Below are 72,089 nucleotides of genomic sequence, written 5' to 3' on the forward strand. Positions count from 1 at the left end.
TCTGCCATTACAGTTGTATCACCTGCATATCTGAGGTTGTTGATATTTCCCCCAGCAATCTTGATTCCAGCTTGTGATTCACCCAGCCCGGCTTTTTGCATGATGCAATCTACATATAAGCTAAATAAGCAGAGTGACAATATACAATCTTTTCACACTCCTCTCCTAATTTTGAACCAGTGAGTTGCTCCATGTTCAGTTCTAACTGTTGCTCCTTGACCCCACATACAGGTTTCTCAGGAGACAGGTAAGACGATCTGGTACTCCATCCCTTTAAAAATGTTCCACAGTTTGTTGTGATCCATACACTTTAGGGTATGCAATGAAGCAGAAGTAGATTTTTTTTTCTGGAATTCCCTTGCTTTCTGCATGATCCAACAAATGTTGGCCATCTGATCTCTGGATCCTCTGCCTCTTTGAAACCCAGTTTGTACATCTGGAAGTTCTTGGTGGAAGCCTAAGTTTGAAGGATTTTGAGCATAACCTTGCTAGAAAGTGAAATGAGCTCAATTGTATGGCAGTTTAAACATGCTTTGGCATTCCCCTTCCTTGGGATTGGAATGGAAAGTGACCTTTTCCAGTCTTGTAGAGACTACGGAGTTTTCCCAAGTTGCTGACCTATTGAGTGCAGTGCTTTAACAGCACCATCTTTTAGGATTTTAATTAGCTCCAAGCTGGAATTCTGTCACCTCCACTAGCTTTGTTCGTAGTAATGCCCACTTGGCTAAAATCCACTTGACTGCACATTCCAGGATGTCGGGCTCTAGGTGAGTGCCCACACCATCGTGGTTTTCCAGGTCATTAAGACCTTTTCTGCATAGTTCTTCTGTGTATTCTTGCCTCCTCTTCTTAATCGCCTCTGCTTCTGTTAGGTCCTTACCGTTTCTGTCTTTTATCATGCCCACCCTTGTTGAAATGGCCCCTGGATATCTCCATTTTTCCTGAAGCGATCTCTAGTCTTTCCTATTCTATCGTTTTCCTCTATTTCATTGCATTGTTCATTTAAGAAGGCCTTCATCTCTCTCTTTGCTCTTCTCTGGAAATCTGCATTCAGTTAGGTATAACTTTCCCTTTCTCCCTTCCTGTTCACTTCTCTTCATTCCTCAGCTATTTGTAAAGCCTCCTCAGACAACCACTTTGCCATTTTTCTTTTTCTTTGGGATGGTTTTGGTCACTGCCTCCTATAATATGAATGCTACAAACTTCTGTCCCTAGTTCTTCAGGCACTCTACCTACCAAACCCAATCCCTTGAATCTATCACACATATGCACCCATGCATGCACAAATGGACATACACACATCTCTTCTTGTGAGAGCACCTCACAACTGCAACTAGCTGTAGAACAACCATCAACAGGAGGATGCTGAACCCACCAGAAGAGATACTCCACATCCAAAGACAAAGAAGAAGCCACACCAAGATGGTGGAGGGGTGCAACCTTGAGTTAAAGCAAATCTGATACCCACCCGGTCGGTGACTCACAAACTGGAAAACAGTAATACCAAAGAAATTCTCACACTGTTGTCAAGGTTGTGAGCCCCACATCCAGCTTCCTAGCCTGGGGGTCCTGCAAAGGGCCTAGGAATCCCCAGGGAATCTGAGTCTGAAGGCCAGCAGGATTTGATTGCCATACTTCAACAGGACTGGGGAAAACAGACTCTACTCTTGGAGCACACATACAAAATCCTGTGTGCACTAGGACCAGGAAAAGAGCAGTGACCCCAGAGGAGACTGAACCAGACCTACCTGCTAATGTTGGAGGGTCTCCTGCAGAGGTATGGGTCAGCATTGGCTCACCACCAGGACTGAAGCCCTGGCAGCAGCAGTCCTGGCAGTGCCCCTTGACAGAAGCCCCCTTGGAGGTCACCATCAGCCCTACCATAGAGCCTGTAGACTCCAGGGCTGGGTCACCTCAGGACAAACAACCAAAAGGGAGGGAGCACAGCTCCACCCATCAGCACAACAGAGAACTGAATTAAAGTTTTACTGAGTATGGCCCTGTCCACTAGAGCAGCATCCTGTTTCTTCCCATTGCAAGTCGCTCCCATCAGCAAGCTGAGAGTACTTTGGAGAGCAAGGAGATCAAACCAGTCAATCCTAAAGGAAATCAACCCTGAGTATTCATTGGAAGGACTGATGCTGAAGCTGAAGTTCCAATACTTTGGCCACCTGATCTGAAGAGCCGACTCATTGGAAAAGACCCTGATGCTGGGAGAGATTGAGGGCAGGAGGAGAAGGGGACGACAGAGGATGAGATGATTGGATAGTATCACCGACTCAATGGACATGAGTTTGAGCAAACTGCAGGAGACGGTGAAAGACGGAAGCCTGGCATGCTGCAGTTCATGGGGTCGCAAAGAGTTGGACATGACTGAGGGACTGAACAACAGCAATTTAGCCTCATGCACCAGAGGGAAGACAGAGGAAACAAGAAGAACTACAGTCCCACAGGCTCATGAAGGAAAACCGCAATCACAGAAAGTTAATCAAAATGAAAAGGCAAAGAATTATATCCCAGGTGAAGGTACAAGACAAAACCACAAGAAAATCAACTAACTGGAGTGGAGATAGCCAACCTTCCAGAAAAAGAATTCAGGATAATGTTAGCGAGGATGACCCAGGATCTCAGAAAAAGAATTGAGAAGATGCAAGAAATGTTTGTGGGCTTCCCTGGTGGCTCAGACACTAAAGCATCTGCCTGCAATGCGAGAGACCCGGGTTTGATTCCTGGCTTGGGAAGATCCCCTGGAGAAGGAACTGGCAATCCACTTCAGCACTCTTGCCTGGAAAATCCCATAGACGGAGGAGCCTGATAGGCTGCAGTCCATGGGGTCGCAAAGAGTCGGACACGACTGAGCGACTTCACGCTGAGCTTCCCTGGTGGCTCAGATGGTAAAGCGTCTGCCCGCAATGCGGGAGACCCAGGTTCGATCCCTGGGTGGGGAAGATCTCCTGGAGAAGGAAATGGCAACCCACTCCAGTACTCTTGCCTGGAGAATCCCATGGACGGAGGAGCCTGGTAGGCTACAGTCCATGGGGTCGCAAAGAGTCGGGCACGACTGAGCAACTTCACTTTCACTTTTCACTTTCAAGAACTGTTTACCAAAGACCTAAAAGAACTAAAGAACAAAACAGCAGAAGAACCATACACTGGAAGGAATCAACAGCAGAATAGCTGAGGCAGAACGGAGAAGTGACCTGGAAGACAAAATGGTGGAAATGACTGCTGCAAAACGGAGTAAAGAAAAACGAATGAGAAGAAATGAAGACAGCCTAAGGGACCTCTGGGAAAACATTAAATGTACCAATATTCATAATACAAGGGTTTCAGATGGAGAAGAGATGGAAAGGACCTGAGAAAATATTTGAAGAGATAATAGCTGAAAACTTTCCTAGCATGGGAAAGGAAATAGTCAACCAAGTCCACGAAGCACAGAGAGTTCCAGGAAGGATAAACCCAAGGAGAAACACAACAAGACACATAGTAATCAAACTGACAGAATTTAAAGACAAAGATAAAATACTAAAAGCAACAAGGGAAAAATGACAAACAACATACAAGCAAACTCCCATCAGGCTATCAGCTGATGTCTCAACAGAAATTGTACAAGCCAGAAGGGATTGGCATGATATATTTAAAGTGATGAAAGGGAAGAACCTACAACCAAGAATACTCTACCCAGCAAGACTCTCCTTCAGATTTGATGGAGAAATCTAAAGCTTTACAGACAAGCAAAAGTTAGGAGAATTCACCACCACCAAACTAGATTTACAACAAACACTAAAGGAACTTCTTTCTCTATGCAAGAACAACACGAGAAGGAAAAGACCTGCATAAAATAAACTGCCATTAGGGTGGTGTCATCTGCATATCTGAGGTTATTGCTATTTCTCCCGGAAATCTTAATTCTGGCTTGAGCTTCATCCAACCCAGCATTTTGCATAATGTACTCTGCATAGAGTTTAAATAAGCTGGGTGACAGTATATAACCTTGATGTACTCCTTTCCCAATTTTGAACCAGTCTGTTGTTCTGTGTCAGGTCCCAGCTGTAGCCAGTTTCTCAAGAGGCAGGTTGTTGGGAAGCGTAGTGCAAAATAGCCGTAAAAGGAGAAAGTCCTTGGGAAAATGGTGAAGGGCCAGAAATACCTGGCTTTGTACTGCGGACAGAAAAACATCTCCTGCCTTGGGTTATGCTCGGTGCCAAGAGTTAATAGGGATGTTACTTGTGAAAGCAGGTCGTGGGATAAGCCCATGAGTCATTTAGAGCGCGCTGTCCTTGAAATGTTTATACTGATTATGTGTTAACTCTGTATGCGCTCTGCTGACCATATACTTTAAGCTCTTTGTTCCTGCTTCTATAAAAAAGCTTGACTGCAGAAATAAACTTGTCAGTCCTTGCAAGAGACTGTCCAAGTGTCCTTCTTTCAGGTTCTTCGCTTCCAAGTCCCAGGGAGAAAATCCCCAACAAGTGGCGCCACGAACAGGAACTTGAGAGGAAGGCTGAACAAAGTGACGAGCCCCTGCAGAAAGAGGTAAGCAGGATGGGACAACATAGCAGTAAAATTCCTTTCATTTCTATAATGCATCATTTTTTGAAACAAAACGGTGTTGATGTTTCAAGAGATCAGTTGAACGACTGCTATCATATTTTACTGGAACAATTCATGGTTCCCAGAAGAGGGGACACTCAATCTAGACATATAGAAAAGGGTTAAAAATAATATTTTGCGAGCATATCGGCAAGGGTTACATGGTCACTCATACGGGCTATCATAGAACAAATTGAAGGGCATAACGTTGATTTGGAAGTAAAAACTATTTGATCTTTACATGAATATGAGCTTAAGGAATAAGATATGCAAGGTGCTTTGAAATATAAGAATGTTATGCTTAATCAGACACAATCCTTAGAAAAACAACTTAGAGACATATATATATATATATATATATATATATATATATATATATATATATACAGGATATGTCAAAACTGAAGCCACTTAGAACGGAAGTCATTCCATTCAACGGACAACCCAAATCTGAGGTTTTTCCTTCTGCTCCGCCTGTAACAGCAATTGCTAACTTTGCTCATACTAATCATTTCACTCCTCCTCAGGAGACACCTGCTTGCACTTTTGCTTTCCCAATGCAATTTAATCAACCTGCCCAAGACCAAAATACTTGGGCTAATCTAGATTTTGGCATGTTGTCTAGCTTTAAGAAAGCATGCACTCTGTATGGACCTACTTCTCCTTACTGTATAGAATTTCTCGGAGGATGGGCTGGCCACTGGATGCCATATGATTTTTTTTCAAATAGAAAAGATGATTTTAAATCCTCAACAATTACTGCAATGGCAAATATGGATTAATGATGAGGCCCAACAGCTGATGATTGACCAGCAATCTCATGGTAACCCTGCCAATTTAACCTATGATATACTCACTGGAACAAGAGCCATGGCCGATACAATTGCGCAATTAGCTAATATTACCCCTCAGATGTTACATTTCATTAAAGAAACTGCCTGCAGGGCATAAGCAAAGGCTGATAGCACTAACTCTGATGGTTCATTTGTTAAGATTATTTGAGGACATGAAGAGGAATATTCTCAATTTATAGGAAAATTAAAGGATGCAATCAAGAAACCTATTAAGGATGTGACTTTACAAAATATTATTTTAAAACAACTTGCTTTTGAACATGCTAATGAGGACTGTCGATCTGTGCTCAGACCAATTCGAGAGACTGGCTCTCTTATGGAATATTTGAAAGCATGTAGGGACATCGGATCTATGTCCCATAGAGCAAAATTGGCAACATTGGAAACCTTTAATGTACAGAAAGCTGCTAATGCCAAATGTTTTAACCGTGGGAAGTCTGGCCATATGAAAAAACAATGTCACATGCCAACACAGGCTGGAAAAAAATAATATTACTTCTAATAAGAAGAGACCCCCAGGAGCATGTCCAAGATGTAAAAGGGGGTTCCATTGGCTGAATGAATGTCATTCTAAATTTGATAAGGATGGAAACACCTTGAACCCCGGTGCACAACAAAAACAACAAGGAAGCTATTAAAGGGGCCATCCTCTAGCCCCACTACAAAAGGAGGACCTAATATTATGACGCTACAAGCAGCTACATCTAAGAGTGCTCGCACCTAGTCCTTATGATATGGAACTAATAGAATTATACAACCCCCACACAATTCCCACTGAATATTATGGCCCAATTCCACCCGGGACAATGGGACTGATTTTGGGACGTAGTAGCTGCACAATGAGAGGTTTAGTGGTATTGACTGGTGTTATGGATGAAGATTATGAAGGGGAAATACATGTTATGGTAAATGTTGTGAAAACGGGAAATGCATACTTACAAAAAAGGGGAACATTTTGCACAATTATTACTCTTGCCATATGTCAAACCAATGAAGGCATCTGATAAAGTTTGGCAGGGAAGCTTTGGCAATACCAACCTTACTGCTACACTATCCACCTTATTAAAGGAACATCAGAAACCCATGCTTACTTTACGCATACGGGGAAAGAATTTCACAGGCATGTTAGATACCGGAGCTAACATTTCAATCATTAGAGCTGCAGAATGGCCCCTCGATTGGGGTAATGTTGTGGCTCCTTCTAGACTATTAGGAATGGATAAAACTGATGCCACACAAACTTTTATCAGTGCATCCTATTTACAAGTGTATGACCCTGATCAAATTGTAGCTTATCTTAAACCATATATTACCAATATCCCTATCAATTTATGGGTACAAAATTTTCTTCAACAAACGAAAACCACAGTTTCTTTAAATGAACCTTTTCAGTTCCTTCTATAAATCACATGGCTCCTGTTAAAAGATTCCAATGGAAGGTGCTACCTCAGGGAATGATGAACTCCCCTACCATTTACCAATATCTCATATCTGTCTTATTACAACCCATTAGAGACAAGTATCCTACTGCATTTATAATTCATTATATGGATGATATATTTCTCTCTATGGAATCTGAACTCTGTTTACAACAGTTATATAATGAAGTTACTATGACTTTTCAAAATCATGGCTTGCTTGTAGCACCAGATAAAATTCAATGGAAAGCACCTTTTAATTATGTAAGACATGTTATGGAAGAATCTAAAATCAAACCTCAAAAAACTCAAATTTCTGTGCAATCTCTATGCATGCTGAATGATTTTCAAAAATTGCTAGGAGATATTAATTGGCTACGGCCATCTGTTGGCATCCCCACCTATGCCTTACAAAATCTATTTAAATTTTTAGAGGGATCCCCTGACCCTAATAGCCCTAGGCAACTAACAAAAGAGGCCAAAGAAGAACTGGCCTTAATGGAGAAACACATTCAACAATCTTTTTCAACTCAGCTAGATTATGATCAACCAGTTTCTTTATATATATTCCCTACTGAACATTCGCCCACTACAATTATAGCTCAGCATAGCCCAATAGAATGGGTATATTTACACACTAAACAATCTAAAAAAACTGTATCATATATTGAGAAAATAGAGCACTTAATTGTGTCAGGAAGAAGCCATGTACAAACTTTGACTGGATTTGATCCATATGCAATACACGTTCCCTTGACAAAAAAGGAATTGCAAATTGCCTTACAGTATAACCTGACCATGCAAATGGCATTAAATGATTTTCAAAATGTTATCTCATTTCATTTGCCAAAAAGAAAATTATGGGACTTTCTACAATGTACTAAGTTCATTATAACTAATATCATTGCATCCCAGCCTATTTCCAATGCACCCACCTATTTCATTGATGGCAACAAGAAAGGCATAGCAGGGATTGTCGGCCCTGATATCAAAGAGAAATTACCCACTACCTATTCTTCAATACAAAGAGTTGAATTGTATGCTTTATATGCTCTTTTGTCACTTCAACCATTATCCTTCAACGTATATACTGATTCCAAATACCTTGCTTCCCTTTTTCCTGATTTTGTTACCGCCTTTTTATACAACCTAGATGAAGAATTATATACTCTCTTTTCACAGGCTCAAACTTTAATTCGTTCATGTACGGAACTTTATTTATTGCACATATACATGCTCATTCAGGTTTACCTGGCCCTCTGGTCACAAAAAATGATGCTGTTGACAGGCTCATAGCTCCCATTTTTACATCTGCCAATGATGAACATGCTAATCTTCATACCAATGCTAACAGATTGCACTCTAAATACCATATTCCTCTCACTGAAACACGACATATTATTAAAACCTGTGATGTCTGTGACCCTCTGCACTTACGAACTACGATTTCAGGAGTTAATCCCCGGGGGCAACAACCTAATTCCCTTTAGCAATCTGATTTCACTCACTGCTCCTTAAGAAAGTTTTCTTTGCTCTTTGTCTCACTTGATACATTTTCAGGCTTTATCTGGGCAGTACCTGTCTCTTCAGAATTCAACAAACACACCATTTCCGCACTCTTACTCACCTTCCCCGTTATGCGGATTCCTTCTGTCTTGAAAACAGACAATGGACCTACACTCACCTCACATTCATTTCGTTCATTTTTATCAGAATGGAACATAACACACATTACAGGAATACCCTACAATCCTCAAGGTCAAGCCATTATTGAAAGAGCCCACCGCACCCTAAAACTCATTTATTAAAACAGAAAGGGGGAATATGGAAGAGGAGATACATTTCTTATCCCATGAACCCTCAATTACTATTATCTTTAACTAGAGGAGCCTGGTAGGCTGCAGTCCATGGGGTCGCTAAGAGTCGGACACGACTGAGCGACTTCCCTTTCACTTAAACTTAACACATGTAAACCTGTGGCGGATTCATTTTGATATTTGGCAAATCTAATACAGTTATGTAAAGTTTAAAAATAAAATAAAATTAAAAAAAAAAAAATAATTCTGACACTCGTGCAGATAGACATTTTACAGAAGACAAAAACAGCAAATTAGACAATATGGTATAAGCAATTTAATCAGTGGCTGCCAGGAATCTTACGACTCCTAGGCAAGTGTTATGGTCTTGTCATTGCAGATGGAGAGGAAATCTGGGTTCCCCTTCGCCATGTCCGCTGCCGAGAAGGACCCCAAGACCAGACTCCCTTGGGAAGTGACGAAGTTGACGTGAAGGGTCTCATCAGTGACCCTGGAGGAGCCAATGAGGAAATGCCATCGTCTGAATCCTTACCCAACATGGGCTCAAGTGAAAAAACATGACTCGTCAGGCTGAGCAGACACTGAAGAGCAAGAGGAACATCATAACTGCTCCTGGTTTAATAGATCAAGCATTGGAGGCTTTCATAAATCTAAGACAAATTTCTGGACTGATAAGGACATATTGCTGAATTGGTATAACGGGGGCTTAACACCCCCACAACCCAGGATTGTCGTCCCCATTGTGGGGCCAGAGCACTGGCACATTTGGAAAATTCCAGCAGCCTTAGAGCACTTTGCTAGTGTTTATGAGACTATGGGTGTGTTTCGTCCTTCTAATTTTACCTTCCTATACAATAGTACTGGCTATATTCAATTGTGTGTTCACCTTCCATACTTGTTTATTGTAGGGCATTTTGATATTGACTTATCAGCCAAGATTGTCAATTGTACTGCATGTGCATTGTATACCTGCCTTAATCACACCATTTCATATCACAATGCTAGAATTGCCCTAGTTAAACAAAGATCTGAGTTATGGCTTCCCGTAAACTTAATTGAGCCTTGGACTGATTCTATATTTCTTTCTGTATTGTTGAAAACTAGGCTTAGGTTATCTAAGCGCATCATTGGGTGGATTATTGCAGGCATCTTAAGCCTTATCTCCACTGTGACTGTAGGAACTTTGTCCGGTATGGCTTTACATAATTCTATACAAAATCATGATTTTATCACTGCTTGGCACAAAGACTCTCATGATCTTTGGACTTGACAAGCTCAAATAGATCAGCAATTACAAACAAGAATTAATGAGTTACAAACTGTGGTTATCCACTTAGGAGATCAAGTGCAGCAACTGGCTTTCCAAACACATATACATTGTCACTGGAATTTTACTTCTTTTTGTCTGACTAACATGCCCTATAATAGCACTGAATATCCTTGGAATAAGGTTAAGGCGCATTTGCAGGATCTCACAAATAACTGAAGTTTAGACATCAATTTGTTGAAACAACAAGTTGCTAATTTTCAAGTTAGGGTACCTAGAGAATTGTATAGCACTCAATTCTATGATACTTTAACCAAAACCCTATCGTCTCTAGACCCTAGAGCTTGGCTTTCAGGAAGCAATATTTTTATATATGTATTAATCACCCTGCTCTTTTTGTCCTTGATTATGGGATACAGAAGTCTCTACTCAAGACTCCATGCTTCCCACAATGGAGTCCAACTAGCAGCCGCCGTGCTTAATTTAAAAACAAAAGGAGGATATGTTGGGAAGCGTAGTGCAAAATAGCCGTAAATGGAGAAAGTCCTTAGGAAAATGGCGAAGGGCCAGAAATACCCGGCTTTGCACTGCGGACAGAAAAACATCTCCTGCCTTGGGTTATGCTCGGCGCCAAGAGTTAATAGGGATGTTACTTGTGAAAGCGGGTTGTGGGATAAGCCCATGAGTCATTTAGAGCGCGCTGTCCTTAAAATGTTTTTACTGATTATGTGTTAACTCCGTATGCACTCTGCTGACCATATACTTTAAGCTCTTTGTTCCTGCTTCTATAAAAAAATCTTGACTGCAGAAATAAACTTGTCAGTCCTTGCAAGAGACTGTCCAAGTGTCCTTCTTTCAGGTTCGTTGCTTCCAAGTCCTGGGGAGAAAATCCCCAACACAGGTAAGGTGGTCTGGTATTCCCATCTCTTTCAGAATTTTCCCCAGTTTGTTGTGATCCACACAGCCAAAGGCTTTAGTGTAGTCAATGAAGCAGAAGTATATGCATTTCTGGAATTCACTGGCTTTTTCTGTGATCCATCGGACGTTGGCAATTTGATCTCTGGTTCCTCTGCATTTTCAAAATCTAGCTTCTACATCTGGAAGTTGGGTATGGGATTAACAGAAGCAGAAAAATATTAAGAAGAGGTGGAAAGAATACACAGAAAAACTATACAAAAAAAAAATCAGTGACCCAGATATCAGTCAATGACCCATGGTGTTGTGGTCACTCACCTAGAGCCAGATACCCTGGACTGTGAAGTCAGGTGGGCCTTAGGAAGCATTATGACCAACAAAGCTAGTGGAGGTGATGAAATTCCAGCTGAGCTATTTCAAATCCTAAAAGATGATACTGTGAAACTCCTACAGTCAATAGGCAACGTGGATGAACCTAGAGCATATGATATCACTTGACTTCACAATCCTGGATGTCTGGCTCTAGGTGAGTGACCACACCATCATGACTATCTGGATCATCAAGAGCTTTTTATATAGTTCTTCTGTTTATACTTGGGAACTGAGAGAGTCATTTCCTAGGCAGGTTGATAGGAAATCTAGGGGTCCCCAAGAAGAGAGGGGTCTGGAATTCTCAAGGAGCAAGAAAGGACAAACTTTTCACAGTCTTTGTAGACCAGGACCTGGAGACTGGAGTCGATGAAAATGAGGGGGTAACAGACAGGATGGCCAGGGGTCTCCAAATGGAGGAAATAGCCTGCAAGTGTCAGACATTTTTATTTCTCTTAAGCGGCAGGAGGAAACAAACTAGCAATAATTTTTTTCTTCTCTATACAAATTTAAAGGGAGGTTTCTCTTAAAATACTGTGTTGCCATAATGACACCTGGTTTCGCCTGAAGTTAGCTATTCTTGAGCCTAGAGATAACCAATGCCTTTTTCTTATGGAAATGTTTGTCTTAAGCTATGTTAATGTACTATGCCTTTATCCCAAACTCTGTCTCCAAGTCGGTTCCGCCTCTTGGCCCAGAACCTACTTGACAAACCAGTATGTTATACTCAGATATTGTTCCCCTAATCTATGAAAATGAAACTATTTGTATAGTGGTCTGCCCTTCTTCAAGATTCAAGTTAATCATTTTATGGCCCAGGATAAACGATTTGGTGCCAAGATTATCCCAAAATGCATCTTATGGGTGAGGGGCCTGGTGCCATTCTGAATTTTAAGACATTCCTTTCTTTCATTAACAGACTGCTAGTGACTATATAACATCCAGCTGAAGATTAGCAGGGGGGTACTCTTTCTGCCCCCTTCTGATGCCTATGTCAGAAGCTTTCTCTTTCTCCTTTACACTTTAATAAAACTTTATTACACAAAAGCTCTGAGGGATCAAGCCTCGTCTCTGGCCCCGGATTGAATTCTTCTCCTCCAGGGGCCAAGAATCCCGGTGTATTCACGTGATTCAACAACAACCTTTCAGAACTCTCTCCTTAATCTCTCCTGCTTCTGTTAGGTCCTTACCATTTCTGTCTTTTACCATGCTCGTCATTGCATGAAACTTTCCCTTCATATCTTTAATTTTCTTGGAGATATCTCTAGTCTTTCCCATGCTATTGTTTTCCTCTATTTCTTTGCATCGTTTACTTAAGAAGGCTTTCTTATCTCTCCTTGCTATTCTCTGGAACTTTGCACTCAGTTGGATGTATCTTTCACTCCCCCCCCCCCCCCCCCCCCCCGCCTTTTGCTTCTCTTCTTTTCTCAACTATTTGTAAAGCCTCCTCAGACAATTTCTCTGCCTTCTTACATTTCTTTTTCCCTGGGATGAGTTTGGTCACTTCCTCTTTTACAGTGTTACAAACCTCCATCCACAGTTCTTCAGATACTCTGTCTACCAGATCTAATCTTTTAAATCTATTTGTAAACTCCACTGTATAACCATAAAGGATTTGGTTTAGGCCATACCTGAATGGCTTTGCAGTTTTCCCTACTTTCTTCCATTTAAGCCTGAATTTTACAAAAAGGAGCTCATGATCTGAGCCACAGTCAGCTCCAGGCCTTGTTTTTGCCAACTGTGTACAGCTGCTCTAATTTTGACTGCAAAGCATATAGTCGATCTGATTTCGGTTTTGATCATCTAGTGACGTCCATGCATAGAGTCATCTCTTATGTTGTTGGAAGAGGGTGTTTGCTATTACCAGTGTGTTCTGACAAAATTCTGTTAGTCTTTGCCCTGCTTCATTTTGTATTCCAAGGCCAAACTTGTCTGTTACTCATGGTATCTCATGCCTTCCTACTTTTGCATTCTAGTCCCCTAGAATAGGACCAATAGGACATCTTTTTTGGGTGTTAGTTCTAGAAGGTCTCACAGGTCTCCATAGAACTGAGCAATTTCAGCTTCTTCAGCATTAGTCGACGGGGCATAGAATTGAATTACTGTGATGTTGAATGGTTTACCATGGAAATGAACCAAGATTATTCTGTTGTTTTGAGATTGCACTCAACTACGGCATTTCAGGCTCTTTTGTTGATTAGGAAGGCTACTCCGTTTCTTCTAAGGGATTCTTGCCCACAGTAGTAGATGTAATGGTTATCTGAATTAAATTCGCCCACTTCCAACCATTTTAGTGCTCACTCTTGCCATCTCCTGCTTGACCACTTCCAATTTACCTTGATTCATGGGCCTAATATTCTAAATTCCTAGGCAATACTTTTCTTTACACCATCAGATTTTTTTTTACTTTAACCACCAGACACATCTACAACTAAGTGTCATTTCCACTTTGGCTCAGTCTCTTCATTCTTTCTGGAGCTATTGTTCCCCTCATCCCCAGGAACATATTGGATGCCTTCCAACCTGGGGGGCTCTTCTTCCAGTGTCATATTGTTTTGCCTTTTCATATTCTTCATGGGGGCTCTCAAAGCAAGAATACTGGAGTGATTTGCTGTTGCCTCCTGCAGTGGACCACATTTTATCAGAACTCTCCACTAAGTCTCCACTATGACCCATCCATCTTGGATGCCCCTGTATGGCATGACTCATAGTTTCATTAAGTTATACACATCTCCATCACAAGGCTGTGATCCATCTCTTTAAGTATTTTCCACAGTTTGTTGTGATCCACACAGTCAAATCTTTAGTGCAGCCAATGAAGTAGAAGTAGATATTTCTTTCTCAAAGTCCCTTGCTTTTTCCATGATCCAACAAATGTTGGCAATGTGATCTCTGGTTCTTCTGCCTCTTCAAAATCCAGCTTGGACGTCTGGACGTTCTGGGGTTCATATCCTGCTGAAACCTAGCTTGAAGGATTTTGAGGGTTACCTTGCCAGCAAGTGAAATGAGCACAATTGTACAGTAGTTTGAACATTCTTTGGCATTGCCCTTCTTTGGGATTGGAATGAACCTCATCTTTTCCAATTCTGTGGCCACTGCTGAGTTTTCCAAATTTACTGACATATTTAGTCCAGCACTTTAACAGCATCATCTTTTAGAATTTTAAATAGCTCAGCTGGAAGTCCATCACTTGTTCATAGTAATGCTTCCTAAGGCCCACACACCACACTAAGTGACCTCACACTCCATGATGTCTGGCTCTAGGTTAGTGACCGCACCATCTTGGTTATCTGGGTCATTAAGACCTTCTTTTGTTTAGTTTGTCTGTGTTTTCTTGCCACCTCTTCCTAATCTCTTCTGCTTCTTTTAGGTCCTTACCGTTTCTGTCCTTTATCATGCCCATCCTTGCATGAAATGTTCCTTTGATATCTCCAATTTTCTTGAAGGGATCTCTAATCTTTGTCATTCTCTTGCTTTTCTCTATTTCTTTGCACATATACCATCTCCTTGGATTGAATGAATCAATATTGGGGAAATGACCATACTACCCAAAGCAATCTATAGATTCAAGGCATTCCTTATCAAATTAGCAATGGCAGTTTTCTAAGAATTATAATACTTTTTAGAAATGTGTATGGAAGCACAAAAGACCCTGAATAGACACAGGAATCTTAGGAAAGAAAATCGGAGCTGGAGAAATCAGGCCCCATAACTTCAGAGTCCAGGACAAAGCTACATTAATCAAAACAGCATGATGTTGGCCTCAAAACAGAAGTATAGACCAGTGGAACAGGATAAAAAATCCAGAGATAAACCCATTCACCTCTGGTCACATAATCTATGACAAATGGAGCAGGAATTAACAATGAAGGAAATAATATCTCTTCAATAAATGGTGGTGGGGAATCTGGACACCTACATGTAAAAGAATGAAATAAGAACACTCCCTAACATGCTACACAAGGATAAAGTCAAAGTGGATTAAAGACTTACATGTTACATGTATGGCCAGATACTATAAAATTCTTAGAGAAAAACGTAGGCATGACACTCTCTGACATAAATTACAGCAAGATCTTTTTTGACCCACATCCTAGAGTAAAGAAAATAAAAACAAATTTTGATTGGTGATATCTGATTAAGCCTGAAAAAAACCTTTGCATAGCAAAGGAAACCATAAGCAAAATGAAAAGACGGCCCTCAGAATGGGAGAAAAATCCTTGCCACAAAGCTACCGAAAATGGATTAACCTCCAAAGTATACAAACATCTCCTACAACTGAATACCAAGCCCCCCCCAAAAATGGACGAAAGATCTAAATAGACCTTTCTTGAAGGAAAATATACAAATGGCAAAATACCACATGAAAAAGTGCTCAACATCACTAATTACTAGAGAAATGCAAATCAAAACTACAAAGTATCACCTCACACTGGTCAGAATGGCTATCATCCAAAAATCTACAAACAGTAAGTCCTACAGAGGGTGTGGAGGAAAGGGAATCCTTCAGCATAGTTGATGGGAATGCAAACTGGTGCAGTCACTGTTGGAACACAGTGTGGCGATTCCTCTAAAAACTGAAAATTGAACTACTGTATGATCTAGCAAATCCACTTGTGTGTATATATGGAAGAAAAAAAGTGAAATACTATTTTGAAAATGTTCATGTACCCAAATGTTCATAGCAGCACTATTTACAGTAGCCAAGGAATCAATGCAATCCAGGGGCCCATTAACAGATGATTGGAGAGGGTAGCCATATTGTCAGTGTAGAAAGTCTCTGAGCTCACTGTCTCTTATGAGCACACCAAAATCACAACTATCTGCAGAACAACAATTAATGAAATGGACTGGAACCTTCCAGAAAATATCTTCTACAACAGGAGACAAAGAAGTAACCACAAGGGTATGCATAGGAGGGGTGAACTGGCAATATAATCAAATCCCATATGTCCCAGGTGGGCAACCCTCAAACTGGACAATAACAACAATATATTGCAGAGTTTTCCCCACAGGACAGAGAGTTCTGAGCCCCCCCATCAGGCTCCCCAGCCCAGGGGTTCATCACTGGAAAGATGAGATTAAAAAAAAAAAAAATCTGGCTTTATCCCAGGGATGCGCAGATTCTTCAATATATGGAAATCAATCAATGTGATACACCACATTAACAAATGGAAGAACAAATACCATATGATCACCTCAACAGATACAGAAAAATGTTCAACAAAATTCAACACCATTTATGATTAAAAACTCTCCAGAAAGTGAGCACAGAGGGAACCTACCTCAACAAAATAAAGGACATAAAAGACAAACCCACAGCAAACATCAGTCTCAACGGCAAAAAACTGAAAGCATTTTGTCTAAGACCAGGAACAAGACAGAGATGGCCACACTCGCCACTACCACTCAAAACAGTTTTGAAGTCTAGCCATGGCAATCAGAGAAGAAAAAGAAATAAAAGGAATCAAAAACGGGGGGAAAAAAGTGAAATTGTCATTGTTTGTAAATGAGATGATATTAACTATGGAAAATCATAAAGATGCTACCAGAACACTACCAGAATTTATCACTGAATTTGGTAAATCTGCCAGATATAAAATGAATACACCAAAATTTCTTGCATTCTTATACACTAATGACGAATGATCAGAAAGAGAAATTATGGAAACAATCCCACTTTACATCACATTAAAAATATAATAAAAATACCTAAGAAGAAAACATACCTAAGGAGGCAAAAGACCTGTACTCAGAAAACTATAAGGATTGATAAACGAAATCAAAGATGACACAAAAAGGTGGAGAGATATACCATGTTCTTGGAGTGGATTAATCAATATTGGGAAAATGACTACACTACCCAAACTGACTAACAGATTCGATGCCATCTCTACCAAATTACAATGATATTTTTCATGGAAATAGAACAAAACTGTTTACAAATTGTTTGGAAGAAAAAAAAAAAAAGACCTGGAACAGTCAAAGCAATCTTGAGAAAGAAAAATGGAGCTAGAGGAATCAGGCTTCCTGACTTCACAATACACTACAAAGCTACAGTAACCAAAACAGTATGGTACTGGCACCAAAACAGAAATACAGACCATGGGATAACAATAGAAATCCCAGAGATAAAACCAGTCACCTATATCAACAACCTCAGGTATGCAGATAATACTACTCTTAATAGCAGAAAGTGAAGAGGAACTAAAGAGCCTCCTGATGAAAGTGAAAGAGGAGAGTGTAAAGCTGACTTAAACCTCAAAAAAAAAAAAAAAAACAACAAAAAACACTCATTCAAAAAAACTAAGATCATGGCATGCAGTTCTATCACATCATGGCAAATAGAAGGGGGAAAGGTGAAAGCAGTGACAGATTTTCTTTTCTTGGGCTCCAAAATGACTACAGACAGTGACTGCAGCCATGAAATTAAAAGATGCTTGGTCCTTGGAAGGAAAGCTGTGACAAACCTAGTTCAGTTCAGTTCAGTCACTGCTTCATGTCCAACTCTTTGCGACCCCATGAACTGCAGCACACCAGGCCTCCCTGTTTGTCACCAACTCCCGGAGTTTACCCAAACTCATGTCCATTGAGTCAGTGATGCCATCCAGCCATCTCATCCTCTGTCGTCCCCTTCTCCTCCTGCCTTCAATCTTTCCCAACATGAGGGTCTTTTCCAATGAGTCAGCTCTTTGCATCAGGTGGCCAAAATATTGGAGTTTAAGCTTCAACATCAGTCCTTCAAGTGAACACCCAGGACTGATCTCCTTTAGGATGGACGGGTCGGATCTCCTTGCCATCCAAGGGACTCTCAAGAGTCTTCTCCAACACCACAGTTCAAAAACTTCTGCGCTCAGCTTTCTTTATAGTCCAACTCTCACATCCATACATGACTACTGGAAAAACCATTGCCTTGACTAGATGGACCTTTGTTGACAAAGTAATGTCTCTGCTTTTTAATATGCTATCTATCTTGGTCATAACTTTCCTTCCAAGGAGTAAGCTTCTTTTCATTTCATGTTTCTGCAATCACCATCTGCAGTGATTTTGGAGCCCCCCCCCCCAAAAAAAAAAGTCAGCCACTGTTTCCCCATCTATTTGCCATGAATTGATGGGACTGGATGCCATGATCTTAGTTTTCTGAATGTTGAGCTTTAAGCCAACCTTCTCACTCTCCTCTTTCACTTTAATCAAGAGGCTCTTTAGTTCTTCTTCATTTTCTGCCATAAGGGTGGTGTCATCTGCATGTCTGAGGTTATTGATATTTCTCTCGGCAATTTTAATTCCAGTTTGTGCTTGATCCAGCCCAGTGTTTCTCATGATGTACTCTGCATATAAGTTAAATAAGCAGGGTGACAATATACAGCCTTGACGTACTCCTTTTCCTATTTGGAACCAGTCTGTTGCTCCATGTCCAGTGCTAACTGTTGCTTCCTGACCTGCATATGGGTTTCTCAAGAGGCAGGTCAGGTGGTCTGCTATTCCCATCTCTTGAAGAATTTTCCACAGTTTATTGTGATCCACAGAGTCAAAGGTTTTGGCATAGTCAATAAAGCAGAAATAGATGTTTTTCTGGAACTCTTTTGCTTTTTTGATGATCCAGTGGATGTTGGCAATTTGATCTCTGGTTCCTCTGCCTTTTCTAAAACCAGCTTGAACATCTGGAAGTCCATGGTTCACGAATTGCTGAAGCCTGGCTTGGAGATTTTTGAGCATTACTTTACTAGCGTGTGAGATGAGTGCAATTGTGTGGTAGTTTGAGCATTCTTTGGCATTGCCTTTCTTTGGGATTGGAATGAAAACTGACCTTTTCCAGTCCTGTGGCCACTGCTGAGTTTTCCAGATTTGCTGGCATATTGAGTGCAGCACTTTCACAGCATCATCGTTCAGGATTTGGAATAGCTCAGCTGGAATTCCATCACCTCCACTAGCTTTGGTCATAGTGATGCTTCCTAAGGCCCACTTGACTTCACATTCAGGATGTCTGGCTCCAGGTGAGTGATCACACCATCGTGATTATCTGGGTTGTCAAGATCTTTTATGTATAGTTCTTCTGTGTATTCTTGCCACCTCTTCTTAATATCTTCTGCCTCTGTGAGGTCCATACCATTTCTGTCCTTTATCGAGCCCATCTTTGCATGAAATGTTCCCTTGGTATCTCTAATTTTCTTGAAGAGCTCTCTTGTCTTTCCCATCCTAGTCTTTTCCTCTATTTCTTTGCATTGATCGCTGAGGAAGGTTTTCTTATCTCTCCTCGCTATTCTTTGGATCTCTGCATTGAAATGGGCATATCTTTCCTTTTCTCCTTTGCTTTTCGCTTCTCTTCTTTTCACAGCTATTTGTAAGGCCTCCTCAGACAGCCATTTTGCTTTTTTGTATTTCTTTTTCTCGGGGATGGTTTTGATCCCTGTCCCCTGTATGGTGTCATGAACCTCCATCCATAGTTCATCAAGCACTCTGTCTATCAGATCTAGTCCCTTAAATCTATTTCTCACTTCCACTGTATAACATAGACAGTGTATTAAAAAGCAGAGACATCTCTTTGCTGACAAAGATTCCTACAGTCAAAACTATGGTTTTTCCAGTAGTCATGTACAGATACGAAAGTTGGACCATAAAGAAGGTTGAACACCAAAGAACTAATGCTTTCGATTGTGGTGCTGGAGGAGACTCTTGAGAGTCCCTTGGACTGCAAGGAGATCAAATCAGTCAATCCTAAAGGAAATCATCCCTGAATATTCATTGGAAGGACTGATGCTAATGGTGAAGCTACAATACTTTGGTCAGTGGATGCAAAGAGCCAAATCAAAGGAAAAGACACTAATCCTGATAGAGATAGAAGGCAAAAGGAGAAGCGGGTGACAGAGGGTAAGGTGGTTAGATAGCGTCATTGACTCAGTGGACATGGATTTGAGCAAACTCTGGTATATATTGAACGGTGGGGAAGACTGGCATGATGCAGTCCATGGGATCGCAAAGAGTTGGACTCAACTTAGTGACTCAGCAACAACACATGGTCAAGTAATCTATGGTGGAGGAGGCAAGACTATACAATGAAGAAAAGACACTCACTTTCAATAAGTTGTGCTGGGAAAAGTGGACAGCTACATGTAACAGAATCAAATTAGAACATTCTCTAACACTATGTCCAAAGATAAACTCAAAATGGATTAAAGACCTAAATGGAAAACCAGATACATTAAACTTCCTAGAGAAAATCATAGGCAAAACACTCTTTGACATAAATCGCGGCAATCTTTTATTTATTTATTTTTTTGTGGGGGGAGGCTGATTCCCCTCCTAAAGCAAAGGAAAGCAAAGCAAAAATAGACTAATGGAAACTAATTAAATTTAGAAGTTTTTACACAGCAAGGAAACCATCAAAGAAAAGACTTCAAATGTCTTTTCATCATTGTATAGTCTTGCCTCCTTCATCATAGATTAATTGACCATTTGTTGTTCTCATTGAATCGCTAAGTCATGTTGGACTCTTTGTGACACCATGGACTGCAGCACACCAGGCTTCCCTGTCCTTCACACTCTCTCAGAGTTTGCTCAAATTCATGTCCAGAATGAAAAGACAACTTACAGAATGGGAGAAAATATTAAAAATGATGTGACTGACAAGGGATTAATTTATACAATATACAGAGCTCATCCAACTCAATATTAAAAAAAATGAACAATCCAATCTAAAAAATGGGCAGAAGACCTAAATAGACATTTTCCCTAAAAAGACATACGGAAGACCAACAGGCACATGAAAAGATGGTTCGCATAACTAATTCTTAGAGAAATGCAAATCGGAATTACAACAAAGTGTAACCTCACACCAGTCAGAATAGCCATCATCAAAAAAATGTACAAATAATAAATGGTAGAGAGGGTGTGGAGGAAAAGGAACCCTCCTAAACTGTTGGCGGGAATGTACATTGTGCAGCCACTGAGGAGGACACTGTGAATGTACATTGTGGAGCCACTAAAAAGAACACTGTGTGGTGTTCTGACAAAGTTAAACACTATGTAGTATCCTGACAAAGTTAAAAATAGAATTATCACGTAATCCAACAATCCCACTCGTGGGCATATATCTGGAAAAGACTAAAATTCTAATTTGAAAAGGTGCATGCACCCCAATGTTCATAGCAGCACTATTTATGATAGCCAAGTTATGGAAGCAACTTAAATGTTCTTTGACAGGTTAGTGGATAAAGAAGACATGGCATATATAAAGACATATGCATATATACAAATATATAGATAAAGAAACATTTCTTACCATATAAAAGAATGAAATAATGCCATTTGCAGCAAAATGGATGGACCTAGAGCTCATCATACTAAATGAAGTACTACAAGTCAGAGAAAGACAAATACCACATGATATCACATATAGTAGAATCGGACAGAAATAGACTCACAGACTTTGTCAACAATCATATGGTTACCAAAGGGGAAAGGAGGGGGAAGGCAAAATTTAGGTGTTTGGGATTAACAGATACACACTACCTTACATAAAAAAATAAGCCAAAAGGACCTACTGTATAATACAGGAAACTATATTCAATACCATGTAATAATCTATACTAGAAAAGAATCTGAAAAGCATATATGTGTATGTGTGTGTGTGTGTATATATATATATATAGTTATATATAGAGTGATTTATATGTATGTGTGTATGCACACATACAAAACTAAATCACTTTGCTGTATACCTGAAAATGACACATTATTGCAAATTAACTATAGTTTAATGAAAAAAAGAAGATATGGTATCTCTGAATAGCCAAAACAGTCTTGAGAAAGAAGAATACTGCTGGAGGAATCATCCTCTTTGGCTTCAGACTATACTTCAATGATATAGTAAGCAAAACAGTATGGTACTAGCACAAAACTAGACATATCCATCAATGAAATAGAATAGAGATCCCAGAAATAAATCCACACACTTATGGGCAATTAATATTTGACAAAGGATGCAAGAAGACACAATGGAGAAAAGAGTCTCTTCAACAAGTGGTGCTGGGGAAACGGGAGAGCTACATGTAAAAGAATCAAATTAGAACATTCTCTAATACCATATCCAAAAATAAACTCAAAGTGGATTAAAGATCCAAATGAAGACTGAATACTATTAACACTCTTAGAGGAATACATAGGCAGAACCCTCTTTGACATAAATCACAATAATGTTTTGGATCCCTCTCCTAAAGCAAAGGAAACTAAAGCAAAAATAAACCAATGGGGCCTAATTAAACTTAAAAGCTTTTGCACAACAAAGGAAACGATAAACAACAACAAAACCTACTGAATGAAAGAAGATATTTGCAATTGACACAGCCAATAAAAGGTTAATACTCAACATATATAAACAGCTCAAATGACTTAACATCAAAACAAACAAACAAAAGTGCTCTGATTTAAGAATGGGAAGAAGAACTGAATAGACATTTTTCCAAAGAGGGAATGCAGATGACCAACAGGCACACGTAAAGATGTTCAGCATCGTTAATCATCAGGGAAACTCAAATCAAAACCACAATGAGGTATTTACCTCACCTGTGAGAATGGCTATCATCAAAAAGAACAGAAATAACAAAGGTTGGCAAGGATGTGGCAAAAAGGTGACCCAGGCTGGCGGTCGGGGTGTGGCCAGGGTGAGGATGCTGTTCTCCAAGCAAGACAGCAGGTTTCGGGTGTGAATGGTGACTGTGCCCCTGAAGGCCTCTGGCAGGGCCCAGGCCTGGGGCGGGGATAGCCGACAGGCAGCTGGGGCCCAATGCAGGGCGGCCCTCAGGGTTCCTGCCGCTTTCGACCCCAGGAGCACTGGGCCCATCACGGCCTGCCCCCCTCCACACGGGCCCTGCGCCTCGACCAGCGCCCTGGTTATCTACGTCTCCACCCACCGGGTCCAGCAGCACCAGAAAGAAGTCATCGCCCCCGCCGCCACCTTGTTGGATGCCGCGCGCAAGCCGAGAGCAGCCTGGGATATTTCCATCTCTGCGTCCTTGAAGCTCCACTGGAACCAGAGCCGCGGAGGAGGCGCAACCCCGCCCCCTGCTGCCGGCCCAGCACATTCCTGAAAGGGGAAAAAACAAAATATGCACTGAGCAGAAACTGGCCCTATCAGATATTAAAACGTGTTTAATGCCACCGTGATTTAAATATTCTTGTACTGGGTCTCTAGAACAGAATAGTACTCCCAGGGGCAGAGCCTCGTATACATAAATAAGTTCCACTGTTAATATTAGTAGGAAATCAAGGAGGTCTTAAGAGATACAGGGGAAGCGGCAGTTCACTTCAGTAACAAGTGCTGGAGTGAATACCTTAGGTATCTATCTACATAAATTGATACCGCACGGTATAAACACACACACCCCAGCCCTTCCCAGTGCTAAGCATGGCAGTTAGCACTTCAGTTCAGTTCAGTTCAGTTGTTCAGTCATGTCCGACTCTTTGCGACCCCATGAATCACAGCACGCCAGGCCTCCCTGTCCATCACCAACTCCCAGAGTTCGCTCAGACTCACGTTCATGGAGTCAGTGAAGCCATCCAGCCATCTCATCCTCTGTCGTCCCCTTTTCCTCCTGCCCCCAATCCCTCCCAGCATCAGAGTCTTTTCCAATGAGTCAACTCTTCACATGAGGTGGCCAAAGTACTGGAGTTTCAGCTTTAGCATCATTCCTTCCAAAGAAATCCCAGGGCTATCTCCTTCAGAAGGGACTGGTTGGATCTCCTTGCAGTCCAAGGGACTCTCAGTCTTCTCCAAGACCACAGTTCAAAAGCATCAATTCTTCGGCACTCAGCTTTCTTTACAGTCCAATTCTCACATCCATACATGACCACAGGAAAAACCATAGCCTTGACTAGATGGACCTTTGTTGGCAAAGTAATGTCTCTGCTTTTCAATATGTTATCTAGGTTGGTTATAACTTTCCTTCCAAGGAGCAAGTGTCTTTTAATTTCATGGCTGCAGTCACCATCTGCAGTGATTTTGGAGCCCAAAAAGATAAAGTCTGACACTGTTTCCACTGTTTCTGCATCTATTTGCCATGAAGTGATGGGACCAGATGCCATGATCTTCGTTTTCTAAATGTTGAGCTTTAAGCCAACTTTTTCACTCTCCACTTTCACCTTCATCAAGAGGCTTTTTAGTTCCTTTTCACTTTCTGCCATAAGGGTGGTGTCATCTGCATATCTGAGTTTATTGATATTTCTCCCAGCATTCTTGATTCCAGCTTGTGCTTCTTCCAGTCCAGCATTTCTCATGATGTACTCTGCATATAAGTTAAATAAGCAGGGTGACAATGTACAGCCTTGACCCACTCCTTTTCCTATTTGGAGCCAGTCTGTTGTTCCATGTCCAGTTCTAACTGTTGCTTCCTGACCTGCATACAGGTTTCTCAAGAGTCAGGTCAGGTGGTCTGATATTCCCATCTCTTTCAAAATTTTCCACAGTTTATTGTGATCCACACAGTCAAAGGCACTTACCATGTGTTAAACATTGTGTATTGGATGGGTGGCTGGATTGATAGGTGACAAAGTTCCTGAGAGAATACACAGTGGAAAATGATGCCTTTTTAAAAATTTTCCTTCCACATTCAGAACTGCCTTGAGCAATGTCTTCAGGAGCATAGTTAAACGTTTCATTCTGCTGGTGCAGAGTAAGATGTGAGGTCAAAACAGAGTAACACTGTTGAGCTAAAAAATGCAAGGCCTAAAGGATGAACCAATTTATATTGAAAGCTGGAAAACCCAACCTACTCCTGGGTTCTCCCTATAAGGTACACAACCTAAACCAACTCTTTGCTCTTCCACCATTGGGTACACCATGGTAAATTTCATGTCCAATCTCACAGCATGATGAGGACATTGCTTAGGTTACTCTAGATCCTCCAGCACATGGAGGTCTCTGGACAACAGCACTGGTGAAAGGTGACAAGGTTAAACCCTAAGATACTGTAGTGGACTCTCCTGAGAAAAAGGCACAGATGCCTTTTGCCTGCCCAATAGCCTTGGTGTGCCTGCTTGCATTTAAGTGTGGTGGCCTAGACTCACTGTAATGGATTTGGTCTGTGATGGCTAATGATCTTATTAATGTTGATGATGATCTTCCAATTTGTCTGTCATCAATGAGTTGAATTGATATAAATAGAGGGTGAATTTTCTGGCAAGAGAAAGGTTTCAAGTGATGACTAGATTATGGGATGCTGCTGCTACTGCTGCTGCTAAGTTGCTTCAGTAGCATCCAATTCTGTGCGACCCCAGAGATGGCAGCCCACCAGGCTCCCCCGTCCCTGGGATTCTCCAGGCAAGAACACTGGAGTGGGTTGCCATTTCCTTCTCCAATGCATGAGAGTGAAAAGTGAAAGTGAAGTCTCTCAGTCGTGTCCAACTCCTAGCGACCCCCATGGACTGCAGCCTACTAGGTTCCTCCGTCCATGGGATTTTCCAGGCAAGAGTACTGGAGTGGGTTGCCATTGCCTTCTCCACTGAGGCATAGGGAATTGCATAAAAAATATATGCCAGGTTTAGATAATGCCAGGGAAGCCCCTTATAAAAGCAAACACCTACTTAACCAAGACTAAGGTCAAGAAACAGACCATTGCCAGCCTTCCAGAATACCGCCACAGGTATTACTCCCAATCACAACCCACTCCCTTCCCTATGGATCTTGACTTTATGATAATCAGTTCCGTGCTTTTCTAAAAAACATGACCTTACAAATTTTGTATGCATTCCTAAGCAATACAGTTTATTTGAAGTTGTATCAGAGGAATCATACTGCATGCTCCCTCTTATGGCCTGCTTCTTTCACTCTATCATATTTATTTGAGAGACTCATCTATCTTGTTCCTAGTAGTCTTAGATCTTTTGTCTCCATCATTGACTAGCATTCCAATGCATGATTTTAGCAAAGTAATTTTGAAATGATTATACTGTTCTACACTGTGTGAACACTGGGATGCTTTTAGCTATTTTTTTCCCTAACAATGCTTTTAGCTTTTTCTTATGAACAATGGTGCAATGAACATTCTTGGGTGTTTTTCATGCGACTCATGTTTAAAAGTCTCGGGTATACATGCAAGAACAGAATCACTGGCCCATAGTTATATATATCTTCAGCTTTTCTTCAGGGTGACAAACTGTTTTCTGTAGTGGTTGTAACATGTAATCCCAGCAGCAACACAGAGAGTTTCTCTGCCTGCACATCTTCATCTACACCAAGTGTTGGCAACATTTAATTTACTTGTTTATCACTACTATTAAGTTTTTGCACATTCTCACCTTTATGAACCTTTTGGACATTCTCTTCTATGAAAAGCATGTTCAACTCTTTTGCCATTTTCTATTCTATTTTCCATCTTGTTCTTACTGATTCAGTGAGTTATTTATGTGTTTTCAATACGAGTTATATGTGTGGCTAAAATAACCTTTTGCTTTGTTGTTTGTGTTTTCTCTTTTGTGCTGTGCTTTGTGAACAGACTTTAATTAAGACATACTTAATTATATAACATACTTATAGTCAAAATTTATCATTCTTCTGCTTATGGCCAGTGCTTTTCTGTTTTAAGAAATCTGTCCCTGCACTGGAGCCATGGAACTATTCTCTATCTTGTCTTCTGGAATATTTATGTTTTGCCTCTCACAGGTCATAATCCAGCTACAAGTGATGTGTGTGTATAATGTTGAGTAGGGTTTCTTTCTGTTTTTATATTTTATCCTATGAACAGCTATATAAACTTTTATTGATTCTCCCAATTTCAGTGAACCACTTATTGAAAAATCTGCCCTTTTCCTACAGATTTGCAGTGCCACATGTGTCATAAATCAAACATCTACCTATGTATGGGCTAATTTGTGTACTCTCCATTAAGTCTCATGGCCCAATTTATCTGTCTATTTAAAATACCACATATCAGTATTCATCACTACAAATTTAAAGTCAATTCTGATATTTGGATAAAGCCACTCAACTCTATCTTGCTCTTCAAGAATGTATAGGTTATTTTTGGCCTCTCTCAAATCCATTTCAATTATCAATTCATCAGAGAAAGTTCAACCAAAATCCTTTCTAGGGTTCTAATTAGGATTGCATTGCACTTTTGATGTAATACACCACATTAACAAATTGAAAAATAAAAACCATATGATTATCTCAATAGATGCAGAGAAAGCCTTTGACAAAATTCAACATCCATTTATGATAAAAACTCTACAGAAAGCAGGAATAGAAGGAACATACCTCAACATAATAAAAGCTATATATGACAAACCCATAGCAAACATTATCCTGAATGGTGAAAAATTGAAAGCATTTCCTCTAAAGTCAGGAACAAGACAAGGGTGCCCACTTTCACCATTACTATTCAACATAGTTTTGGAAGTTTTGGCCACAGTGATCAGAGCAGAAAAAGAAATAAAAGGAATCCAAATTGGAAAAGAAGAAGTAAAACTCTCACTGTTTGCAGATGAAATGATCCTCTACATAGAAAACCCTAAAGACTCCACCAGAAAATTACTAGAACTAATCAATGAATATAGTAAAGTTGCAGGATATAAAATCAACACACAGAAATCCCTTGCATTCCTATACACTAATAATGAGAAAACAGAAAGAGAAATTAAGGAAACAATTCCATTCACCGTTGCAACAAAAAGAATAAAATACTTAGGAATATATCTACCTAAAGAAACCAAAGACCTATATATAGAAAACTATAAAACACTGGTGAAAGAAATCAAAGAGGACACTAATAGATGGAGAAATATACCATGTTCATGGATAAGAAGAATCAATATAGTGAAAATGAGTACACTACCCAAAGCAATTTATAGATTCAATGCAATCCCTATCAAGCTACCAACGGTATTCTTCACAGAGCTAGAACAAATAATTTCACAATTTGTATGGAAATACAAAAAACCTCGAATAGCCAAAGCTATCTTGAGAAAGAAGAATGGACACAGAGGAATCAACCTGCCTGACTTCAGGCTCTACTACAAAGCCACAGTCATCAAGACAGTATGGCACTGGCACAAAGACAGAAATATACATCAGTGGAACAAAACAGAAAGCCCAGAGATAAATCCACACACATATGGACACCTTATCTTTGACAAAGGAGGCCAGAATATACAATGGATTAAAGACAATCTCTTTAACAAGTGGTGCTGGGAAAACTGGTCAACCACTTGTAAAAGAATGAAACTAGAGCACTTTCTAACACCATACACAAAAATAAACTCAAAATGGATTAAAGATCTAAATGTAAGACCAGAAACTATAAAACTCCTAGAGGAGAACATAGACAAAACACTCTCCGACATACATCACAGCAGGATCCTCTATGACCCACCTCCCAGAATATTGGAAATAAAAGCAAAAATAAACATATGGGTCCTAATTAAAATTAAAAGCTTCTGCACAACAAAGGAAACTATAAGCAAGGTGAAAAGACAGCCTTCAGAATGGGAGAAAATAATAGCAAATGAAGCAACTGACAAACAACTAATCTCAAAAATATACAAGCAACTCCTACAGCTCAATTCCAGAAAAATAAATGACCCAATCAAAAAATGGGCCAAAGAACTAAACAGACATTTCTCCAAAGAAGACATACAGATGGCTAACAAACACATGGAAAGATGCTCAACATCACTCAGTATCAGAGAAATGCAAATCAAAACCACTATGAGGTACCATTTCACGCCAGTCAGAATGGCTGCGATCCAAAAGTCTACAAGCAATAAATGCTGGAGAGGGTGTGGAGAAAAGGGAACCCTCTTACACTGTTGGTGGGAATGCAAACTAGTATAGCCACTATGGAGAACAGTGTGGACATTCCTTTAAAAACTGGAAATAGAACTGCCTTATGATCCAGCAATCCCACTGCTGGGCATACACACTGAGGAAACCAGAAGGGAAAGTGCCGGGGACCAGCCCCGGCTGATCCAGGGTATTCGAAGGAGAGACGGCTAGGCGAGGGTCAGGGAATAACTGCTTAATTACACTTTAATTAAGGATACAAAGAGTAATAGAATAAGGATAGCTCAGTGAGGAAATTCAGTGGAGAAAAGCGGCTGAAATAAGGATAGCTCAGTAGGAAAATTCAGTGGAGAAAAGAAGCTGAGTGGCTTGGTTTACGCGGAAAATCAATATAACCCGTGACACCAGGTTAGCTCTGACCACGGAGGCCGCAGGCGCCCTCTCGAATAGCGGAAGGTGCCCCACCTTAGACACCTTCTCGAGTGGGTCTTAGAAGCCCAGGCAAATAAATGGTCGCAGAGGACATCCGCGCTCCAGATGGACGCTCAGCTGGAATTTGGGAGAGAGAGTGACATGGGGAGACCAAGTTTCAGTGAACAAGGCCCGCACTTTATTTTCCAAAGTAGTTTTTATACCTTAAGGTATGCATAGAGGATAATGGGGGAAGGGGTAGAGTCATGCAGCAAGCCAGGCTTTCTTCCTGCAAACTTATCATATGCAAAAGTTCAGGTGATTGACATCATCTTCTGGCCCGGAGGCCTGTTAACATTTTAAGAAACTTATCTTTCTCTAAAGGTGATTATTCCAAAGTCAGGCGCCAGCCTTCCAAAAAGCATTGGACAAAGCGGCATTTTACATTTCTATACACCCATTATATCAACCAATACACTGCCAAAGACACAGTAGGTAAGGAGTATGGAGACTTAGCAGCAAACATTGGCCCAACAAGTGAAAAACCCTTCACCAATACATTTTCTAATCAATCTTTTAACTACTCAAAGGAATCTGTGTTTAGGCAGTTTAGAACATCTCCTGCCTCTCACAGTTGGGAGGCTCTGAACAATCACATGTGGCCGGAAAAACCCATTCAGGCAGGCTAGAGGATTTCCAAAGGAGTTTGTAGGTTAAACACTGTCACACCCAGGAATTATTAACTGGAGCTGTGAGCTAACTCTTTTTTCAGAGAGAGGTAGTGGGGGACAGCCCCCCGTAAAGTCAGAGGTGTAGGTGAAAGCACAAAGCAGAAAGTAGGCAGACTCTGGTTTTGGGGGTAGATGCTCGAGAATTTCCAGGGGGACTCCTGAGGCTCGATCCCGCCTTTGCGTATGCCGAGCCTCCTTCCTCATGACCTTTGTCATGGGTGGAGTGCCTCACGCTGGCTCCCGGCAGTGATAGAATTCCAGTTGAGCTATTCCAGATCCTCACTCAATATGCAATATGCTGGCTCCCAGCATCTCCCCCTTTTTTATTTCTTAAAAACAGCCAGATGCAGCTCAGTCGCGAGCTTCTGAATGTTCTGCCGAAGAATCCTGACAATACAAGAATGAATATGAGAAGCAAAATTAAAGCACCAGCAGCGATGTATCCAAGGATATTAGACAGAATGTTTTTTCTTGAAATGAAAGTTAGAGAAGGTGTGAAAAAAGTCATTAGCTGCGGTAAAATCCAGTCAAGAGTGTTTCAGGGTCTGTATTTGATTATGAAGTTTCCCTAGGTCCAGGCCAATGTCAGAGCTGTTCCAAACACCTGAGATATGATTTTTGATTTTTTTCCATTCATAATCTGTCTCATTTACCTTTAAAGATGTCACGCATATCTACCGGTAATCAGCGTGGCAAGACAAAGCCATTTTCACTTTTAAAGCCTGTAAATCAGTCTCAATATGCATTATTGCCTCTTCTAAGGCGTCTACTCTCATCTCTAATTTCCTATCTATAGCTTCCTGTGTTGTTAGAGTTAGTGAAACATTTTTAGACATGGTATCAACATATTGGGCAGTATGCACTTGTTGAGTCAATGATATTGCTGCCACAGTAACAGAAGTAATTGCGGTTATTAAAGCTGATATTCCTAAAATAAGTAAGCCCACAAATCGTCGCAATCGCATTAAATCCTGAAGTTGTTGTAATACAGCAAGACTATAGTTATATCAATAAGTGGTTACATTATAAGATAAGGTGGACGTTGTAACACTACAAAGGAGCAAACATTATATTGAGGGTTTAAACAAGATGAGAGCATACATTATTCACAGGTCACTACATTGGGTCCACCAGTTTAAAGTCACATGTACATTAAGTTTTCCAGAATCGTTGGTAAAGAGAAAAACATAAGAAGAGGGTAGACAAGCCAAAACAGAATAAGTAGAATTATTTTCTGGTTGGAGTTCGGGCTGCAGCAGCCCCGTCGGTCCCGCCGGGATCTCGATGTTTATCTTGCCTCCCCTTCTGGCGGGCTCCTCTTTTGTGATCGAAGCAATGGGTGAACTGGATGTCTGGGGGTCTGCAACATGGCGAATCAGCCTGTCTAAATTGAAGAATCTGCATTCTGTGGAAAAATATAAGCACATCCTCGACCGATAGTTAATAATGGGTCAGGACCCTTCCATTGTCCTGAGAGGAGGTCCTTCCATTTGACTAATGGTTATGTATTTAATTGCTCCAGGCACCAATGGGAAGCATTTCAGTAATTCCAGCTGAATCAGTATTTAAAATATTTATTATGAAAAGAGCATGTTGCAAGATTTGATGGGGAGAACTATACTTAAACTCCCCTTCTTTTAGTTTTTTGAATTTGGATTTTTAATGTTTGATGTGTTTTTTTAACAATGACTTGTCTCTGTGGGTAATAAGGGATGTCTGTATTATGTTTAATTTGAAACTTTATATAAAATTTTTGAAAAGACTTAGAAGTGTAAGCAGGAGCATTGTCAGTTTTCAGAGCTTTTGGCAGGCCCAAATATGAAAAACAAGTAAAGAGATGTTGTATCACATCTTTACCTGCCTCTCCGGTATGAGCAGTTGTAATAATAACGTGATAAAAGGTATTTACAGTTACATGAACAAAAGACAGTTTTCTAAATGAAGAGACATGAGTTACATCCATTTGCCAGAGTACGTTAGGTTTGAGACCATGAGGATTAACTCCCATAGGTAGACTATTATAAACAGTGGGGCAGTGTAAGTAAGAACGCACAATCTCTTGAGCAGTCTCTCTGGGAATTTGGAATTGATATCTTAAAGCAGTAGCGTATTGATGATGAAGTGAGTGAGAGGCTCTGGCCTCCTCAATCACAGTAGCCACTGTATTTCTGGTTAACAAGTCAGCCAAATCATTAAAGGCATTTAAAGGGCCAGGCAATCTGGAATGAGCCCGAATGTGTCCAATGAAAAATATTTTTTTTTTCCAAATTTGTTGCTGTAACTTAGTTAACAAATGAAATATGGTAGTTTTATTTTCAGGCAAAACCGCAGTTTCAATGTGTGGAATCAGCCTGACCACATACTGAGAATCAGAGTAAAGATTAAATTCCTCATCTGTAAACATAGCAAAAGCCTCTATGACTGCTGTTAGTTCAGCTCTTTGAGCTGAAGTTTCCTGTGTTTCTAAAACCTTTTGGTGATTTTTAGTAACTATGGAGGCTTTACCATTTGTTGACCTGTCAGTAAAGGCTATCTGAGCATTTGGAATAGGAGACTGTTTACATCTGACAGGAAAAATAACTGGATGTCTGGATATAAAATTCAGCAAAACATGTGAAGGAAAATGATGCAAAAATTTTGACCAAAATAGTTTCTTATAGTAATCTGCCAATTTTCAAACATTAGAAGCACATCAAGTTGTTTTTTATTATATGGAATTACAATTTCTGATGGCTCTTTACCAAATAATTCAATGTTCCGCTTTTTTCTTTTAATATCAAAGTAGCTATTAATCCTAGATAAGAAGCCACTACTTTTTTAGTTTGAGCGGGAAGATGGACCCACTCTAGGGAGCCGTTTTGCCATAAAACCAATTTTTTGTCTGGCTTCCCCAATTACACCTATGGGGGTTTTATGGCAAAGGAATTGTCAAGCAGTTGTCAATTTAATTTTTTAATTTTTAAAATTTACATTTTAACAACATGAATTTAAAGATATGTTAATTTAGGTCTAATGTTTAGTTTAGGTCTTTGTATAAATTTAAAAAATAAATGTATAACCTCCTTATCTCATTTTAGTATACAGATATACCTAAATGTAAAATGTATTTATATAGTTTATACTTGTTACCATATAATATATATAAATCGATATACTTGAATTAATCTTTATAATTAATATATTAATATATATATTACAGCAATACAATACGTACACAGCTAATACCAACCAACACAAACCAATGTACTGCAATAATACATGTCACACATATATAATTATACGGTATATAGAACATATATCATCACAGCACATCAATCTATACCAATTAATATCAGCCACTCACACATTATATTACTGCAATACATATTTAATTATACAGTATATATATAATATGCATATATGGCATACATATTTATATACAAATTAATCAAGTATAGATCTATAAATAGAATTAGGTATACCTTTATTATATTTTATTTATACCCATACCTAACTAGGCAAACTGTAATTATGTAAATATATTTATATTATGTATTTATAACAACATATAAAGTATTGTTAATTGTACCGCCTGTTGACAACTAAGAAATTGAGAAAACCCTTCTCTGAGTATCTCCTATTTGAGACAGCACGTCCCTCCCCCATAGGGTAAAGGGGAGCATAGGAACTACATAGGGTTGAAAAGTTCCACAGGTATCTTCAAACTTCTAATCTAACATTTTTGAACTTTTAACTACTGTGGGGGCTTGAGGGCAAATGAAACAAAATTTGACTCCTGAAATCTATCAGGGCAACTTGCCAATCATCACTATTTTGTAAAAGACTTGCAGTTGATCCTTATTGAGTGAAATTATTATATTTGCTACTTGTTTTCTAAAAAGTTCTACACTTCTTATTTCCTCCTTTTATAATTAATTGTGTCACCAAGCTGGGAAAAGATAAAACTATTTTTCTTGGGGTCACTGGTCACAAGCACTCTGTAGGTGTATGTTTTGTGGCAAGAATAATTTAATCTCATCTTTTGGTAATATTAATCTTAATTAACTGATCATTTAAAGTCTCATCTACTTTAACAAGAGCTGACTGTCTCATTTAGTCAACTTTCTCTTAGAACTGGAATTAGGATTGCTTTTTAAGTAATCAAAGGCTTTAAATCTGCAGTAGTCAGTTTTAAATGTGGGCGTATCCAATTACTGTCTCCTAATAATTTTTGGAAATCATTTAAAGTTAGTAAACAATCTCTCCGCTTCAAAGGGGCAGTTTTTAAAACTTTTGGCAGACCTAAATATGAGAAGCAAGTAAAGAGGTGTTGCACAACATCTTTATAAGCTTTTCCAGTTATTGTTTTGTAACTTAAATCTGGTCTATAGCTTTTTAGATGACAAGCAACCATCTAATCTTTGTTTGAATATTTTCAGCAACGGGGAACTCACTACTCTTCAAGGCTTTAAACGCTCTCTCACCTTTTTCTCTATAGCATTCTCACTCTGCTTTTTCTAATCCCACCAACTCATTTTCAGTAGTATGTGTTGGCCAGGAGCTGGGTCAGTCTTTCTCAGAAATGTTAAGAGACGTCTGTTCCTGTGTCTAATAGCCCTGAGATTTTACTTTTTTGAATTAAAAGATCTTTTAAAGGCCTTGGAGCTGTAATTTTCTGCACCCAAAAAGCTAGATCACTAAATCTAAATATTCTGTGGCTCTTAGCTTGAGAAGTCAAGTTTTTTCCTGTCTGATAAGGTAAAAGCAAAAACTGTGTTATTCTTTGACCTTTATTAATTTGCAGTTTTAGTAGGCTGCGAGATCAAAACTTTAATTTCTCCAATATAATCAGAATCTACTACACCATGCACCACCGAAATTTTTTTTTCTTTTTTATTTATTTATTTATTTATTTATATATTTTTTTTTTTTTTTAAGAAAGCGAGCTACGCCCTAGCACAAGTCCTACAATGCCCTCAGGCAGGGGGCCAGCCACTCCCATTGGAATCGGAGCATGTCAGGGGGGTTAATATTGTTGCTAAATCCCCTTACGGTTTTTCTCTTAGCCTGGGTGAGACCCCCCCTGAGGGGGTTTTCTCCAAGGAGCACGCTCTGCATATTGTGCATGCAGTCTTGTTTTAAAAGCTCCACTGTTTAAAAAACTTTTTATCTTCCTCAGGCTTAGGCAACACTTTGAGAGGCTTTGGGGGCAAAGTGGGGAACTCTTGGGCCCTGGAAGGCGCAAACGGAGGCGGCGGCGATGGCCTTAAATCAGAAAGTGGTGGATAAGTTTTTTGTTTTTTAAAGGTTTGCGCAGAGCGGGAGGGAGCTCGCCAGGGCACCTGGTCAAAGCGTCTCTTACTGTCTTTTTCTCTCTCTTCCTGCCTTTCTCACTTTTTTTTCACCCTTCTTTTTTCGCTACCCTTTTTTTCTTCGTTTCTTTTTCTTTACCCTCTTCTCTTCCTTAATTTTTAATTTTTTTTTTTCTTATCTTTTTTTCTGTATCTCCTTTTTTAACTTCTTTTCTCTATCTTGTTGCGTTCCCTAATTCTTTTCTGTTCCTCTCTTTTTCACTCTTTAGCTCTTTCTCTATTTTTACATCTTTCTCTACTTTTTTTCCTTTTTTACTTTTTTTTTTTTTGTTTTGTTTTTATTTTTGCTTGGGTGAGGCCCCCCCCCCCAGGGGTTTTTCTGCAATGAGCAGGCTCTGTATATTGTGTATTCTTTAAAAGCTCCTTTGTTTAAAAGAATTTTTTTTTTAAATCTTTTTTAGCCTTAGGCAATGTTCTGGGAGGCTTGGATGTAAACTGGGGAATTCCTAGGCCCTGGGAGGTGCAAGCGGAGGTGGGGTAGCTGCCTTAAATCAGAAATTGTTGGATAAATTTTTAAAGGTTTGTGTAGAGGGGGAGGGGGCTCGCCAGGGCGCCCGGCCGCAGCGTCCTGTAAGCCCTCTCCTTTGTCGGGAGGTAGAGCACAGTCTCCCTCCTTTTTTTTTTTGTCAATGGCAGAAAATATGATCTGCGCAGAAGGTGGAGACCCACTACCATCCACCGCTATAGCTTCTCCCATAGGCTATCCCACAGCCTCATGAGGAGGGTCCAGAACATTTTTAATCATATTTATAGGATAAGTTTTTAGTTGTTTTTTACCTTTACCCAAGTATCTAAATTAACAGTAGCCTCTTTAACAGTTTGAAGATTACTTGTATAAAGAGTTGCCATTCTTAGTTTCAGTGTTACCCATGTCAGAAAATTAAGTATAATAGAAGATAAAGCTTTTAGCTTTTAAAAGATCAGGCTTTTCTTTGGCCTTTTAACTTCAGAAACCGTTTTCTCTAAGTCTTCAACACTTTCAACACTTCCCACTCCTCAGCCCTGTCTATCCTACAGGGGGGTCCGCGGCACCCTTGAGTGGGGTCCTAGCCGTCCCGAACATTGGAAGGACAATAGGGCTGGTGACCCAGATTGTCCCGGGGGGGAAACAGAAGGCTGATGACCCAAACTGTTTCGAGGGGGGAGCAGTAGAGCTGATGACCCAAACTGCTCCGTGGGGGAACAAGAGAGCTGATGACCCAGTTGTTCCGAGAACGGGGAGCAAAAAGGGCTGATGACCCTAATTGCAGGGAGCTTACCTTCGAAGTCCCTGTCCAGGCGCCACCTGCCGGGGACCAGCCCCGGCTGATCCAGGGTATTCGAAGGAGAGACGGCTAGGCGAGGGTCAGGGAATAACTGCTTAATTACACTTTAATTAAGGATACAAAGAGTAATAGAATAAGGATAGCTCAGTGAGGAAATTCAGTGGAGAAAAGCGGCTGAAATAAGGATAGCTCAGTAGGAAAATTCAGTGGAGAAAAGAAGCTGAGTGGCTTGGTTTACGCGGAAAATCAATATAACCCGTGACACCAGGTTAGCTCTGACCACGGAGGCCGCAGGCGCCCTCTCGAATAGCGGAAGGTGCCCCACCTTAGACACCTTCTCGAGTGGGTCTTAGAAGCCCAGGCAAATAAATGGTCGCAGAGGACATCCGCGCTCCAGATGGACGCTCAGCTGGAATTTGGGAGAGAGAGTGACATGGGGAGACCAAGTTTCAGTGAACAAGGCCCGCACTTTATTTTCCAAAGTAGTTTTTATACCTTAAGGTATGCATAGAGGATAATGGGGGAAGGGGTAGAGTCATGCAACAAGCCAGGCTTTCTTCCTGCAAACTTATCATATGCAAAAGTTCAGGTGATTGACATCATCTTCTGGCCCGGAGGCCTGTTAACATTTTAAGAAACTTATCTTTCTCTAAAGGTGATTATTCCAAAGTCAGGCGCCAGCCTTCCAAAAAGCATTGGACAAAGCGGCATTTTACATTTCTATACACCCATTATATCAACCAATACACTGCCAAAGACACAGTAGGTAAGGAGTATGGAGACTTAGCAGCAAACATTGGCCCAACAAGTGAAAAACCCTTCACCAATACATTTTCTAATCAATCTTTTAACTACTCAAAGGAATCTGTGTTTAGGCAGTTTAGAACATCTCCTGCCTCTCACAGTTGGGAGGCTCTGAACAATCACATGTGGCCGGAAAAACCCATTCAGGCAGGCTAGAGGATTTCCAAAGGAGTTTGTAGGTTAAACACTGTCACACCCAGGAATTATTAACTGGAGCTGTGAGCTAACTCTTTTTTCAGAGAGAGGTAGTGGGGGACAGCCCCCCGTAAAGTCAGAGGTGTAGGTGAAAGCACAAAGCAGAAAGTAGGCAGACTCTGGTTTTGGGGGTAGATGCTCGAGAATTTCCAGGGGGACTCCTGAGGCTCGATCCCGCCTTTGCGTATGCCGAGCCTCCTTCCTCATGACCTTTGTCATGGGTGGAGTGCCTCACGCTGGCTCCCGGCAGTGATAGAATTCCAGTTGAGCTATTCCAGATCCTCACTCAATATGCAATATGCTGGCTCCCAGCAGGAAAGAGACACGTGTACCCCAATGTTCATCGCAGCACTGTTTATAATAGCCAGGACATGGAAGCAACCTAGATGTCCATCAGCAGATGAATGGATAAGAAAGCTGTGGTACATAAACACAATGGAGAATTACTCAGCCATTAAAAAGAATACATTTGAATCCGTTCTAATGAGGTGGATGAAACTGGAGCCTATTATACAGAGTGAAGTAAGTCAGAAAGAAAAACACCAATACAGTATACTAACGCATATATATGTAATTTAGAAAGATGGCAGAAATAACCCTTTATACGAGACAGCAAAAGAGACACTGATGTATAGAACAGTCTTTTGGACTCTGTGGGAGAGGGAGAGGGTGGGATGATTTGGGAGAATGGCATTGAAATATGTATAATATCAAATATGAAACGAATCGCCAATTCAGGTTCAATGCACGATACTGGATGCTTGGGACTGGTGCACTGGGACGACCCAGAGGGATGGTATGGGGAGGGAGGAGGGAGGAGGGTTCAGGATGGGGAACACATGTATACCTGTGGCAGATTCATTTTGATATATGGCAAAACCAATACAATATTGTAAAGTTAAATAATATAAAATTAAAAAAAAGGATTGCATTGCACTTTTGGATTTGACTTCTTTTCTATAATATAGAATGTGATTGAATGGATAATGGTGTACTTTTCCTTTTAATAAAAACTTCCTTAATATGTCCCAATAATATTTCTTTTTTTCCCCAATAAGAGAGCGTTTTATCCTAGGCACTTCATATTTTGCAAATAGTGCCTTTGAAATTTTCATTTTGTAAATCTGTTGCTGGTAAATAGAATAAAATTGTCTTCTGTATGTTAATATTTTATCCTGTGAACAGCTACCTAAACTTTTATTGATTCTCCCAATTTCTCTGTAAATACCTGTAGAATTTAGTGTACAGAATCATATCATCTGCAAACAATGACAGTCTTGCTTCTTCCTTTCTGAGCACTTTGTTCTTTCTGTTCCCACCTACTATATTTTCTGGGTGATAGTGGACATTCTTTCTTGATGCCACTCTCACAAGGAAGCTTTCAGTAATTCCAAGAATGATATTTGCTATAGGTGTTGTGTTCCGTAGCAATCTGGATCCAATCAGGAGATGGAAAGTACACAGTGGTCAGGGGAAATTTAACATAAAATTTAACATAATGTTTAAACATAAAGAATTATTAAATATTACACATGTAGAATATATAAGATTTAGGAAAATTCTATATGGTATCCTGGGTTTTAGAAGCATACCCAAAGAAAGACAAACTTGAAATGGGGGTTCCTCCCCAAGCCTGGAGATCACATCTCATTGGAGAAGGTGTAGGAGAACCTTCTGAAGGCAGAGAAGTTTGCTAATTTACCAGCACCAGAGCCAGTCTTCAGAACCAGAGCTGGTCTACAGTTGAAGAGTAAGCAGGAAGGTACCCTCTGGAGCACATCAGTGTGGAAAGGCCACAGCTGGTGGCCGGCATGTGGACATGTAGTAGGAACAAGGGACCTGGCGGAATTGGAGGCCTGGAGCTGGCAATGTCCTATACATAGGATCAGGAGGGCCTCAAGCTTGTGAGGGCTGCAGCCTTGGGATAAGTACAGGAGATGAAGCTAGTGGTGGGGTAAGGTGGGGGAATGAGTGAAATTAAGTAGGGGGAATCTGCGGGTAGGTGGCTTGGAGCACAAAATATCCATATGAAGAGGGCCACAGAAAGCCAATGACCAGGCCACACTGGTTCTGCACAGCCAACAAGGACAGTTGTTCTGGGCACATGCTTGGAGCAGAACACCTAGGCTATCATTACACTCACACTTCTGACAGCATGAAGTCACAGGAGAGCTACTTGCTCCTTCAATGTCCATCCAGTGTCTTCTAACTGAGAAAATGGAACATCATGATCACTCTGAAGGAGAGATTCTTAATGTAACCCATCCATTATCAGAGAGCTTATCATAAAGAGTGAATTTAGAACAGGGAGGCAATGCCCTAATAATTGGCTTCATATCCTTTATCAGTTTAGGGGAGTCCCTTCTACTGCTATTTTGTTACATGAATCATAGGCACCCTGTTGTTGTTCAGTCACTAAGTTGTGTCCAACTCTGTGCAAACCCTTGGACTCTAGCGCACCAGACTTCCCTGTCCTTCACTATCTCCCAGAATTCGCTCAAACTCATGTATATTGTCAGTGATGTTATCTAACCACTTCTTCCTCTGTGGCCCCCTTCTCCTCCTGCCCTCAATCTTTCCCAGCATCAGAGTGTTTTCCAATGAGTCAGGTGGCCAAAGTATTAGAGCTTCAGCCTCAGCATCAGTCCTTTCAATGAATATTCAAATTGATTTCATTTAGGATTGACTGGTTGATCTCCTTGTTATCCTAGGGACTCTCAAGAGTCTTCTCCGTCACCACAATTTGAAAGCATCAGTTCTTTGGCACTCAGACTTCTTGTTCATCCAGTTCTCACATCCATACATGACTACTGGAAAAAGCATAGCTTTGACGATATGGAACTTTGTCAGCAAAGTGATGCCTCTGCTTTTTAATATGCTGTCAAAAATAGGCACCTTCTCTATCATCATATTGTTTCTCTGGTGAATTAATAGATTGAAGCAGCAGGACTGCCCACATCCAGAGTTTTAATAGACCACTTATAATTCTTGTTGGACCCAGGGCTCCTTGGCCTGAAATGAGTTTTGCTGCAAAACCTAGGTTCTGGCACAAAGCGGGTGTCATGGGGTAGGGCAGAGACACTGTGACCTCTGCATTCTAGTCCTACCCAGGGCTTGCCTGTTCTACCTGCAAGAAGAGACTAGGTGTATGGTAAGATTGCCTCTTAAACCATGAGTGTGAATAGCACATGTTCCCCTCAGGAATAGACTAGTTTATACCTGAAATGTTGCTCTACTCTCTTGATAGCTGTACCTGAGATAAACAGGGAGAGAGGATACTTGGATTTCATTTAAAGCCATGCTCATCAGAACCCTGTCCACGGAGGGGCAAGGCAAAAGATGCCTGTGTGCTAACAAAGTCTATGTGTTTACCAGTGTTGGCAACTTGAATACTTTAACTACACTTTTCTCACTTGCCTTTAGGCTTGAAAATGGACAAAAACTGATGAGGGGAAATGACCCATAATTTTGCTGTTTTTAAGTGACAAATTATCCATTCTTTAGTGATTGAAATGTCATCGTATACTGGGAAGGAGAGAAAATTTAATTTAAAAGAAAAAGAACTTATGTCTGTATTCAATAGATAGAATAAGAAACCACAAAATCCAGAGGGAAAAATATACTGTTATATTTCTCTTTCTGACTTACTTCACTCTGTATAATAGGTTCTAGCTTCATCCACCTCATTAGAACTGACTCAATGCGTTCTTTTTTATGGTTGAGTAATATTCCATTGTGTATATATGCCACAACTTCTTTGTCCATTCATCTGGTGATGGACATCTATTCTAATGCTTATATACAGAATCTAGAAAAATAGTACTGAAGAATGTATTTACAGGGCAGCAGTGGAGAAACAGACATAGAGAATTGACTTATGGATAAGGGGAGATGGGAGGAGAGGGTGAGATGTTTGGAAAGAGTAACATGGAAACTTACATTACCATATGTAAAATAGATAGCCAATGGGAATTTGCTGTATGGCTCAGGAAACTCAAACAGGGGCTCTGTATCAACCTAGACAGAGTGGAATGGGGAGGGATATGGGGGGTGGATTCAAAAGGGAGGGGATATATGTATACCTACGGCTGATACATGCTGAAGTTTGGCAGAAAACAACAAAATTCTGTAAATCAATTATCCTTCAATTAAAAAATAAATTAACTGTTAAAATACTGTTATAGTTACTCAACCTGGGAAAATTGTACTCTCTTCCTAGTACTTCAAATGTATAGAGCATATTCACATCTTCTGTTCAGAAGTCACATAAGACACATTAACCCATAGCCTTATGTTGTCACACAGGACTGGGCTAGCTTCCTTTCCCAAGTACCCAGAGACCTTGTACAGGAGGAATTGAATATGAACAATAGGTTCATCCGTTAAAGGATGTTGGATCTGCTGCCTGTGCTCTCTTAACCATCAGGCATGCAATGATGAGACACAAATGTGAAATCTGAGACTTTCTCACTAACAAAAGGAGAAACTCTCTAGGGCTGCCACATGGGAAGTTTTTACCACTGGGAATCCAAGCAGGCACTCTCACTTGGTAGAAATCATTGAGAACTAGGTTTTATGGAGATACACACTTCTAGTCTGGTTTCTGAAGGTGGGCTGTGTAGCTTCAGCTGTTGTCTCCTTCCCTGCAGGAGGAAGGTGAATTTGTGAGCTCCCCACAAACCACAGTCACAGGAAGCTAACCAAAATGATCACACGGATCACAGCTTCATGTAACTCAATGAAGCTATGAGCCATGCCGTGCAGGTCCACCCAAGACGAATGGGTTGTGGTGGAGAGTTCTGAAAAAATGTGGTCCACTGGAGAAGGAAATGGCAAGCCACTTCAGTATTCTTGCTTCTAGAACCTCATCAACAGTGCGAAAATCAAGAATGTAGGACACCCAATGATGAGCCCCCTAGGTCAGTAAGTGTCCAATATGTTACTGGGGAAAAGCAGAGAATTTGCTCCAAAAAGAATGAAGAGGCTCGCCAAAGCGGAAACGATGCTGTCATGGGTGTGTCTTGTGGTGAAAGTAAATTACAATTCTGTAAAGAACAATATTGCCTAAGAACTTGGAATATTAGGTCCAGGAATCAAAGCAAATTGGATATGGTCAAACAGGAGATGGCAAGAGTGAACATTGACAGTTTAGGAATCATTGAACTAAAATGGATGAGAACGGGTGAATTTAACTCAGATGACCATTATATCTACTACTGTGGGCAAGATTCCATTAGAAGAAATGGAGTAGCCCTCATAGTCAACAAAATAGCCTGAAATATAATATTTGGGTGCATTCTCAAAAGCAACAGAATAATCTCAGTTCATTTCCAAGGCAAACCATTCAATGTCACAGTAATCCAAGTCTATGCCCCAACCACTAAGGCCAAAGAAGAAAATAATCAAACAGTTCTATGAAGACATAAAAGACCCTGGAGGACTAACAGCATAAAAGATGTACTTGTAATCTTAAAGGATTGGAATGCAAAAGTAGGAAGTTAAGAGATACCAAGTAAAATGTAAGTTTGGACTTGGAGTACAAAATGAAGCAGGCCAAAGGCTAACATAATTTTGACTTGAGAACACACTGGTGATAGCAAACACCCACTTCCAACAACACAAGAGATGACTCTACACAAGGACATCAGCAGATAGTCAATACCGAATTCAGATTGATTATATTCTTTGCCACCAAAGATGGCAAAGCTCTATAGAGTCAGCAAAACAAGACCGGGAGCTGACTGTGGCTCAGGTCATGTGCTCATTCTTGCAAAGTTCAAGATCAAGTTGAATAAAGTAGGGAAAGCCACTAGAACATTCAGATACGACCTAAATAAAATCCTTTATGATTATACAGTGAAGGTGACAAATAGATTCAAGGGAGTAGATCTGGTGGACAGAGTGCCTGAATAACTATAGATGGAGGTTCATAACATTGCATAGGAGGCGGTGACCAAAACCATCCCAAAGTGAAAGAAATGCAGGAAAGCACAATGGTTGTCTGAGGAAACCTTACAAATAGCTGGGGGAAAAAGAGAAGTGAAAGGCAAAGGAGAAGGGGAAAGCTATACCCAACTGAATGCAGAGTTCCACAGAATATCAAGGAGAGATAAGAAAGCCCTCCCTCCTAAGTGCACAATGCAAAGAAATAGAGGAAAACAATAGAATGGGAAAGACTAGAGATCTCTTCAAGAAAATTAGAGATACCAAAGGAACACTTAATGCAAAGATGGGCACAATAAAGGACAGAAATGGCAAGGACCTAACAGAAGCAGATGTGATTAAGAAGAGGTGGCAAGAGAACACAGAAGAACTAGACAGAAATGGTCCTAGTGACTCAGATAACCACGATGGTGTGATCATTCCCTTAGAGCAAGACATCCTGGAGTGTGAAGTCAAGTGGGCCTTAGAAAACATTGCTACGAACAAAGCTAGTGGAGGTGATGGAATTTCAGCTGAGCTGTTTAAAATCCCAATAGATGATGCTGTTAAAGTGCTGCAGTCAATATGCCAGTAAATTTGAAAAACTCAGCAGTGCCGCAGGACTGGAAAAGCTTTTCATTCTAATCCCAAAGAAAGGCAGTGCCAAAGAATGTTCTTACCTCCATACAGTTGCTCTCATTTCGTATGCTAGGAAGGTGATGCTCAAAGTCTTTCAAGCTAGGCTTCAGCAGTGGGTGAACCAAGAAATTCTGGATGTACAGGCTGTATTTAGAAAAAGCAGAGAAACCAGAGACCACATTGTCAACATCTGGTGAATCATATAGAAAGCAAGGGAATTCCAGAAAAAAAAAAAAATCTACTTCTGCTTCATTGACTATGTTAAAGCCTTCAACTTTGTGGATCAAAAAAAAAAAAAAAAAAAAAAAAAAAACCTGTGGAAAATTCTTAAAGAGATGAGGATACCAGACCACCTTACCTGCCTCCTTAGAAACCTGTATTCAGATCCAGAAGCAACAATTAGAACCAGACATGGAACAATGGACTTCTTCTAAATCAGGAAAGGCTTGTCACCCTGCTTTTAACTTATATGCAGAGTATGTCATGCAAAATGCCAGGCTAGATGAATCACAAGCTGTGATCAAGATGGCCAGAAGAAACAACAACCATCTCAGATATGCAGGTGATCCCACTCTGATGGCAGAAAGTGAACAGAAACTAAAGAGTCTTGATCAGGGTGAAAGAGAAGAGTGAAAAGCTGGCTTAAAACTCAACATTAAAAATGCTAAGATCATGGCATCTGGTCCCATCATGCACTTCATGGCAAATAGAAGGGGAAAAAGTGGAAACAGTGACAGATGCTCTTTTCTTGGGCACCAAAATCACTGTGGATGGTGACTGCAGCAATGAAATTAAAAGACTATTGTTCCCTGAATGTAAAGCTATGACAAACCTAGTCAGTGCTTTAAAAAGCAGAAACATCACTTTGGCAACAAAGATCCATATACTCAAAGCTATGGTTTTTCCAGTAGTCATTTATGGATGTGAGAGTTGGACCATAAAGAAGGCTGAGTGCAGAAGAATTGGTGCTTTCAAATTGTGGTGCTAGAGAAGTCTCTTGGAAATCCCTTGGACAGCAAAGAGATCAAGCCAGTCAATTCTAAAGGGAATGAATCCTGAATATTCATTGGAAAGACTGATGCTGAAGCTCCAATACCTTGGCCATCTGATGCAGAGTAGACTCATTGTAAAATACCTTTTTGTTGGGAAATATAGCAGGCAGGAGGAGAAGGTGATGACATAGGATGAGATGGTTGGATAGTATCACTGACTCAATGAACCTGAGTTTGATAAATCTCTGGGAGATAGTGAAGGACAGGGAAGCCTGGTGTTCTGAAGTTCATAGAGTCACAAAGAGTTGGGCTGAACTTAGTGACTGGACAACAACATGAGGCATAGGCTGGGAGGATCCAAGTCCACCTGAATGACTCTTGTCCTGTCACTCCTGAACCCCATCAAAAGAATGAAAGTCCTCCTGTTGTGTCAACAGGGGAAAAGTACAGTCTTATTTACTGTGTTTCTCACTCCAACCTGCTGTGCTCTGGCAGAGGATGCATAGCGAGAACACTGAAAGTTCATGTAGCTGTTTCTCCCTGGTTCAATTGACAGAAGAGGGGTGTGGCCAGGGTAAACTCTGAGTTTACTCCTGGGGACCAGCTAGCTGTGCTTTGTGTGAACTTGACAACTACAGCACCACAGAAACCTTCCCCATGCCCTGCATCTACTCCTCAGTATATATCAAATATACAATTTATGAGAATGCCCAGACTTCCTTACATAAGCTCCAGTTTCCCCTCAGAAATTATGTGGGTGAGAGAGTTTTCATTCATTCTCCCTTTCTTCTTACAAAAAACACCCCAAGCCACACTCAGTGATTGCATGGCTATGCCAAGCCTTCGCCCAGGCCTAGATTCTCTGCAACGTTGGTACACTCTGACTAGCTCAGGGGAATTTGATCTCAAGAAAAGAACTCATGGGGCCAAGCATTTCTCTAGAGAAGATCTCTCTGGGACCAGAAAATGAACCAGGGACTGATGGCCTGAGCCCCCCTATCGAGAATATTTTCACTGTCTGACAACAGAGGGCATGTCTGAAAGGGGTTATCTGCTCAGCAGGGAACTGTGCAGAACTTGACCCTCTGCCTTCCATAGCTGTTTAAAGTTTAATCCCCTTCATATTCTGAAGATGATTTAACTTCTCTGAAGGATACATGCTATATTCCACTGGTAATCATGGAAACCACCATCTATACACATTTTTTTTCAACTTCCATTGATTTCACTGCTGTCCTCACCTCCGTCCTCATCTTCTTGGAGTTTGTTCCCCAGGGCCCCATGCCACAATTAGACAACCTCACATGGATCTGAGTTTTGGCTTTGAGTTCTCTGTGAGGTAAACTTTGAACTCAGGCTCAGCACAGAGGGCAGGACCTAGAGTGAAAAGAGATGCACAAGAGAGATGGCTACTTTGCTCAAAAGGAAATTTTTTCTTGTAGCTGGCTCAGCAGGAGAGCTATTGGGGAGCTCCACATCATTTATCCCACATATGCAGATGCAGATGCTTGCTTCAAAACCCAATGGACTTACATAGTGAATCTTCATACCGAGGCAGAGCTGCCACTGACCATCACTGATACAATAGGAAGCAAATATATCTGAACACATACAGGTGTGTGGACCCTCTTGGACCCACACAAGGTGGCAGAGTGGAAGGACTTGCACTCATCCTCTCCTGCATGAACTCCAAAATTACACCTTGCTGATGAACAACCATCAACAGGAGACTGTTGGCTCCAACCAAATAAGATACCCTACTTCCAAGGGCAAAGGAGAAGCCACAGCAAGATGGTAGGAGGGGTGAAATCGCATTTAGAATCAAACTCCATACCCATCAGAGATGCCTGGAGGGCTCAAACAAAACCTTGTGCACACCAGAATCAAGAGACCCCACAGAAACTGAGCCAGGCCTGCATTTGAGTGTTTGAGTATCTCTTGCAGAGGTATGGGTCAGCAGTGGCCTGCCACAGGGGCAGTGGTTCTCAGTGCAGCAGACCTGGGTCACACAGTGTGTGGCATAAACCGTCTTGGAGGAGGTCGTGATTAACCCCACCATAGAGCCACCGAGCAGAAGACCCACAAACTGAGAACAATTATACCAAATAAATTCTCACACTCTTAAAGTTCCAGGACCCTCAACAGATTTCCCAACCTTGGGGATCTGGCAAAAGGACTGAGAACCACCAAAGAATTTTACTTTGGAGGCCACTGGGATTCAATTACAGCACTTACACAGGACTGGGGAAACAGACTCTTGAAGGGCACAAACAAAACTTTGTGCATACCAGGACCCAGGAGAAAGGAGCAGTGACACTATTAGAGACTGACCCAGACATGCCTGTGAGTCTACAGGAGTCTCCGGTGGAGGCGTGGATCACCAGTGGCCTGCTACAGGGTCAGTGACATGGAGTGCAGCACTGCGTGCATGGGATCTTTTGAAGGACGTCACCATTACCTTCATTACCTCCACCATTTGGTCTCAGGTCGAGCAATAGGGAGCGAACACAATCCCATCCATCAACAGAAAATTGGACGAAAGATTTACTGAGCATGGCCCTGCCATTCAGAACAAGATCCAGTTTCCCCCACAGTCAGTCTCTCCCATTAGGAAGCTTCCATAAGCCTCTTATCCTTAAACTTCAGAGGGTAGACAGAATGAAAGCCACAATCACAGAAAAATGAAACTGATCACATGGACCACAGCCTTGTCTAACTCAATGAAACTGAGAGCCATGCCATGTAGTGCCACCCAAGACAGATGGGTCATGATGGAGAGTTCTGACAAAACATGGTCCACTGGAGAAGGGAATGGCAAACCACTTCAGTATTCTTGCCCTGAGAACCCCATGAACACTATGAGAAGATAAAAAGTTATGACACTGAAAGATGAACTCCCCAGGTTGGTAGGTGCCCAATAAGCTACAGCAGAAGAGTGGAGAAAAAGCTCCAGAAAGAATGAAGAGATGGAGTCAAAGCGAAACCAACGTCCAGTTGTGAATGTGACTGGTGATGGAAATAAAGCCTGATGCTGTAAAGAACAATATTGCATAGGAACCTGGAATGTCAGGCCAATGGATCAAGGTAAATTGGAAGTGGTCAAACAGGAGATGACAAGAGTGAACATTGACATTTTAGGAACCAGTGAATTAAAATGGACTGGAATGGGCAAATTTAATTCAGATGACCGTGATATCTACTACTGTGGATAACAATCCCTTAGAAGAATGGAATAGCCCTTATAGTCAACAAAAGAGTCTGAAATGCGGTAATTGGGTGCAATCTTAAAAAAGACAGAATGAGTCATTTTGTCCCATGGAAAATGTCCTCGGAAACGAAATGGGTTCATTTCCAAGGCAAACCATTCAATATCACAGTAAATCCAATTCTGTGCCCCAACTAGTAATGTTGAAGAAGCTGAAGTTGAACAGTCCTATGAAGACCTACAAGACCTTTTAGAACTAATACCCCCCAAAGTTGCCCTTTTCTTCATAGGGTACTGTAATGCAAAAGAAAGAAGTCAAGAGATACTTGGAGTAATAGGCAAATTTGGTCTTGGAGTACAAAACAAAGCAGGGGAAACACTAACAGAGTTTTGCCAAGAGAACACAGTGATCATAGAAAACACCCTCTTCCAGCAACACAAGTGAAGACTCTTCACATGGGTATCACCATATGGTTAATACTGAAAGATTGATTATATTTTTTGTAGCTGAAGTTGCAGAAGTTCTGTACAATCAGCAAAAACAAGACCAGGAGCTGACTGTGGCTCAGATCATGAACTCCTTATTGCCAAATTCAGGATTAAATGGAAGAAAGTAGGGAAAACCACTAGACCATTCAGGTATGACCTAAATCAAATCCCTTACAATTATACAGTGGAAGTGGAAAAAAAAAAAAAACTCAAAGCAATAGACTTGCTAGACAGAGTGCCTGAAGAACTGTGGACAGATGTTCATGACATTGTACAGGAGGCAGTGATCAAGATAATCCCCAAGGAAAAGTAGTGCAAAAAGGCAAATGGTTGTCCAGGGAGGCCTTACAAATAGCTTTGAAAAGAAGAGAAGCAAAAGGCAAAGCAAAAAAGGAAAGATATACCCATTTGAATGCAGAGTTCCAAAGAATAACAAGCAGAGGTAAAGTCTTTCTCAGTGATCAATGTAAAGAAATAGAGGGAAAGAATAGAATGGGAAAGGCTAGAGATCTCTTCAAGAAAATTAGAGATACCAAAGAAACACTTCATGCAAAGATGGGCACTATAAAGGACAGAAATGGTATGGACCTAACAGAAGCAGAAGATATTAAGAAGAGGTGCAAGAATACACAGAAGAACTATGCAAAAAAAGATCTTCATGAATGGTGTGATCACTCACCTAGAGCCAGACATCCTGGAGTGCAATGTCAAGTGGGCCTTAGGAAGCATCACTACTAACAAAGATAGTGGAGCTGATGGAATTCCAGTTGAGCCATTTCAAATCCTTAACGATGATGCTGTGAAAGTGCTGCTCTCAATATGCCAGCAAATTTGGAAAACTCAGCAGTGGCCACAGAACTGGGAAAATGTCAGTTTTTTTTGCAATCCCAAAGAAAGGCAATGCTGAAGAATGCTCAAACTACCACACAATTGCACTCATCTCACATGCTAGTAAAGTAATGCTCAAAATTCTTCAAGCCAGGCTTCAACAGTACATGAACCATGAACTTCCAGATGTTCAAGCTGGATTTAGAAAAGGCAGATCAGATTGCCAACATCTGTTGCATCATTGAAAAAGCGAGAGTTCCAGAAAAACATCTATTTATGCTTTATTGACTTTGCCAAATACTTTGACTGTGTGGATCACAACAATCTGTGGAAAATTCTTAAAGGGATGCGAATACCAGACCACCTTACCTGCCTCTTAAGAAACCTGTATGCAGGTCAAGAAGCAACAGTTTGAGCCAGACAAAGAACAATGGACTGGTTTCAAATTGGGAAAGAAGTACGTCAAGGCTGTGCATTGTCACCCTGCTTATTTAACTTATATACAGTACATCATGCAAAATGCCAGGCTTGATGAAGCACAAGCTGTAATCAAGATTGCCAAGAGAAATATCAATAACCTCAGATATGCAGATGACACCACTCTTATGGCAAAAGTGAAGAAGAACTAAAGAGCCTCTTGATGAAAATGAAACAAGAGAGTGAAAAAGCTGACTTAAAGCTCAACATTCCAAAAAGTAAGTTCCTAGCATCCAGTCCATCACTTCATGGCAAATAGATGGGGAAACAATGGAAACAGTGACAGGGTTTATTTTTTGGGCTCCAAAATCACTGCAGATGGTGAGTGCAGCCATGAAATTAAAAGACGTTTGCTACTTGGAAGAAAAGCTATGACCAACCTAGACAGCATATTAAAAAGTAGAGACATTACCTTGCCAACAAAGGTCTGTCTAGTCAAAGCCATAGTTTTTCCAGTAGTCATGTATGGATGTGAGATTTGGACTGTAAAGAAATCTTTTTTGGCTGAGTGCTGAAAATTTGATGCTTTTGATGTGTGTTGTTGGAGAAGACTCTTGAGAGTCCCTTGGACTTCAAGGAGACTCAACCAGTCAGTCCTAAAGGAAATCAATCCTGACTATTCATTGGAAGGACTGCTGCTGAAGCTGAAACTCCAATACTTTGGCCACCTGATGCAAAGCACTGACTCATTGGAAAAGACCCTGATGTTGGGAAAGATTGAAGGCTGGAGAAGGGGACAACAGGGGATGAGATGGTTGGATGGCATCACCGACTCGATGGACATGAGTTTGAACAAGCTTTGGGAATTGGTGATGGACATCAAAACCTGGCGTGCTGCAGTACATGAGGTCGCAAAGAGTCAGAAATGACTGAGTGATTGAACTAAACTGAACCGCACCATGGTGAGCCATGTGCAAGTTCCCCATAACAAGCAGAGGATAACTATTTTAAAGAGACGGAAAACAAGTTGGGAGGACTAATGTAAAGAAAGGGTTCATCAAATGAATTGAGAGTTCCAAGTATAGTGACTTTCTGTTGGCAGAGACCTGACAGTCACATTGGTCAAGCTCTTTACAGGCAAGAAGAGAAGTCTTTCTTCTTGATGTACTTTACTGGGTCATCACTATAGGGCATGAGAGCTCCCCATTCTGGCCTCCAAACACTGATTTTTTTTTTAATTGAAGGAAAATTGCTTTATAATGTTGTGTTGGTTTCTGCCCTATGACAATACAAATCAAGCATAATTATACATATGTCACCTAGCTCTTGAGCCTCCCTCCCCTCCTCAAGCCCTCCCCTGTAGGTCACCACAGAGCACCAGGCTGGACTTCCTGTGTTATATAGCATCCCCTCACCAGTTGTCTATTTTACACATGGTAGTGTATATATGTCGATGCTACTTTCTCTGTTCATCCCACTCTTTCCTTCCCCCACTGTATCCACAAGTCCATTCTTTATATCCGACTCTCCACCAAATTCTTTTATTTGAGATTTCTGTGTATTAAATTTTCGTATTTGTTAAGTAGTGAAGCTGAGTGGGAACACTTGTAACTAGGATACTCTGAAAGCCCCACTGAGTTCTATGTTCTTGTCTACATAAAACAAATTATCAGGCACAGTAAAATAAGGCTGAGGAGATATTTTTGTGTGTGTGTTTGTGTACCTACAGATCTAAACTTTTTTTTTCTTCGCTTTGTGACTCTGTGATATTCATCCTAAATTGTGGTTCTGATTTAATTATTTAGAAACTCTAAGAATTCAGCCTAACTTCTCTGCTGATGCTGTGCTCAGGTACAGCTATGTCTCTGAAATATAAACTTTCTGAAGTGATTACAGAGCAATTTCAATACTAGATTGTAATTGGCCAGAAAACTTGGCTTTTATTTATTAACAAGAAAAAAAAAAGCCAACATCTCCTGCCACTTTAGAATTTACAGAAATCTCTCACATGTTGTATGTTTGACTCTTGCAAGAACTCACTCTATAAGGAAATGGTACAAATGCTATGTTTACTTCAGTTGGACAGATGAAGAAGCCAGAACTCAGAGATAGGAAGTTGCTTCTGCTTAAGTTCATGTATTTATGGAGTAAACCCTAAAATCTGATTTCATATACATTTCACTCTAGGTCCAGCTATCTATCACTCCTCACTGACCTTCAAGTAGTTTTTTCACCTGTTTCATCTGGTGTTGGAGACCAGCAGCCTGTTTCAAAGAGGTCATGATCTTATTAAACCACTCAGCAGAGAACCCAAGACACACCTTTTACATGGCTAATCTATCTCCCCTTTATGCAGGTTCCTTCAGGGCCAAAAATTGCCTTCAAATCAACTAATCAGCATCCCCTGTCCCCACATGAAGTAATCCTCTGCCTGTAGCTGACTAAAAAACAAACCCTACTATGGACTTAGGAGCCATTTCTTCATCATGCTGGTGTAATACAAAATGGAAGAAGGGGGCTTGATTTTTACTTTATTGTTAAAAGAAAAAAAAAAACACTTCTTCAGGTATCATCTTTCATAGATTTTACAACAAGCATGACAGAACAGCATGCTACTGTCATTATGCTCACATGACAGCAAGTAAGTCAGGGCACCAGCACACAAAGCAGCTAACATGCCTAACCACAGCAACCCGCATAGTAAATACAGAGCCAGGATAACACCTTTGAGCCTTGGACCCACTGGTTTCTAGTCTACTGTGTCCACTATGGGCCCAGGAGGCCACTTCTATAATATCATCAACAGTACTTTCTTTCATGTGTTGAGAGTTCTCCTTGATGCTTCCCACATTTAACCATGCTCATTCTATTCTCTGTGCCTGTGTTCCCTTTTTCCTAATTCTACTAGGAATACCTTTATAACCTCCCCTCTGTCTGTAGAAATCCTATCTGCCCATCTAGTTCCAGTTTTGCAAGTCCCTTCTACCACCTTTTCAAATGTACCAGTTCATATCCATCTCTTTCTACTCAAAAACCTAGCTGAACTTAAAGCCACATAATTAATGGCTGCTGTATTTCTTTCCTTTTTACATTTTTTCTTAATTAATGAATATGTTTTAATTAGAGAATCATTACTTTACATTATTGTGATGGTTTTTGCCATACATCAACATGAATCGGCCACAGGTATACATGTATCCCCCCAAATCTGACCCCCCTTCCCATCTCCCTCACCACCCTATCCCGCTGGGTTGTCCCAGAGCACTGGCTTTAGGTGGCCTTCTTCATGCATCAAAATTGCATTGCTACTCTATTATACATATGGTAATGTACATGTTTCAATGCTATTCTCTCAAGTCATGCCACCCTAGCCTTCTCCCACCAAGGCCAAAAGTCTGTTCTTTACATTTGTGTCTCCTTTACTGCCTTGCATGTAGGATTGTCAGTACCGTCTTTCTAAATTCCATATATATGTGTTAATATACAGTATTTGATTTCCCTTTCTGATTTACTTCACTCTGCATAATAGAGTCCAGATTCATTCACCTCATTAGAATGGACTCAGATGCATTTCTTTTTATAACTGAGTAATATTCCATTGTGTATACATACCACAACTTCTTTATCCATTCATCTGCTGATGGACATCTGGGTTGTTCCCATGTCCTAGCTATTGTAAATAGTGCTGCTGCAATGAATGTTATGGTACATGTGTCTCTTTTGGTTCTGGTTTCCTTGGGGTATATGCCCAGAAGTGGGATTGCTGGGTCATATGGCAGTTCTATTCCCAGTTTTCTAAGGAATCTCCACACTGTTCTCCACAGTAGCTATACCAGTTTCCATTCTCACCAACAGTGTAAGAGTGTTTCATTTTCTTGACACTCTCTCAAACATTTATCATTTGTAAAACTTTTGATGATGGTCATTCTGACTGGTGTAAGATGATACCTCACTGAAGTTTTGAATTGCATTTCTTTAATAATGAGTGATGTTGAGCATCTTTTCATGGGCTTATTCAGTTCAGTTCAGTCGCTCAGTCATGTCCAACACTTTGTGACCCCATGGACTGCAGCTCGCCAGGCCTCCCTGTCCATCACTAACTTCCAGAATTTGCCCAAACTCATGTTCACTGAGTCGGTGATGCCATCCAACCATCTCATCCTCTGCTGTCTCCTTCTCCTCCTGCCCTCAAACTTTCCCAGAATCAGGATCTTTTCAAATGAGTGAGCTCTTCACATCAGGTGGCCAAAGTATTGGAGTTTCAGCTTCAACATCAGTCCTTCCAATGAACACTCAGGACTGATCTCCTTTAGGATGGACTAGTTGGATCTCCTTGCAGTCTAAGGGACTCTCAACAGTCTTCTCCAACACCACAGTTCAAAAGCATCAATTCTTCGGTGCTCAGCTTTCTTTACAGTCCAACTCTCACATCCATACATGACTATTGGAAAAACCATAGCCTTGACTAGACAGACCTTTGTTGGCAAAGTAATGTCTCTGCTTTTTAATATGCTGTCTAGGTTAGTCATAGCTTTTCTTCCAAGGAGCAAGTGATTTTAATTTCATGGCTGCAGTCACTATCTGCAATGATTTTGGAGCCTTAGAAAATAAAGTTTGTCATTGCTTCCACTATTTCCCCATCTATTTGCCATAAATTGATGAGACCAGGTGCCATGATCTTCATTTCTAGAAGCCGGTGAGGTGGTCTGGTATTCCCATCGTTTTAAGAATTTTCCATAGTTTATTGTGATCCACACAGTCAAAGGCTTTGGCATTGTCAATAAGGCAGAAATAGATGTTTTTCTGGAATCTCTTACTTTTTTGATGATCCAGCAGGTGTTGGCAATTTGATCTCTGGTTCCTCTGCCTTTTCTCAAATCAGCTTGAACATCTGGAAGTTCACAGTTCATGTATTGTTGAAGCCTGGCTTAGGGAATTTTGAGCATTATTTACTAGCGTATTAGATGACTGCAATTGTGTGGTAGTTTGAGCATTATTTGGCATTTCTTTTTTTAGGGATTGGAATGAAAACTGGCTTTTTCCAGTCCTGTGGCCATTGCTGAGTTTTCCAAATTTACTGGCATATTGAGTGCAGCACTTTCACAGCATCATCTTTCAAGATTTGAAATAGGTTTCCTGGAATTCCACCACCTCCACTAGCTTTGTTCATAGTGATGCTTCCTAAGACCCACTTGACTTCACGTTCCAGGATGTCTGGCTCTAGGTGAGTGATCACACCATCTGAGTTGTGAAGATCTTTTTTGTATAGTTCTTCTGTGCATTCTTGCTACCTCTTCTTAATATCTTCTGCTTCTGTTAGGTCCACACAATTTCTTTATGTCTTCTTTGGATAAATGTCTGTTTAGGTCTTTAACCCACTTTTTGATGGTTTTTGTTGTTGTTGTTGTTATTGAGCTCTATGAGCCGCTTGTACATTTTGGCGATTAATTCTTAGTCAGTTTCTTTTGCTATTATCTTTTCCCATTCTGAGGGCTTTCTTTTCACCTAGCTTATATTTTCCTTCATTGTGCAAAAGCTTTTAAGTTTAATTAGTCCCATTTGTTTATTGTTGTTTTTATTTCCATTACTCTGGGAAGCAGCTCATAGAGGGTAGTGCTGTTATTTATGTTGGAGAGTGTTCTGCCTATGTTTTCCTCCAAGAGTTTTATAGTTTCTGGTCTTACATTTAGCTCTTATTCCATTCTGAGTTTATTTTTGTTTATTGTGTTAGAAGCTCCAATACTTTGGCCACCTGATGCAAAGAACTGACTCATTGGAAAAGACGTTGATGCTGGGAAAGATTGAAGGCAGGAGGAGAAGGGGATGACAGAGGATGAAATGGTTGGATGGAATCACCAACTTGATAGACATGAGTTTGAGCAAGCTCCAGGAGTTAGTGATAGACAGGGAAGCCTGGCACGCTGCACTCCATGGGGTCGTAAAGAGTTGGATATGACTGAGTGCCTGAACTGAATTAAATTTGTCCACTCTCATCCATTTTAGCTCACTGCTTCCCAAAATGTCGATATTCATTCTTGCCATTTCCTACTTGACCACATCCAGTTTACGTTGATTCATTGACCTAATGTTTCAGGTTCCTGTGAAATATTGTTCTTTACAGCATCAGACTTTTCTTTCACCACCAGACACACCCACAACTGTGTGTCGTTTCCTGTTTAGCCTCTTCATTCTTTTTGGAGCTATTTCTCTGCTCTTCCCCAACAGTATATTGGACACTTACCAACCTGGGGGGTAAGTCTTCCAGTGTCATATCTTTTTGCCTTTTCATACTGTTCATGTGGTTCTCAAGGTAAGAATACTGAAATGGTTTGCCATTCCATTCTCCAGTGGACCATATTTTGTCAGAACTCTCCACAATGACCCGTCCATAAGAAAGAAAGAAAGGAGTGGGTGAGAAAGCAAGTGAGGACTAATTTTTAAATGATGATTATATAGCTGATTCTTTTTGTTGTACAAAAAGTAACTAACCCAACATTGTAAAGCTTTATATGAGGTGTTATGTGTATGCTCAGTTGCGTCCAACTCTTTGCCCTCATTGACTGTAGCCTCCCAGGCTCCTCTGCTTATGGGATTTTCCATGCAAAAATACCAGAGTGGGATTTCCTCCTGCAGTAAATCTTTCTGACCCAGGGATCGAACTTACTTCTCCTGTGTCTTCTGCACTGGCAAGTGGTTTCTTTACCACTAGTGCTACCTGGGAAGCCCCAATAAAATAAACACCTTTAGAAAAATACTAGCAGAATTTAAAAAAATAAATAAATGATAATTAAAGAAGACAATTGAGGTGATAAAAACACATTTTGCTTAACCCTTCATAAAGTGGACAATTTCTTCTGGAAAAACTGCACTCAGAAGAGGAAGACAGGAAGCTTGTATAGAATAGAGAAGAAGGAAGAGAAAAATGGAAACTACCTGATTGGCTGGGGCTGCAGAGTCACTGTTGTTTGGGATGTGATGAGTAAGGAGATAAGTTTAGAAGCCAGGGCTGGCTTGTCTTGGGGCCAGCTGACCACATGCATGTGGTTCTGGTCAAGCAGAGCATTTATAAGGACACAAAAGTTCCCTATGTTTCAGCTTGCTGATATGGCACCCAGACAGGAGCAGATCCATGTTGGATTCTCATGATTTTGGGGCTGACTGGGCACTCTGGCCACTGCCCAGCATCTCCAGAGAAGATGGGACTACTTCACTGACCTCTTTCCCTCTTTACTCGTTTTCACTCATTTGTTCCCTTTTAGTGCGTTGCATTTTCTTCCCACCTCCCCTCCCCCAAAGTCGATTTACATAGATTCTCAGAAAACAAGAGCAAGAGGTGACCCCGGGTCAATCCAGCCACTCAGGAGAAGGGACCTTGAGTCTTTCCCTCCGGCGGGCAGGGCAGGTGGGTTGGGGTCCCCAGGCTGCATCCCACACAGGAGAGAACCCATGGCTGGCTCCTTGGAGGCAGAGGTGGAGGCTGAGAGGATGGGGCTGACACTCTGAAGGCTGAGGTAAAACTTGTCAGTTTATTCACGGGGATGTGGCATCAGGGCTCCTTGGTGCCTGAGTCGTCCTCGTGACCCAGAAGCAGCCGTTGGCCTCTCCTCCTCATGGTTGTTGTGGGAGAACATCTTGGGGCCCTTGTGAGGTGGGGAGTCAGGGCCTGGGTCCCTGCATGCCACTGGTTCCTCACCCACCCTGGTCCTCAGGCCCTGATTCTGGATGATGGCATATCCTCGTGGCCCTCGCCTTTACCCTCTTCCTGCTTCCTGTGTGTGTGTGTGTGTGTGTGTGTGTGTATAACACAGTGAAATATTACCCAGCCACCAAAAACTAATTATAGTTTTGTCATTTGAAACTACATGGATGGACCCAAAGGTTATTCTGCTTAGTGAAATAAGTCAGAGAAAGACAACTACTCTATGTTATCACTTATATGTGGACTAATAAATAAAATAAATGAATAAATATAATAAAACAGAATCAGCTTCACTTATATAGAGAACAAACTAGTAATTACTAGTGGGGAGAGAGCAGTACAGATGGGCATGGCAGGGGTAATGAATTAAGAGGTACACCCTACTATGTATAAAATAAATGAGTTACAAGCATATATCTTACAACATAGGGAATATAGGCAATATTTTATAATCATTTTATAATCACTTTAAATTAAGTATAAAATATAAAATGTTATATCACTATGCTGTACACCTGAAACTAATATAATGTTGTAAACGAATTGCACTTCATTAAAATTTTAAAAATCAAAAAGGATATAACACATAGACACACACACAAAGAAACTGTGCATCAAGAAGTGAGTAGAGTTAAGTATTTAAAGTGGTGAAAAAAATCTATACCAATCTAGAATTCTGGATCCATTTGAATTGTCTTTTAAAACTGATTGAGTTACTTCACTCATGATCCTATATTTAAGGCAGCAAAAGAGACAAAGATATGAAGAACAGACTTTTGGACTATGTAGCAGTCCACAAGGTCGCTAAGAGTCAGACACGACTGAGTGACTTCACTTTCACTTTTCACTTTCATGCATTGGAGAAGGAAATGACAACCCACTCCAGTGTTCTTGCCTGGAAAATTCCAGGGACGGGGGAGCCTGGTGGGCTGCCGTCTATGGGGTCACACAGAGTCAGACACGACTGAAGTGATGCAGCAGTAGCAGAAGCAGCAGGAAAAGGTGAGAGTGGGATGATTTGAGAGAATAGCATTGAAACAAGTATAGTACCATATGTAAAGTAGATGACCAGTGCAAGTTCAATGCATGAAGCAGAGCATGCAAAGCCAGTGCTCTGGGACAACCCAGAGGAATGGGGTGAAGAGGGAGGTGGGGGGTGTTCAGGATGGGAGGGACACATGTGCAACTGTGGCTGATTCGCGTTGATGTATGGCAAAAACCACCACAATATTGTAAAGTAATTATCCTCCAATTAAAATAAATTAATTTTAAAAAGTGATTGAGATACAGATTTTCTTAAACCAACAAAAATTGAGAGCACTAGTTATCAGTGGATGTACATTTTAAGACTTTGTTTTTAAAAATCTTCAGAAAATTTGGAATGTTATATGCCAGAAATTATGTTATACATAAATAAAGGAAAAGTACTGGGGAAGTTGATGGCAAAAGAAAAATAATATTTTCCTTATCTTTAATAGACAACTGTGTGTTCAAAATCATAGTATTAAGCTTGTAAGAAGTGATTATATATTTGGGATAAATGAAATGAATGATAAAAGTTTCATAAGGGAAAGTGAGGAAGTAAGAATACTCTAAGTCCTTGAATTACATGTGAAGTAATATAATGCTACTTGAAAAATGGATTTGAATTAGTTTTAATTGTATATTGCAAACACAAGGGAAACAAAAATATGTCTTAAAGTACAATGAGGTACCAAGAAAGGAGAATGATGGGATGATATAAAATGCTGAATTAAAACAAAAGAAGGCAGATAAGTCATGGAAGACCAAAATGAAAAGAAAGAACAAAACTATAAATAGAAAACTGTTACACACAGTATTTATTTTTCTCTTTCTGACTTACTTCACTCTGTATAATAGATTCTGGGCCCATCCATTAATGATCCATATCATTTTATGGCTGATTAATATTCCATTCTATTTATTTACCACATCTTCTGCACTGCCATGTGTAAAACAGACAGCTAGTGTAGTACCTGCTGTATAGTGCATGGAACTCAGCTAGGTGCTCCATGGTGACCTAGATGGGTGTCTGGGGGGTGTGGGAGGGAGACCCAAGAGGGAAGGCATATATATATGTATATATGTATGTATATATATACATATATACATACATATACACACACACACACTGTTGTACAGCAGAAACTAACATTGTAAAGCAACTATACCCCAATTAAAAAATAAGTAACAAAATTGGCACATATCAATCCAGCTATATCAATATTAACTTAAAAGTTAATGGCTTACATCATCAACAAATCTCAAACAATAAATACTGAAGAGGATGTGGAGAAAAGGCAACCCTCTTGCACTGTTGGTGGGAATATAAATTGATACAGCTACTATGGAATACAGTATGTGAAAATGAAAGTCGCTCAATTTTGTCTGACTCTTTGTGGACTGTAGAGTCCATGGAATTCTCCAGACCAGAATACTGGAGTGGGTAGCCTTTCCCTTCTCCGGGGAATCTTCCTAACCCAGGGATCAAACCCAAGTACTACCATATTACCCAGCGATCCCAGTACTAGGCATATACTCCGAGAAAACCAAAATTGAAAAGACACATGTACCCCAATGTTCACTGCAACACTATTTACAATAGCTAGGACACGAAAGTAACCTAGGTGTCCATTGACTGATGGAATGCATAAAGAAGCTTGTATATACAGCCATAAAAGGAATGCATTTGAGTCTGTTCTAATGATGTGGATGAACCTAGAACCTATTATGCAGAGTGAAGTAAGTCAGAAAGAGCAAAACCAACATCATATATTAATGCATTATATATGAAATCTAGAAAGACAGTACTGGTGAACTTATTTGCAGGGCAGAAATGGAAGCACAGACATAGAGAACAGACTTGTGGACTTGGGGGTGGGGGTAAGGAAGGAGAGTGTGGAACGAATGCAGAGAGTAACATGGAAATATACACTATCATATATAAAATAGATGTCCAATGGGAATTTGCTGCATGACTCAGGGAACTCAAACTGGGGTTCTTTAACAACCTAGAGAGGTGGGATGATGTAGGAGATGTGAAGGACATTCAAAAGGGAGGGAACATATGTATATCTATGGCTGATTCATGTTAATGTATGGAAGAAACCAATATAATATTGTAAAGCAATTATCCTTCAATTAAAAATAAATAAAATTAAAAAAAATTAATGCCATAAATGCACCAATTAAAAAACAGAGACTGAGAGTGGATCATAAGACAACACCCAGTCATATGCTTTCTATTTTAAAAAATCACATTAAATGTAGAAGCACATAGATACTGAAAGTAAAGGAATGGGCTGAGATGGTGGAGTAGGAGATAGCAGCTTCTCTTCTTTGACAAATAACTATGATTAGATAGCTTCCCAGGAATGAAAAATGTTCTGTGATAGCTCAGGAGATCACTTAAGAAGTTTTATTTTCTTTTATTTTGTTCCAAAGTGCAACGAAAACCCTGAGAATAACTGCCTGTTTCAAATTGCCTGCATTATCCCATCCCCCAGGCTGGTACTGCTCAATACTAAGAGGTAACTTCCCAGCCTGAGAGAGTTTGGAAAAGGAGAGAGAGTGAGCAGATAGGCTTGCCAGCCATTTAGTGCACCACATTAAGAACCTGCTTTGGGTTGACCTCACCTATAAATGGGACTTCCCTGATGGCTCAGCGAATCTGCCTGTAATGCAGGAGACACAGGACATGCAGGTTCGATCTCTGGGTAAGGAAGATCCCCTGTAGGATGAAATAGCAACCCATTCCAGTATTCTTGCTTGTAAAATTCTATGGACAGAGGACCCTGGCAGGTTACAGTCAATAGGGTCACAAAGAGTTGGACACAACTGAGCATGCACACACCTATAAATAAAAGCTGAAATGTACAGAGATGAATAGGAACAAGGAAGAAGGGCAGAGGCTACCTGTGTCAGGCCCATGGCAGGAGTGACTGTGGTTCCCAATGGCCTGATCTGTGGTTCCCATCAGCCTTCACTACTGATGACCTCAATAGCCCTACTGTATGCTGCAGATATGCCGAGCTTACATCACTCAGGACTTCATCATGGACCAGAGAGAACTGGTCCATAGACGACCTCAGCATCTTTTGCCAATGACAATCCCAAAACTTTTCACAGTCACAAAAGCCTGTTGCCTGAGTCCCTTCCTGCTCACCCCTTTTCCCTCAGCAGCCCAGTCCAGCACCTCCATAAAAGCCCTTGGCCCTGGGATTTGCACTTGTAGTCAACCCTAGCCTCTGTAGCTGTGCCTTGGCCAAATCCAACTACAGTGATAGGATCTGCAGCTAGCACTTGTAGATGAACAAGGACATGACAATAGCCCAGAGTCTTGAAGTTTCTCAAGATCTGACATGATTGTGCTCAGATCTGACATGATTCTTGTCACTGGATTTTACTATTGTACATGTACCCATGGCTATCCCTTGCAGCAACACACTGAGATCAAAGGCCTCTACAGATGCTCATGGGCTCATATCTGGCCCTGACTACCGTCACTGGCCTGTATCACTGCACACATGCACAGCTAGCAACTATAGCCTTGCACTTGCATGCTCTAAATTCTGTCACCAGCCTCCACTGCCTTCACAGCTGTGTATGCATTTGGCTAGCTCCTGCAGGTACATGAGTGCACACTGACAGCCCAGGCCAGCACAGCTGTTTGTGCATCCAGATCTAGCCCCAACTACTGTCACTAGTGTGCACCACCAGACATGCCCACAGCTAGTACCTACAGTCTTACATTTTCCTACTGCTAGCTCCAACTCCTGTCCATATCCTCCACTGCCATGTATGTGTTTATGGTAAGCCCCTGCAATCACACAAGGACATGAAGGACATGTCAACAGGCAAGACCTCACAGGTGCCTCTGCATCAGGAGCTGGTCCTAATCCCTGTTGGAGGCCTGCACCTCAAGTAAGCCAACACCTAAAGGAACAAACATGTCCCTGCACTCTGTTAGCTTCTATTCCCATCATGGGCCACTGCCATTATTCACAAAGCCTGTGCGTAGCCCCTGTAGCCTCATGAGTTCATGTCAACAGCCCAGGTCTTTACAGCTGCTCAGGTGCCCTGAGTTAGCACAGACTCCTGTCACTGGCCTATGCCACCATACCTGAACAGAAGGAACTTCTGCAGACATACACCTGCACAAAATCTTCCCCAACTACCTTCAGTGGAGCACTTGCCATACAAGATATCTGTGGATAGCCACGAAAGCCATAGAAGTACACACTGACAGACTGGGATATCACAGTTGCTTGTTTACTTGTAGTTGGCCCCAGCCCCTGCCACTGACTCTAGACCTCACCACAGCTCATGTGCCTGTAGCCAGCCCCTGCTACTATGCAGGAACCTGCTTGGTCCACATAGCCAAGCATGTGCATTGGGGCCATTGGTTCTGGCCACCACCACCACATTCCTCACTGCTGAATCTGGAGGAAATGCTGAGGACTCCATTAGTCTTTGCAGCCACAACAAACCCTTCATTGACTCACTGTCAAAGATCACATAGCTGTCCATGTTATGAATACCACCTGCATGAACTGAGAAAACATTACATCCCACTTGGCACAACATATCTTTAGACCCAGGGCCACAGCACATTCTAGCATTCCACCCAAGGACAGCTGAATGACCTTCATTACTAAAGACATTCTATAAAGTGTAGACTAGCTTACTGCCACTTCAAATTTGCAGACACCTATGAAGGCTATAAGGATCACAAAGAAAGAGAGAAACATGATTCTCCCATAGGAATACAATAAACCTCTAACAACTGGCCTCAAAAAATGGAGAGCCATGAACTGCCTGAGAAAAAATTCAAAACACTTGTTCTAAAGAAGCTCAGAAAGCTACAGGAGAAAAGAGATTTACAATTTAACAAAATCAGAAATACAGCGCAAGAACAAAATGAGAAATTCAATAAAGATATAAAAATATTTTTTAAAATAAAAAGCTTGAAGCTAAATAATATAATGACCTACAAATGGAATGTGCATGCATGCTAAGTCACTTCAGTTGTGTCCAACCCTTGTGACCCTATGGACTGTAGTTCTCCAGGCTACAGTCCCATCTGTCCATGGGATTCTCCAAGCAAGAAAAACAGAGTCGGTTGCCATTCCCTCCTTCAGGGGATCTTCCTTATCCAGGGATTGAACCCATGTCTCTTATGTCTCCTGTGTTGGCAGGTGGGTTCTTTACCACTAGCACCACCTGGAAAACCCAAAAATGGAATAGACAACTCCAATACCAACTCAATCAAACAGAAGAATCAGCAAATGTGAAGGCAAGTTACTTGAAATTATTCAGGCAGAGTAAAAAGAGCAAATCGTGAAAAGAAATCAAGAAAGCTGATGGGACTTTGGTAACACCAACTAACTAAACAGTATTTACATTGCAGGAATCCCAGAAGTAGAAAAGAGAGAGAGAAAGGGAAGATAGATTATTTTTAAAATAATGAAATGAAAACGTTCCAAATCTGGGGCTTTCCCCAGATGAACATCCAGGCACATAAAAATTAAAGATCTTAAATTAGGTTCAACTCAAGGAAGACTTCACCAAGGCAGTTAAAATAAAACTGTCAAAAAATTGAAGACAATGGACAGAATCTTGAAACAGGAAGAGGAAAGAAGCTTTTCACACAAAAAAGAACCCCCTGATAAAGCTATAAGCAGGTTTCTCAGCAGAAATCTTGCAGGTCAGGTGAGAGTGGGATAATATATTCAGACAGTGCTGAAAGAAAAAATAACCTGTCAGCCAATAATACTTTACCTGGCAAAGTTACCTTTATGAAAACAAAATGAGAAAAAGATGTTTCCAAATAAAAATCAGAAGATTATTACCCCTAGAACTGCCTTATAAGAAATACTAACGGGAGTTCTTCAAGCATAAAAGAAGGAATGCTAGCTAGTAACATGAAATCATGTAATGGTATAAAACTGGCAGGGAAGCCCAAAGTAAAGGCAAACATAGAGTCAAATTCAAAATATATTAATATTCAATGGTATATATAAATTATAACCTTAGTGTAAAGGTTAAAAACAAAATAATTTAAAAATATAAAGCTACAATAATTTGTTAATGGATATACAATATTAAAAGATGTAAATTGTGATACCAAAAATATACAGTGTGTTTGGGAGAAAGAAAACTGTTGACATTTTGTATGCTAAAAAATTTATGTTGTTAACAGTTTAAATCAGACTGTTATAAGGTGTTTTATGTAAACCTCATTGTAACCACAAAGCAAAAACCTATGGTCGATACACAAAGGTGAAAGAAATCAAAGTATGTTACTACAGAAAATTACTAAATCACAAAGACATCAAGAAAGAAAAAAAATGTAACAAAGAATCTATAAAACTCTCAAAAAAAAAAAATTTAGGAAATGGCAAAAGACCTTAAAAGTGAAAAGCAAAGGTGTTAGTCGCTCAGTTGTGTCTGACTCTTGTAACTCCATGGAATGTAGCCTGCCAGGCTCCTCTGTCCCTGGAATTCTCCAGGTAAGCATACTGGAGTAGGTTGCCTTTCCCTTCTCCAGGGGATTTTCCTGACCCAGAGACTGAACCCTGGGTCTCCTGCATTGCAGGCAGATTCTTTACTACTTGAGCTCCTAGGGAAGTCCCCGGTAAGTCCTCACTTGTTAATAATTATTTTAAATCTAAATAGACTATTTTGTCCAATCAAAGGATACGGTGGTTAAATGGATTTTTTAAAAAAGACTCAACCATAAGCTGCCTACAGTGAACTCATTACAGATTTAAGGACATACATATGCTCGAAGTAAATAACTGAAGAAGATATTCCACATACATAAAAGCCAAAAGAGAGCAAGGTTAGCTATACTTATTACAGAAAAAAATAGATTTTAAGACAATAACTGTAATAAGAGAGAAAGAAATAATGTAATGAATATGTGATAAATTCCTCAACAGAAAATATCTCCAATATTAGACCACCTAAATAAATAAGGCAATTTATGACAGATCCAGAGGTATAAATAGACAGCAATACAATAATAGTAGGGGACATCAGTAACCAACTATGAGCAAAAAGTAAATAATACAGATAGAAAAATCAATAAAGAAACATTGGACCTGAACAACTTAGATCAAATGAACCTAACAGATATATGAAGAAAGCAAACATCCAAAGCAACAGTTCATATTCTTAAGCTCATGAAATAGTCTCTAAGATAAATACTATGTTTGACACCAAAGAAATCTTAACAAATTCAAGAATATTGAATACATAGCAAGTATCTTTCCTGACTCCAATGGTATGAAACTAAAGATAAATTAATAACAGGAAAAAAAAACTAAAAAATCACAAATATGTGGAAATTGAACAAAACACCACTGAAAAAGCAATGGAATGGGAGGTGAGAGGGAGGTTCAGGTGGGAGGGGGCATATGTATACCTATGGCTGATTGATGTTGGTGTATGGCAGAAACTAACACGATATTGTAAATCAATTACCCTCCAATTAAAAAATAAATAAAGTAAAAATAAGCACAACCTAAAACAAATTTAGATACACTCTGGGATGCAATGATGTATCAATATATACAAATCAATAAATGTGATATGCCACAATAATAAAATAAAGGATAAAAAGTAGAAATTAACATTAGACTTAAATTTAAGAGCTAACACCAAGACATTTCTAGGAGAAATGATAAGAAAAAAATGTAAGGGAAATTGGTTAGGACAAAAGTAAATAAGTAGCCAAAACTATGAAGTAAAATGGACAAAATCAATAAATAGGATATTATCCAAATTAAAATAATTCATTCTAATAAGGACACTGTTAGGAAAATGAAAGGTAAAACACAGAATGGGAGATAATAGCTGCAAATATATAACCCTCAAAGGTCTTGTAATTAGAATATATTAAAAACTGCTAAAAATTAGTAACAAGTAAACAAACTAAACAAGTATTATGGGAAAGTATTTGAACAGACACTTCACCAAATGAGATAAATGGATGACAATTAAGATGCTCATGAAAAGATAATCAACATTATAAGCAATGAGGAGATAGTCATTAAAACTAAAATGATATATCACAATGCACCTATTAGAATGGTTCAAATAATAAAAGACTCACCATATGAAGCCTCCATGAGTAAATATGTTGTTACAGATATTTGGAAACAATTTGGTAGTTTCTTAAAATGTTAAACATACAGTTAACATAGTGCTGCTCTTAAGATTTTATCTAAGTGAAATGAAAGCATAGGTCTCTCAAAGACGTGTACATGCAGCTTATTTGTAGTATTCAAAACTGAAAACAGCCCAACTAGTCATATGATGAGACATCATACAACAATAATAAGAAATAACATTGCTCAAAATAACAGCATTGGAAAAAAATCTCAAAATATGCAGAGTTAAAAAAGACAAAAAAAATAGAGACTATAGTATATTATTGCATTTATGTAAAATTCAACAAAATGCAAAGGACATTTAGTGAAATGAAGATAATAGTGAAAGAAAGCAGATCAATGGTTGCCTAGGGATAGGGATGGTCTAAGTAGAGAGGAAAGTAAAACAAAGGGGGAAAAATGTTTTTGGAGGTGATGGATATGGTATCCACTTTGATTGTGGTAAGGGGTTCAGGAAAATTTAAACATGGATTTATTGCCTAATTTAAGGAAGGGAAAAGCATGTTTGGAGTGGAAGAATCCTCAAATAATTTAAGGTCTGGAAAATGCTTGCCAACTTATTAGCCAAATAGCTTTTCCTTAAAGTGAATACTAAATCTAAATATTCAAGATTATTTTTTCTATTTATATTAATATGATGTTTTTTCATTCTCGGTCATATTTTGCAACTGTTTCTTTGTATTCTACACATATACTTTTCTCTTTACTATTAGTAATGTGCATCTCAAATAAGGTCTTACTTTTCAGTTTGCCAGTCTAGGAGCCTGTCTGATTCTGATGTGAATCACTTCTAGGCACAATTATGTATGTCAGAAGTCTTAAATTTAAGGAACATTCTGGACTAGGCACCTGCTGTTGGGAAAATGAAAAAGCGATGAGCAATTATTACAAATTTCACTTGGTAAGTCAAGTACTCAAATGTACAGACTGGGGTTGTACAGACTGTTCTGTCACCAAAAAGTTTCAACCAGTTCCTGTTCTCAGTTCTTTTTCCCAATACCTTTTCATACCTCAAGATCCCAGTCTAAGGTTGCATACCAGCCCACAGTAGACTTTGGGGAATTTGCTTTCTTTCTGGAAGATAAGTCATGTGCTAAACAGGCTGAGGTAAAACTTAGCAGTAGTTGGGAACAATCTTTGGCCGGGGCCTGGAGAGTTTAGGAGATGCTGAGGAAGAATAAAAAGCTTCTAAAATATTTTTTAGCAATAAAGTATTAATATTCTTATTTAAGGCATGTACATTTTTAACTGAATAGACAACAGTATAGTGTAAGCATAACTTTTATAAGCACTAGGAAACCAACAAATTCATTGATTTAGTTTATTGGTATTTGTTTTATTGTGGTAATCTGGAACTGAACTTGCAATACCTCCAAGGTACACCTATATGTGGTCAGATAGGTTTGACGCTGTTGTGTCAAGATGGTCAGTGTCAGATATAACCTCAGTAAAATTGTCATATATTATTCTAGAGTTTCACTATATGAGTCCAGTAGGCTTTTAAAGAAGCATGTTGTATCTGCATGTATGGGATAAATGATGTAAAAACCAATAGCTCCTGCTGCACAGGCTGCAAGGAAAAGGTTTTCTTTTGCCCAAAGTAGCCATCTCACTTGTGAAACTTTTCACTCTAGGCCCTGTCCTCTGTGCTAAGCCCTTTGAGTTACCTCACAGAGAACTCAAAGCCAAAGCCCAGATCCATGTGAGGCTGTCTAATTGTGGCATGGGGCCCTGAGAAACAAACTCCTAGAAGAGGGAGGAGGCAGGTGAGAACCATGGTGAAATGAACAGAAGTTGAAAATAAATATGGATAGATGGTGGTTTCTATGGTCACCAGATCATGAATGAAATATAGCATGTATCCTTCTGAGAAGTTAAACCATCATCAGGATATGAAGGGGGTTAAACTTCCAACAGCTATGGAAGGCAGAGGGTCAAGTTATGCAAAGTTCCCTGCTGAGCAAATAGACCCTCTCAGCCATGCCCTCTGTTGGCAGACAGTGAAAATATTTTCCAAAGGAGGGCTCAAGTCATCAGTCCTTGGTTCATTTTCTGTTTCGAGAGAGACCTTCTCTAGGGAGAGGATTGGCCCCATGAGTTCTTTTCTTGAGGTCAAATTCCCCTGAGCCAGTCAGAGTGCACCAAGATTGCTAATGGCAGTGAATCTTGGGCTGGGCCAAGTCTTGGCATGGCCAGCAATCCCTGAGTGTGGTTTGGGGTGTTTGTAATGAGAAGAAAGAGAGAGTGAATGAAAACTCTCTCACCCATATAATCCCTGGGGGAAAAGTGGAGCTTATGTAAGGAAGACTAGGCATCCTTAGAAATTGTATTATTGATATATTCTGAGGAGCAAATGCAGGGCATGGGGAGGTTTCTGTGGTGCTATGTTAAGTTCACAAAAAGCACAACTAGCTGGTCCCTAAGAGTAAACACAGAGTTTACCCTGGCACAGTCCCCTCTTCTCTCAGTAGAACCAGGGAGAAACAGCTACATGAACTTTCAGCATTCTCTCTCTGCATCCTCTGCCAGAGCACAGCAGGTTGGAGTGAGAGACACAGCAAATAAGACTGTAGCTTTCTCCTGTTGGCACAACAGGGGGACTTTCACTCTTTTGCTGGGGTTCAGGAGTGACAGGGCAAGGGTAATTCTAGTTGACTAGGTTCCTCCCGGCCTATTCCTCATGTTGTTGTTCAGTCCCTAAGTCATGTCTGACTCTTTGACCCCAGGTACTGCCTGCCACATGCCAGGCTTCCCTGTACTTCACTATCTTGCAGAGTTTGCTCAAATTCATGAGTTTGAGCATTCCTCAAACTCGTCCATTGAGTCGGTGATGCCAACCAAACATTTCATTCTCTGTTACACCTTTCTCCTTTTGCTCTCAATCTTTCCCAGGATCAGGGACTTTTCCAGTGAATCAGCTCTTCACATCAGGTGGTCAAAGTGTTGGAGCTTCAGCATCAGTCCTTCCAATGCATATTCAGAGCTGATTTTCTTTAGGATTGGCTGCCTTGATATCCTTGCTGTCCAAGAGACTCTCAAGAGTCTTCTCCAGCACCAAAATTCGAAAGCATCAATTCTTCAGTGCTCAGCCTTCCTTATGGTTCAACTCTCATATCCGTACATGACTACTGGAAAAACCATAGTTTTTACTATATGGACATTTGTTGGCAAAGTGTTGTCTGTGCTTTTAAATACCCTGTCTAGGTTTGTCATAGCTTTTCTTCCAAGGAACAAGTGTCTTTAATATCGTGGCTGCAGTCAAAATCTGCAGTAACTTTGGAGCTCAAGAAAACAAAATCTATCACTGTTTCCACTTTTCCCCCATCTATTTGCCATGAAGTGCATGATGGGACCAGATGCCATGATCTTAGTATATTGATGGTTGAGTTTTAAGCCAGCTTTCACTCTCCTCTTTCACCCTAATCAAGAGGCTCTTTAGTTCTTTTAGTTCATGCTTTCTACAATTAGACTGGTATCTTCTGCATATCTGAGGTTGCTGATATTTCTTCTGGCAATCTTGATTCCAGCTCGTGATACATCCAGCCTGGCATTTCACATGATGTACTCTGCATATAAGTTAAATAAACAGAGTGGCAACCCTTTCCCAATTTTGAAGAAGTCCATTGTTCCATGTCTGGTTCTAATCGTTCCTTCTTGACCTGCATACAGGTTTCTTTCTTTCTTTTATTTATTTATTTTAATTGGAGGCTAATCTCTTTACAATATTGTATTGGTTTTGTCATACATTGACATGAATCTGCCTCGGGTGTACAGTATTCCCCATCCTGAACCCTATCCCACCTCCCTCCCTATCCCATCCCCCTGGGTCATCCCAGTGCACCAGCCCCGAGCACCCTGTATCATGCATCAAACCTGGACTGGCGATTCGTTTCACATATGATATTCTACATGTTTCAATGCCATTCTCCCAAATCATCCCACCCTCGCCCTCTCCCACAGAGTCCAAAAGACTGTTCTATAAATCTGTGTCTCTTTTGCTGTCTCGCATACAGGGTTATCATTACCATCTTTCTAAATTCCATATGTATGTGTTAGTATACTACATTGGTGTTTTTCTTTCTGGCTTACTTCACTCTGTATAATACACTCCAGTTTCATCCACCTCATTAGAATTGATTCTAATCTATTTTTTAATGGCTGAGTAATATTCCATTGTGTATATGTACCACAGCTTTCTTAACCATTTGTCTGCTGATGGACATCTAGGTTGCTTCCATGTCCTGGCTATTATAAACAATGCTACGATGAACATTGGGGTACATGTGTCTCTTTCAATTCTGGTTTCCTCAGTGTGTATGCCCAGCAGTGGGATTGCTGGGTCATATGGCAGTTCTACTTCCAGTTTTTAAAGGAATCTCCACACTGTTCTCCATAGTGGCTGTACTAGTTTGCATTCCCACCAACAGTGTAAGAGGCTTTCCTTTTCTCCACACCCTCTCCAGCATTTATTGCTTGTAGACTTTTGGATCGCAGCCACTCTGACTGGCATGAAATGGTACCTCATTGTGATTTTGATTTGTATTTCTCTGATAATGAGTGATGTTGAGCATCTTTTCATGTGTTTGTTAGGCATCTGTATGTCTTCTTTGGAGAAATGTCTATTTAGTTATTTGGCCCACTTTTTGATTGGGTCGTTTATTTTTCTGGAATTGAGCTGCAGGAGTTCCTTGTATATTTTTGAGATTAGTTGTTTGTCTGTTGCTTCATTTGCTATTATTTTCTCCCATTCTGAAGGCTGTCTTTTCACCTTGCTTATAATTTCCTTCATTGTGCAGAAGCTTTTAATTTTAGTTAGGTCCCATTTGTTTGTTTTTGCTTTTATTTCCAATATTCTGGGAGGTGGGTCGTAGAGGATCCTGCTGTGATTTATGTCAGAGAGTGTTTTGCCTATGTTTTCCTCAAGGAGTTTTATAGTTT

General features: G+C 40.3%; 1 long non-coding RNA gene across 1 annotated transcript; it reads left to right on the forward strand.

The window, feature by feature from the left end:
- Positions 1 to 4,281: 4,281 nt before the first annotated feature.
- On the forward strand, positions 4,282 to 10,781 carry LOC112582101. Its single transcript, XR_003106683.3, has 2 exons — positions 4,282 to 4,536; positions 9,062 to 10,781. It is a non-coding gene; the product is annotated as an uncharacterized LOC112582101 (long non-coding RNA).
- Positions 10,782 to 72,089: the final 61,308 nt, after the last annotated feature.

Source organism: Bubalus bubalis, chromosome X (genome assembly GCF_019923935.1).
Source record: "Bubalus bubalis isolate 160015118507 breed Murrah chromosome X, NDDB_SH_1, whole genome shotgun sequence".
NCBI classification, from domain to species: Eukaryota; Metazoa; Chordata; class Mammalia; order Artiodactyla; family Bovidae; genus Bubalus; species Bubalus bubalis.